Genomic DNA, 70,151 nt, shown 5'->3' with positions numbered 1-70,151 from the left:
CGAGCAACTCCCCACTCGCCACGCTAGTTGTGGTAGCTTCACGTGTGACACGTAAGCCAGATGGGCCCTGGGGGGAATGTAGGCTCGCTCTGGTGGACCCGTCACTGCCAAGGCTACCCCTGGAGTCGGTCTCCCCTGCTGGGCTTCAGGTCTCCAGAACCCAGAGACAGGAAGTCCTCTCCTTGCAACCAGGGTGTGTTCCCAAAGCAGAGTCATAGGCCAGTTGGTGGAAACTTGGGACGCCCTTTCACGAGATGGTCAGGTTCGAAAGGACGGTGTGGGTCATCCTAAGATGGTGCTCCACCTGCTTCCAGGTTGCCGACTGCCATCCCAGCAAGTGAGCATGGAGCTCCAGGCTCAGCAAACTCGAGCCTGTGCCGGTGGGCCTGTTTCTGTAAACAAAGTGTTACTGCGACACAGCCATGCTCGTGCATTTACGTATTATCTACGGCTGCTTGGTAGCTCGGCTCGCACGGTAGTGGCCGCGTAGCCTAGTTGTGACAGAGGCCACATGGCCTGCAAACCTAAACCCGTGTATAATCTGGCCCTTTAAGAAAAAGTTCGCTGACCCCAGCTCTGGCACATCCGGTGACAGAAGACACCCCCTCCTGGCATTCTCATGCTCTTTGGCTAGCTCCTGTCATTATCAAGGTCTTCCTTGATTCACACTGAAACCAGCCCCGTGTCACTTCCGTCTTTAGGCCATAGTCTTAGTCGTAGAATCATCCAGAACAAGTCTAATTTCCCTCCTCTATATAGGCCATAGTCTTAGTCGTAGAATCATCCAGAACAAGTCTAATTTCCCTCCTCTATATAGGCCATAGTCTTAGTCCTAGAATCATCCAGAACAAGTCTAATTTCCCTCCTCTATAGACCATATTCATCAGAACTCTTGAGTGGAAAGTGACTAAAACTGAATTCCAACTGGCTTGAGCAGAAAGAGAATGTATTGACTGGTATAGCCGGAAAGTTTAAGAAGCTGGCGTTCTAGCTTCAGGCATGGTTCGATCCAGCATTTCAAAGGATGTTGGGGCTCCGTATCCATGCCTCAGCTCTGCGTGTTTTCTTGGCTTTAATCTGCACACAGGATCTTGCCTCAGAGTGGAAAGATGCCTGTGGCAGCCAGTCTTCTTTTTTCAGCCTCACAGCTCTAGAGCTAAAAGAACGTCTTTTCCTCTCCTGTCAAGTGATCAGTCCCAGGGAAGCTGCTTATCAGCCCAGGTTACATGCCATCCCTCACTGTGCCTCAGGTCTGGTGGGACGGTGCCCTCTCCAACTACCTTAGGTATTGTATTAAAACTGACAGCCCAGCAGGACCACAGAGTAGGGAGTGGGCACGCCAAAACCCCGGAAGATGGAAGACAGGAGACAGTGTTGGGCAAACAAAACCTAGTTACACGGTCTCCTGTACTACTCCCCGGGGTCATATCATGACCTCCTGTCCTTCCTCCCTGTGCCCCAGTCTTTCCTCTCTGTTCTAAAAATCTCCACCCCTAGTCCCAGAGCCTGTCTGTAAAATGATGGTCTTGGCCTGTCGAATTCTAAGGGCCTTTCTGGCCATGCCTCTTTGCCTTGTCCCTTTCCTGGTTTCACCACTGGACTCACCACTGCCCTGTCCCCTACCTCCCTCACGCGCTCTCCAGCCCTGAGAAAGCTTGTGAAACGAGGGGGGTTGAGCCTGAAAACATGGCCTTCACCCCCAGTTGGAGGCTATTTGACCTTAGGGAGAAGGTCTTTATTGATTTCCTCTGAGCTCCTGACATTTGTGTCCACGAGCCCTGGCACAGTCCTCCCTCGGGGCCTGATGTGCCAAGCAGGTCTTGATAGCAAGGTTCCAGATTAGCTCCACTTAACCCAGCAAACACAGACCCAGCTAGGTCCCGGGCATCCCTGCCAGGCCGCTAAGCTCTACAGAACAGTCCAGTGTGCTCCCAGATGAAACCCTGGGAGACGTTAACAGAAGTGGCAGATGCGTTCTCAGGAGGTGAGGACCGTAGGCTAGCCTATGGTGGCTCTCTGCTCTTTAAGCTGGGAGCCTTGGGTGCCTCTCTCCTCGCTCCCCTCCCTGGCTGCCGCTCCAGCCATCCAGGAATGTCGCTGTGCTGTTCTGGGGACTGTGGAGGGTGAAGAAGTGACACAGCTGTGGCCCTTCCTGCCTAAGGCGTTCTGGCCCTGGCCCCTGGAGTCCCCCGGTCTCCCAATGAGCTCCCAGGCCCAGCTCCAGGAAGACTCCTGCCCGCTCCTCCCCCCTCAAGAAATGGCCCGAGTCAGTGGAATTGGGCCGTGGACCCCCAGCCCTCCAGCCCCAGTTTGAAATCCCATGTCCTTCTGCTTCCTAGCTGGGTAACTGTGGGTACGGTTGGACCACTCTGTGCCCCATTAATAAGCTACCACAGGGGTCATGAGCACTCGCGGCGATGCATGGGCCCTGGTGCCGACGAAGGCTTGCCGTGGCTGAGTTCTGCCTACCCCTCACTGCCCACCAGGAGCGAGCCCCTTCCCCTTCCCAGACTTCAACTTCGCCACAAGATCAGTGAGAAGGTCAGGGGGGCCCCCGATTGGCCACAGTAGGCTGACACTAAGTGTCCCCCCCCTTCTCTCTCCACTCATGGCCCAGCTGGACATCGTTGAGTTCATTCCCTCTCTCCTGTACTTTGGCTACACGGCCCTCATGGTCCTGTCCTTCTGGCTTCTCACGGGCACCATCGGCTTCTATGCAGCCTACATGTTTGTCCGCAAGATCTACGCTGCTGTGAAGATAGACTGATGGGGGTGGACCATGGCCAGGCCCGCTCCGTCCACGGACAGGAAGCCTCTCTGCGTGGGGAACTGCAGGCACGCAAATAAAATAACTCCTGCTCCTTTGGAATGTAACTCCTGGCACAGTGTTCCTGGATCCTGGGGCTGCGTGGGGGGCGGGAGGGCCTGTAGATAATTCTCAGACTTTTCTTCATCATTTTATTCCAGTTCTGTGGGGGATGAGTTTTTTGTGGGTTGTTTCTTCTTCAGTGCTAAGAAAGTTCCCTCCAGCAGGAACTCTCAGACCTGTTTATTCAGGTTTATTTTTTTTGGTTGGGGGTTTTCTTCTTAGTTTTTTTAACATACGGATCCAGGATGGATAAATCACCAAGACGCTGGGTTTTGGTCACTGTCTCCACCTCGGTTCCTCAGGCTGTTAGCCACCCCACGATTAACTGGAAGAGGAGATGTCTGGCCTTCTGGGGCTTCAGTGAGGTTTCCGAGCGTCTCACAGCCCGTGCTCACCATTGATGTCACGACAAAGCACAGCTCTAGCCCGGACACGCATCCTCAGTGCCAACCAGCCTCTGCCAGCCCTGCCCCTCACTCTTCTCTCTCCCCAGCCCCCTCCCAGGGCGGCCCAACGCAGGGCTTCCAGCCAGTCCTTCAGGTCAACCAAGTCTTGGTTGCTCCAAGGAAAATCCCCTGGAAGTAGTCGGGGCCACGTTTCCCAGGACAGCAGGACTCACCCCTGCTCAGAGCAGTGGGGGTTTGCTGGACCAGAGAAGAGACTTGCAGTGAACTATTCGTGCCAAGAAACCCTGGATCCAGGGCCAAGTATTTACAGAGTCAAGCCAAGCATCCACATGTTTGTCTGGAATGAGGGTCCTCACCCCTCAGGATTGCTCCCCAGTACTTTCCTCGGGGGGTTGCTGCTCTTTGCAAAGTTTGCTGGTGGTGGGCCGTCTCCCTTCCCCCCCCTTCCAGGGCAGAACAAGGCTGGGAGACCTCACATGCCCTCCTTTAGATGGCTGGGGAGAGGCGTTCTCTCCCTGACATCCCCCAGCCCCAGTGCTCGTACCCAGCTCTTTTAGCCAGTCCCATCCCCTCTGCTTCCCGTCTGATTCTTGCCTCCTTTGGGAGACACCAGAATATTGCTTGTGGGAAGGGAGATGGAAGGTCAGTTCTGTCGCTCTGTCCCCAATACCCAGGAATAGGCAAGGAGCCAAGTTAGAAAGAGGGAGCTATTGTGGCAGGCCTGGCTCCTCTGTCCCTGCCCACCCCATGCATGTCCCAAACATTTGTTCTTAAGTTGCAAGAGACCAAACCCACCCTGGGATTAGGGTTTAAGTAACAGCCACTTACCCTTGCTTCGGCCCCTTTGGGACTCCCACCACAAGACAAAGCTCAGGATGCTGGCTAAGCTAGGAACACACCCCACTCCCTTAACACCCTGCACCCCAACTCCAGATTCCCCCCAGCAGCCCCTACCAGCTCCACCAGTCAAACCAGTGAACTTTTCGACCTTGATCACAGTGACTCCGTATCGCCAGACGGTGTCCACCAAGAATCAGGTTGGAGAAAAGGGAACCCAAACAGTAGAGAATGATATTGCAGGCTTTCGTTCACTCAAATCTCGGATTTTTTCCCTAAGAAATTGTCTTTTGGGGAGGAGTAGGGGAATGGACTCCTCACAAAGGGTTCAAATATCATCGATTTTTCTGACTTTTTTAATCATCATCATTATTATTTTTAATTAAAAGATGCCTGTATGCCTTTTTTTGGTCCAATTGTAAATAAATATGCCATTGTCCTGTTGTCATGTCTCCGGAATCTCTTGCACAGGTTAGGAGCCTGAGGTGAGACAACTTCCCCAAATGGGTTGAGCCGAGGGGTTTCCCTCAAAATTCAGTCTTCTGTCAGGCTTTCTAGGGCTCGGCCACTGTTATTCCCCTGTGTGGTACAAGCCCAGAACCTCTCCCATCTGCTCAGTCCCTCCATCCTGAATCACAAGCATCTGCGCCCCTCCCACAGGTAGGAAAGGGCAGTCAAGTGTGAGCTTTGGTAGCAGTGAGACCTGGTTTTAGATTCCCAGCTCCAGTATTTTACTGCCAACTCTCTTCACCTCTCTTGTCATCTAAGACTTCTCCAAATAGAAACATAGGTCACACTGGCTTATGTTCCAAGGGAAATTGGTTCATAAGTCGTCAAGGAAAGGAGTGGTTTGGTTTCGGGTCTGGATAGATCTGGGAGCTCAAAGAGTAGTCTTAGGATTCTCCCTTTCTCCACTGTGCTTTTCTCTGGCCCATTCTGTTCCATTGTCAGAAATCTTCCTTATGAGGAGGGGGTGAGGGCACGTTACATTGGCCAGCTTGGAAAGCCTAGAGGAATAAGATCTTTCTTCCCTACTTCAGTATACGTAATATAGGTAAATCCCAGAGGAGGGTTTTTTTTTTTTTTTAAAGATTTTATTTATTTATTTGACAGAGACAGATACAGCCAGCGAGAGAGGGAACACAAGCAGGGGGAGTGGGAGAGGAAGAAGCCAGGCTCATAGCAGAGGAGCCTGATGTGGGGCTCGATCCCATAACACCGGGATCACGCCCTGAGCCAAAGGCAGGCGCTTAACCGCTGTGCCACTCAGGCGCCCCCCAGAGGAGGGTTCTGAAGGACCCAGCTTGGATTGCTGTTCGCACATCTTGGACCAGTCACTATATCCAAGAAGACAGAGTTCTGTTTACAGGCTCCATACTGCAAGGATATTGGATACTGAGTTTTAGCCTCACCCAAATCTCTTGGAATGTGTGGAAGGAACAATTTCCCACAGTAAGGGATGCAAAGCAAACAAAAACAGCAGTTGCCTATTGTAACCCCGCACCCTCCAACTCCATGCCTCAATTTCCTCATCTGCCGTGAGTAGGGTGCTGGGTGCCATTCATGGAATACTTCCAGTGCTCAGACGCTGTTACACTTCCCATGTATTAGCCCGTTTACTCCTGACTATGATCTTCTAAGGCATGTTCTGATAATAGCCCCCTTTTACAGAGGAGGTAACTGAGGTATCCACTCTTGAGGTAGCCTGCTGCGGGTCCCGTGGCAGGTGTGAGCTGGAGTATTATTCAGCGGAAACACTCCCAAATGCGTTCTTCCCACCACTACCATACCCATCTTTTAAAAGAACTACACATCTATGTATGTATATAAAATGAAACCATGGTATATATGTCATGAAACACCGCAATCAAGATAGTGATCATACCCATCAACCCAAGATTCCTCGTGTCCTGTGTAATTCTGCCCTCCAGCCTCTAACCATCCCCAAGAAACCACCGATCTATTTTCTATCACTGTAGATTGGTTTGCGTTTCCTCGGTCTTTGTATAAATACAGTATGCTTTCCCCCCCATCTTTTTCCATACAGAATATGTAATTTGAGATTCATCCATGTGTTATGTACATCAGTAGTTCATTTTTATTTCCAAGTATCATTCTATGGTGTGGATATGCCATAATCTGTTGATCTGCTCATCTGTTGATGAACATTTGAGTTATTTCTAGTTTGGGGCTATTACAGATGAGGTTGCCATGAGTAAGTGAAGCAGTGACATGGCTAGATCATGTGGTAGGGCGTGTAAACTACACTGCCAAGCCCTTCTCCGAGCTGGCGGTAGCGCTTCACTTTCCCATCCAAGTAGCTGAGACTTCCAGTTGCTCCATAGCCTAACACTTGCTGTGGGTAATCTTAATTTTAGCCATTCTAACAGGTGCATAATATCACATTGTGATTTTTTTAAAGGATTCTTTACACCCAATGTGGGGCCCGAACTCATGACCCCAAGATCAAGAGTTGCATGCTTTTCTGACCGAGCCAGCCAGATGCCCTCATCAGGTTGTGATTTTAATTTACGTATCCCTAGTGACAAATTATGTTGTATCTTTTCCTGTGATTATCTGTCCTTCATACATCTTTTTTAATGAAGTGTCCAAATCTTTTGCTTTTCTTTTTAATTGAGTTGCTTGGGTTTTAGGGGTTTTTTAATTAAGTTTTGAGAGTTCTTTATATATTCTGCATACAAGTCCTTTATCAATATATGCTTTGCAAAGGTTTTCTCCCAGTCTGTGGCTTGTGTGTTCATTCTTTTAACAGTGTCTTTTGACGAACAGAAAATTTTAATTTTAGTTAAGCCTAATTTATCAATTTGTTCTTTTATGGATTTGGTTTTTGGTGTCAGATATAAGACATCTTTGTCTAACCCAAGGTCACAATGATTTTCTCCTATTTTTTTTTTTTTTAGAAATTTCATAGTTTTATGAACAGTTTTAGGTTTAGGTCTATGATCCATTATCAGGTTATTTTTGTATATGATGCAAAGTATGGGTCCAAGTTCAGTTTTCTTAACATTTATTGAAAAAGTTACCTTTTCTCTTTTGTTTTTGTGCCTTTGACAAAAATCAGTTGCCAGTATATTTGTGGATTTATTTCTGGAATTTCCATTCTGTTCCATTGATTTGTCTATTTTTATGCCAATACCACACTTTTTGTTATTGTAGCTTTATAATTCTTTGGATCAGGTGTTTTTAGCCCTCCAATTTTGTTCTTTCTCAGGGTTTCTAGGCCCTTTGATTTCCATATGAATTTTCAAATTATCTTGTTGATTTCTACAAAAACACCTGCTGGAATTTCAGTCAGGATTCTGTTAAATCTGTAGATCGATTTGGGAAGAATTGATCCGTGAACAAGATATACCTCTCCATTTATTTACCTTCAGTTTTCTCCCAGCTATATTTTGTGGTCTTCTGTGTTTTGTCTTTCACATCTTTTGGTTGGATTTTTCCTAAGTATTTCATATTTTTGATGCCATTATAAATGGTGTTTTTTATTTCTGATTTTTCATTATACAATTGAATACAATCAAGGTTTTATATATTGATCCTATAGGCTGACAATCTTGCTAATAAATTCACTTACTAGTTCTAGTAGCTTTTTTTGTAGATTCCATCAGATTTCTACATAAATGATCATGTTGTCTGTGAATACAGACAGTTTTACTTCTTCCTTTTCAATCTGGCTGCCCTCTGTTTCTGTTTCTTGCTTTATTGCACTGGCTGCAACTTCTAATACAGAGCTGAATGGTGAGAGTGGACATCTCTCTTTACATTGCTCTATTCTAGTTTCCTAAGGTGGAAGCTGAGGTCATTTATTTAAGGCCTTTTTTTTTCTCTAATTTAGGTGTTCAGTGCTAAAAATTTCTACCTAAATACTGCTTTAGTGACATCCCAGAAATTCTGACAATGTTTTCATTGTCATTCAGTTCAAGATACTTTTAAATTTGTTTGCTTTCTTTTTTTATTCATTATTTAGAAGTGTGTTATTTAGTTTATAAATACTGGGGGATTTTTTTGAAGGATCTTTCTGTTACTAATTTCTAATTTAATTCTCTTGTGGGCAGAAACCATAATGGGCAGAGATTTTGTATGACATGAATCCTTTTGAATTTATTGAGTCTCAAATTATGGCCCCAAATACGGTCTATCCTGGTCAATGTACACATGAAAAGAATGGGTATCCTGCTGTTCTTGGTGGAGTGTCCTATAAATGTCAGTTGGGGCAAGTTGATTGGTAGTGTTGTTCAAGTGTATGATATCCTTGTTGGTTTTCTGCCTGCTTGTTTTATCAATGATTGAGAGAGGGGTGTTGAAATTTTTTTACTATAATTTAGATGTGTATATTGCTCCTTGCAGTCCTGTTCTTGCTGTATGCATTTTGAAACTCTGTTAGGTGCATATTGTCCTCCAGATGAGTTTATTCCTAATAATAGTCTTTGCTCTGAAATCTGTTTTGGTATTAGTATAGCCAATCCCACTTTCTTTTGACTTATGTTATCACAGTATATCTTTTCCCATCCTTTTATTTTATTTTTTTAAGAACTTTTTAAAAAATTCCAGTGTAGTTAACATACAGTGTTATATTCATTTCAGGTGTACAATATAGTGATTGAACAATTCTGTATATTACTGCGTGCTCATCAATATAAGTATATTCTTAATCCCCTTCACCTATTTCACCCATCCCCTCACCCACCTCCCCTCTGGTAACCATCTGTTTGTTTTCTATAAGAGGAAAAAGTATGTTTTCTCGTTCGTCTTTTTTCCCGCCTTTGTTCATTTGTTTTGTTTCTTAAATTCCACATACGAGTGAAATTATATGGTATTTGTCTTTCTCTGACTGGCTTATTTCGCTTAGCTTTATACTCTGTAGATCTATCCATGTTGTTGTAAATGGTAAGATTTCATTCTTTTTTATGGCTGAAAAATAATAATTACATACATACCACATCTTTATCCATTCATCCATCGATGGACTCTGAGGTTGCTTCTATGATTTGGCTATCGTAACTAATGTTGCAATAAACATAGGTGTGCATGTATCCCTTTGAATTGGCATTTTCATATTCTTCAGGTAAATACCCAGTAGTGGGATTACTGGATCGGTAGTTCTATTAATTTTTTGCAGAACCTCCATACTGTCTTCCAGAGGGGCTGCGCCAGTGTGCATCCCCACCAACAGTGCACAGGGGTTCCTACTTCTCCAGCCTCGCCAACACTTGTCTCTTGTGTTTTCGATTTTAGCCATTCTGACAGGTGTAAGGTGATGTCTCACAGTGTTTTTGATTTGCATTTCCCTGGTGATGAGTGATGTTGAGTATCCTTTCATGTGTATGTTGGCCTGTCCTTTTACTTTTAACTTATTTGCATTTTATGTTTAAAGTGTTTTTTATAGGGGCTCCTGGGTGGCTCAATCGTTAGGCATCTGCCTTCGGCTCAGGTCATGATCCCAGGGTCCTGGGATCGAGCCCCACATCAGGCTCCCTGCTCAGCGGAAAGCCTGCTTCTCCCTCTCCCACTCCCCCTGCTTGTGTTCCCTCTCTCGCTGGCTGTCTCTTTGTCCATTAAATAAATAAAATCTTTAAAATAAATAAATAAATAAATAGTTTTTTATAGGCAGCATGTAGTTTGGTCTTGCTTTTCTATCCAACCTTGTAATCTTTGCTTTTTAAATGGAGTACTCAGATTATTTATGTTCCATGTGATTGTTGATTTGACTATATTTAAGTCTATAATCTTGCCTGTTGTTTCCTATTCGTCCCATCTGTTGTTTCCTTTTTCTTCTTTTTCTGCCTTCCTTTGGACAAATCAAGTACAGTAGTCCCCCCTTCTCTGTGGCTTTGCATTCCACGGTTTCAGTTGCCTGCAGTCTGCCACAGTCTGGAAGCAGATGGTCCTCCTTCTGACATCATCAGAAGGTCCATGGTAGGGGCGCCTGGGTGGCACAGCGGTTAAGCGTCTGCCTTCGGCTCAGGGCGTGATCCCGGCGTTATGGGATCGAGCCCCACGTCAGGCTCCTCTGCTGTGAGCCTGCTTCTTCCTCTCCCACTCCCCCTGCTTGTGTTCCCTCTCTCGCTGGCTGTCTCTATCTCTGTCAAATAAATAAATAAAATCTTTAAAAAAAAAAAAAAAAGAAGGTCCATGGTAGCCTAATGCTATGTCACAATGCCTGCATGATTCACCTCACTTCATCTTGACGTGTAGGCATTTATCATTTCACATTATCACAAGAAGAAAACTGAATACAGTACAAGAAGATACTCTGAGGGGCGCCTCGGTGGCTCAGTCGTTGAGTGTCTGCCTTTGGCTCAGGGCGTGATCCTGGGGTCCTGGGAGTGAGCCCCACATCGGGCTCCTCCACTAGGAACCTGCTTCTTCCTCTCCCACTCCCCCTGCTTGTGTTCCCTCTCTTGCTGGCTGTCCCTCTCTGTGTGAAATAACTAAATAAAATCTTTAAAAAAAAAAAAAAAAGAAGATACTCTGAGAGGAAGAGAGGCTGCAATCACAAGACTTTATTACTGTATACAGTTACAGTTCTGTTTTATTATTCGTTTTTATTAATCTCTTACTGTGCCTAATTTTAAACTAAATTCTATCATGGGTATGTATGTGTAGGAAAAAAACATAGTATATATAGGGTTCAGTACTCTCTATGGTTTCAGGTATCCAGTGGGGGGTCTTGATGTATCCCCCACAGATAAGGGGAGATCACTGTATTTTTTTTTAAAGATTTTATTTATTTATTCAACAGAGACAGAGACAGCCAGCGAGAGAGGGAACACAAGCAGGGGGAGTGGGAGAGGAAGAAGCAGGCTCATAGCAGAGGAGCCTGATGTGGGGCTCGATCCCATAACACCGGGATCACGCCCTGAGCCGAAGGCAGACGCTTAACCACTGTGCCACCCAGGCGCCCCCACTGTATTTTTTTTTAAGTAAGCTTTACGCCCAACATGGGACTTGATCTCAGGACCCCAAGATCAAGAGTCACATGTTCTTACCAACTGAGCCACCCAGGCACCCCGGGACTACTGTATTTTAATCTCTTTCATTGGCTTATTGGCTATACCTTCTTGTTTTGATATTTTAATGATTACTTTAGGGCTTGTATGTATAACTTATCACAGTCTACCTTCAAGTGATATCATCCCACTTTACATATAGTATAAGAACCTTAAAATAGTATACTTCCATTTCTCCCTTCCCAGCCTTCATGTTATGGTTGTCATTCATTTTTACTTTATAAATCCCACAATATACTGTTGCTATTTTTATTTAAACAGTTGTCTTTAAAGAATTTGAATAATAATAAAAAATCTTAGGTAAATACCCAGGTAGGTACCATTTCCAGTGGTCTTCATTCTGTTGTATAGATCCAGATTTCTATCTGGTATCATTTTCCATCTGCCTGAAATACATCTTTCAACATTGCTCATAGGGAGGATTTGCTGATGATTAATTCTTTTAGCTTTTGTATGTCTAAAACATCTCAATTACCTTTGTTACTGAAACATTTTTGTGGGGTATAGAATTCTAGGTTGACAAGTTTTTACCCCCTTTCCTAGTTCTTTAAAGATGTTACTCCACTGTCTTTTATTGCTTGCATTGCTTCCAACAACGGATCTGATGTCCTTATCTTTGTCTCTCTGTATGTAACAAGTCTCTCTTCTCTGACTGCTTTTTCTTTTCTTTTTTTTTAAGATTTTATTTATTTGCCAGAGAGAGAAAGAGCACAAGCAGGGGGGAGGGGCAGAGGGAGAAGCAGACTCCCCACTGAGCAGGGAGCCAGAAGCCGGAAGCCACTCTATTCCAGGACCCTGGGATCATGACCTAAGCTGAAGGCAGACACTTAACCGACTGAACCACCCAGGCGTCCCTCTGACTGCATTTTCTATGTCACTGGTTTTGAGCTATTCAATTGCTGATGCCTTGGTGTAGTTTTCATATTTCTTATGCCTCATATTTCTTATGCTTAAGGGTACATTGAGCTTCTTAGAACTGTGTGTCTATTTTCAGCGAGTTCAGAAAGTTTTAGACTATTATATCTTTGAATATTTTTTCTGTCCCCCATCTCTCTGCTTTCCTTCAGCAATTCTGATTGCCCATATGTTAGGCAGTTGAAGTTCTCACCACTGATGCCCACTCATTGAGCCTCTTTTCTCGTGGGTTTTTTTTTTTTTTTTAAGATTTTTAATTTATTTATTTGACAGAGATAGAGACAGCCAGCGAGAGAGGGAACACAAGCAGGGGGAGTGGGAGAAGAAGAAGCAGGCTTCCCGGAGAAGCCTGATGTGGGGCTCGATCCCATAACGCCGGGATCACGCCCTGAGCCGAAGGCAGACGCTTAACAACTGAGCCACCCAGGCACCCCATTAACGAAGCCCATTTTATCTATTTGTTTTGTTGCCTGTGCATTTGGTGTGACATCTGAGAAATCATTTCCAAATCCAACGTAATGAAGCTTTTCCCCCTATGTTTCCTTCTAAGAGCTTTATAGTTTTAGGTCTTACAGTTGAGTCCGTGATCTATTTTGAGTTTAATATCTGTATACGGTATAAGGTAAGGGTGCAACTTTATTCTTTTGCACATAAGCATTCAGTTTTCCAAACACCATTTGTTTAAAAAACTGTCCCTTCCCAATTGAATGGTTGGCACCTTTGTCAAAAATCATTTGACTGTGGGGCCCCTGGGCAGCTCTGTTGGTTAAGCGTCCAACTCTTGATCTCAGCTCAGGTCTTGACCTCAGGATCATTTGACTGTGTAAGAGTATATTTCACTTTTTTAGTGTATGTAATACAGCTATAACTTTTAATGTCCGTAATCTGCTCATTTTGACATCAGTTTCTGTTGTGTGTTGGTTTTGATCACTCGTTTTCCTTGATAACGGATCGTGTTGCCTGCCACTTCGTAGGCCTGCTAATCTTGGACTGGATGTCAGACATTGTGATTTTTACCTTGTTAGGTGCTGGATAGTTCTGTAATCCTGCAAATACTCTTGAGCTTCGTTCCCTGGCAGTTAAGTTACTGGACATTGTGGGCAGATATGCATTTCACCCCTGATGCTCGTTCCAGAGTCATGGCTTTGTGCTCCCCCTTGCCAATAACTCATTCAAGAGAGGACGTGTTACCAAGTTCTGGCCAGTTAGATACAGGATCTGGGAAGTCTAGAGTAGTTTCTGTGAAAGGTTTTCTCCATTTTAAGGGAGCCATGGGAAGACACAATTGGCCTTCTCTGGAGTTGCCACTTCTGAAAGTGACTCTTGGAGCTAATGACACCATTTTGGCACCAAGCTGAGTGAGGACGGAACCAACTGGAAGGACAGCAGATCAGAGAAGAAGGTCTAAATCCTTGAAGACATCGTTGAGCTACGGAATCGAACAGTCTGAAAGCCCATCTCAGCTCTGGATGTTCACGTAAGGAAAAAAAAGAGAGTTTAAGTCAATTACAGTTAGAGCTTCTTTGAGATGCAACCAGAAGTATTGTGCTGAGCCAGCCACCAGGTGGGCTGGAGGCACAAATGGAGGTAGGGCACCTTGCAGGGACTTTCTCCCCCTGCTAAGGAATTCCAAGTTCTCCTTTAGATGAGAAGCAGGCTGAGAACTGCAGAGAGCCGTGCCCAAGGCCACACCGTGGCAAATCCAGAGCACGCAGGCCTACCAGCCTTCCAGTTGGTGCCGGCCCCACCACCGCCCCATGCCCTTGAGATCCTGAGTCAGCATTGATGGGGGAGCCATGGGGTGGGGGCCTCAAAGTTCACCAACCCAAGTCAATGTTCAGTTCTGCTGAGCAAAGGCAAGCAGATACCAGAGACTTCCTTGAATTTCTGTGCTGAAATCATGTCCTTGGAGGAAAAAATCAAAGTCCCCCAAACTGTAATCAGGGCGGTTACAGGTAACAACTAATTGCTATAGTTTCGGGACAGATTTTTCTGATTGTAAAAACTTGTCCAAAGTTCCTCCCCAGGCCAACAGAACAGGGCAGACTCCTGAGAGCAGAGGTGAGTGAAGCCCTGGGGACAGGCTCGTGTTGCTTTTCACCCCAGAGCAGGAAGCCCCTCCTCGCTCTGACCTCCTTCCTCCACCCTTGGAGCAGGTGTAAGCCAGGCGGCCATCTCTCTGTAGGAGGGACCAAGAATGGGAGCAGACACTGCCTGGAAAAGGGCTACACTGGCCGCACAGGGTTCCTATCCCTAGAGATAATCTTCTCCTTGCCCACCTGGGAGACCCTCCTACACCGTGAGCACGTGAAGTAGTCACTGACTGCAGAAAGCACTGCTGAACCGGCAGGTGTCCCAGGTGCTATGTAGGTGAGGGGTATTCAGTGGTGAATGAAGCAAAGTCCCCACAAGGGTAGGAAAAAAAGCAGGTATATAAGTGAATAAATGACTATAATGTCAGGTGGTTGTAAGTGCTCTAACAAAATTCAAACCACAGAAAGGGAGGGAGAGCGACAGAGCAATTTATTTATTTTAGAGAGAGAGAGAGAAAGTGAACATGAGGGGAGGGGCAGAGGAAGGAGAAAGAATCTCCAGCAGACTCCCCGCTCTGAGTGCAGAGCCTGACACAGGGCTCGATCTCATGGTCTTGAAATCATGACCCTGACCTGAAATCACGAGTCAGACACTTAACCGATTGAGTTACCCCAGGCACCCCAACAGGGCAGTTTTGAGAAGGGGTCATCAGGGAAGGCTTCCTGAAGAGGTGACATTGTAACAGATGACCTGAGAAACCTTAAGGAATGGAGGAACCAGCCATGCATACTTGTATCTGGAGGAGAAGGTTCCAGGCACAAGGCAGAGGGAGCAAGGTCCTGAGCCAGGTTTGAAGACTAGCAGGAGGTGTCGCCGAAAATTGATCTGAAGGAGGTGAGCCAGAAGAGATGAAGTTCGGTGACAAGAGGTCAGATCATGAGGCTTTGCTGTGCGTGAGAGCACGTTGGTTTTTCCTCTTGCATGTGATTGGAGCCTTCGGAGGGTGGGGAGCAGAGGTGGGACATGGCCCGACTCAGGTCTAGAGGCCACTCTGGCTGCTGTGTCCATGTAAGCCCCTGGCACTAGTCAGTGCTCACTAATGTCAGTGGTTAGTGTCACTTCTTTCAGTCCCACCATTGGCTCTCGAGGTCACTGAGGCAGAGAGCAGAACTGTCATCTTATACCCCCGTGCCCATCATGGCGCGGTTGCTAAGATATGTGGATAAACAAACGAGTGACTCAGGCCATGAGTGAGTGAGCAAGCAGGAGCGGGTTCTGCAGGAGTCACGAGACTCCTGCCCCAGATGGGTGGCCGGGACACATGGCTGGCGCAGCCCCTTGCCGAGATCAATCACAGGGTGACAGAAACGTGCCACTGGCTGTGCAGCAGAAAGATGGGTAAACGCCCATCTTGGTAAGCACCACCGTCCAGGGCCTAAGGACATGCGGGATGCGACTGGGCCCAAATTTGGGCTGCAGGAGCCGAAGCGCACCTGCCAAGCACCAGGGGCAGGGCAGGCAAATGACTTGGAGCACCAGTTTCTAGGGTCACCAGGATGTTTCGAGGCTCACTCTGATTCCCTTGGGAGCATCACGAACAGGTGTTTGACACAGAAGAAGTAGCCCTGCCAGGCAGTAGTATCCAAAATTTGGGTTCTAGGCTGTACTTGGGAGGTGGCAGAGATTGCTGCAGGCAAGGGCAATCATGGAGGGCTTCCTGGAAGAGCTGCAGCCTGGGAGCAAACTGAAGATACTAGAGAGCTGGAGTTGCAGACACTCCCCTCCCCTTGCCTCCAGCTGCCCTGTGAGCTTTCCTACCTCTGAACCACATCTGATATCCCTCCCCACTATGCATGGGCTAATGCCTTGCACTCAGAGTTCGAATTTCCAGAAAATGGCCTTAGCCTACCTAACCATCCAGTGTTGCCTCTTCCGAGCAGCCACACCCAGGGTCCGTGCTGTGCCCTGAACACATTAGTCATCTTCTACCCAGTGCCTTTGGTCATGCCATTTGCTCCTTCAGGAATTCCCTCTCCAGCCCCACTTTACCTAAACTGCTGCCTTTTCCTCCAGGCCCAGCTCCCATGTCCCAAAGTCAGGGAAGTCTCCACTCTCCCATTACATCACACACATTTCTGGTGAGCTGCATGCCAAGCAGGACTTAGTTGGGTTCTGTCTCTTTGGGGTGATGGTTCCATACCAGTTAGGCTTCTTGTCCTGGCGTCATTGTTAGTAGCGCCCCTTTCACCCCCAGATGTGTTCCAGCTGCACAAGTCACATGGCGACCCGTCCCCGCCCAGCTGAAATTCTTCAGGCAGGAACTACGCCTCGTTCGTTGTTCGGTGGGGGCCCAGGACAATACTCCGACACATCTGGACAAAGTCATTCACTCGCACAAGTAATTCCTGAGGTGCAGCACGGCCAAGCAGCCGATGGATAGGTCGCTGTTCTTCTGACCTGTCAGAAGAGGAAGGAGAAGAGAGGAAAAGAAGACCATTTCAGAGAGTTACAGTGATGTGGAGAAAATCACGAAGGGAGGGGGAGAAGAGACGGAACGGGTAGAGAATGACTTTGGGCAGGAAAGGTGGGGACGGCCTCCGGAGAAGTGGCATTTGACTGAAGCCTGAAAGAACGGAGGGAGCCAGAGAGGAGAATATCTATTTTCTGAAGAAAATTTAGGAGAGAGAATGACAAGTGCAAAACCTCTGAGGCCGGAACGTGCTGCATAAGGAGCAGCAGAGAGGGGAGCGCAGGGTGAGTGAAGAGATCAGTGGGAGATGCCAGCAGGGGCCAGACAGTGCTGGCCTTTGTCAGCCATGTTAAGGAATTAGGACTTTTTTTCCTGCCAGTGGAGGGTTCTGGATGGGGGAATAACATGATCTGAGTTATTTTTTCCCCAGACTGAAAGGTTTTTATTTTTTAACCATGCAGATAGAAGACAAAAGTGCCCTGAATCCTCTTCTGATTGGACAAAGCCATCCCATGAATATTTCCCTGTTTAGAAGCAGAGACACCAGTTACAGCAATGCCCATTACATCATGGCCGCCAGGGCACAGAATCGTCAGGACCTTACCGATTTCTTTCTGGAGGCTATCCTCACAGGACATGCTAACAGTTCTCAGTTTTAAGTCCTACCTACAAAACCACCTTATTCAGACTACTTTTTTTTTTTTAAAGATATTTTTATTTATTTATTCGACAGAGATAGAGACAGCCAGCGAGAGAGGGAACACAAGCAGGGGGAGTGGGAGAGGAAGAAGCAGGCTCATAGCAGAGGAGCCCGATGTGGGGCTCGATCCCACAACGCCGGGATCATGCCCTGAGCCGAAGGCAGACGCCCAACCGCTGTGCCACCCAGGCGCCCCTATTCAGACTACTTCTGAGTACAGGGCTGTATTAACAGGCCACAACAACTTGGTAATCACCACGAATAGCCACCTAAGTCTCCAAATGGTGTGGCATGGAGAGATTACATCGACATTCTTGTAAATGTTCTCAACTAAAAGCAGTAAGCAGGCCTGGACAGCTCAATTTCTCCACTGGGTGGAAACGGGGAAGGAGATGCACAGGGTCTTACTTAAAAGCAGTGAAATGAAAAGCAGCATTCACTTTCCACATTCGCAGGTCACACCCAGACCAAGAGAACCTCTCAAGTTTCAGTGTTCGGTTAGTAATTCTTCTAATTTAAAAAACATTTTGGTGAATCAGAAAATTCAGAAGAACCAGGGGGCTCTGTTCCCTACATCCATGGTCTCTCAGCCACCCGAACCTTCCCAGCTGCCTCTGCTTCCATTGCTTTCCCGGGGGGAGAGCATCCGCCACCACGTTTTGTGTCAAGGCCTCCCCAGGTTCTGGGAAGCAAAAGACAAGGCCTTCCACGGGAAGGAGGACTTTGGGAGGCAGCTAAACTCTTCCACCTACACAATCCCACAGTGGGGGTTGGACCCGATGGGAGGAGAAGAAAATAGACTGGGGCTAGAGTTGGTCTAAAAAACGCCACACAGGACAAAGAACTAGCCCCGCCCCCGGGGGCGGGCCGTGCTAAAGGGGGCGGGGCATGGGAAAGGGGCTGCCCAGACGCCGCGCAGCGGTTTACAGCACAACCCTTCTCTCTAGAGCCGGTCACATAACGGCAAATTCAATAAGAAAGACGGCCTCCCTAGCTGTTTTTAAAAACTTGGCTTCTTCAGTTGTTTGTTTCTGAGCTGTCATTTTAAAGAAAATGAAAAGAAAGCTGTGAGATCTGGGCAGGCGTAGACAGGCCCCATGACTAGAATCACCCCTCCTATACCTGCAGCCTGGCAGCCTGAAAACAGGCAGAGACCGGGGGTGGGGGTGGGGGGCGGGATTCTGTGTGAGCCCAGTGACTGGGGCTCAGGAAGGTAGGCTTCTGGGAGGGACCCCCAGCCTGGGCCCCACCTGGAGCACAGGCCCAGATATGCCAGCACGCCAGAATTCCTAGGGAGTTGGGGGCTTTCTTGTGCCTGGGCAGGTGGTTGTTGAGGTCCTTACAGATCTGGGAGCAGGAACAATGTTGGTGGCGGCCTCGGCAGAACTCAGAAAGGGGGATGGCCAGACACTGGCCCGGTACCAGATCTTGACCAGCAGGTGGGCCGTGAGGTAGCACCAACACGGGTAAGACGAGCAGGGTGATTACAAAGAATGCCTTGCCCACTACTTCATGCCCTTGACCTCTCCCATGCCCAGTAGTTGTCTACTGGCTGTGTGACCATTCTGCCAGATGCCCACGAGCCAGTAGCCTGCGGTAGCCTGGCCTGTGGTCCTGCAGTCCTGAGGCCCTGGGATGGAGTGTCCAAGGCTGGCTGACAGCACCAAATGCATCTACTTCTTCTTGGGTGATGAGACTCAGTTTGCCACAGCCCATATTCTGGATGCATAAATAGGAAGCCCAACATGTGGCCTTGAAGTAGTAGGCCTCAAAGAGGCCCTGGTCCTTCTAGCAATGACTTGTGGGTGTCTATGTCAAAAATGGGTGGGAAGGGGGTGCCTGGCTGGCCCAGTCGGTAGTTTGGAACTCTTGATCTCAGAATCATGAGTTCCACCCCTACAATGGGCATAAAGCTTACTTAAAAAAAAAAAAAAATGGGTGGGAAGGAAGACAATGATCAGAGGTAGGCCCGGACCATGAAGATGATGGCAGTACTCATCCATAGCATGGGGTGCTTGGGTAGACACTGTGGCATGTGACACCTGTGTGATGCATGATGGCCACATGGAAACAGAAGAGCTTGGCCATGGAGGCCAAAACTTGGAGCAGAGTCCACTGAATGTTCAGAGGAGCCAGGGTGCATTGAAAGCACAAGCAGACAGCAGGCTAATGCCATTGGCCTAAGCACAGGTAGAAGGGAGTCTTATGTAGGGGCCAGGTCCTAGCGAGGGACTTAGCCAGACTGGAACCTGTAGCGTCTAGGGGGGGGCCTCTGTGCACCACCTTGCCAGGCCTCTCCTGGCTCTGTGTGGCCTATCTACATACAGAGCAGGCGGTACTGCAGGGAGTTGGGCCACAAGTCCTCTCTAATAATCTGGGCAATCTTGTCAGCCTCTGGGAAGCTGTGCTTCTAGAACCAGGTGAAGAAGCTGCCGACAGTGTCCGGGTGTACCAGAACAGGGGGTTCCTGGCCCCGGTGCCATCGGATACTAGTTGCAACTGACACCACCGGTCCTGAGGATCTGCACTCATACTCCTTCATGAGCACTTTGTTCCGGGACTAGGGGTTGTTCCAAAAGCAGAACTTGAACTTGCATTGGGTGCTGGCTTGCCTGAGCTCCCTCACCGCCAAATTCATCAGGTAGCAGAGCATGTCTTCATCACGAGTCATAATCATGGTTGAGAGCTGCGGGTGGTTCAGAAAGGCAGTGACCCAGAAGCCAGGAATACTCTGGATGACGAAACTCCTACGGGCCAGGCGCAGACGGCCGGTGCGCCCAAACCTGCGCGGCAGCCGCGGGTAGGCCCCGTCTGGGCACTCCCCAGCCTCCAGCTCCACGGCCGGCCGTCCAGGCTTAGGCGCCCCGAGCCCTGCTGCGCCGCCGCTCCCACCTCCAGCTCCTCCCCTCCCCCCCCCGCCCCTCCGTCTCTTCCCCAAGCAGCGGCTTCTCCCCCCCTCCGCCTCTTCTACGAAGATGGCGCCCTGCCCAGTCGTCACTTCCTCGGCCTTCCCGCCGCCCCCCGCCCCTCGGCGCCGCAGGTCTCCGGGGTCTCGGCCCCGGCCAGGCCACTGCCCGGCGCCCCGGAGCAGGCGGGGCGGTCCCGGGGTGGGGGGGCGCTCGCGTGCCGCGGCTTCGGGACCCCAGCGGCGAGGTCGGGCGGCGGGCGCTCGGGGGCTCCAGGCCCCCTGCCCCCTCGGCCGCCATCACCTGCCGGAGCCTCTGGCCTGGAGCGGTTCAGGGTGCAGGGGCGACACTGCGGGGCCCGCCAGAGGGGCGGCGCGGCGCGGGGTGGAGAGGCGCGGTCTCCTCCTCGGGCGCGCTCTGCTCCTCGCGCCCCACTGCGGGGTGTGATTCGCAGGGGTTCCCGGGCTGCGGGGGACGAGGGACCTGCCAGCCTGGCAGAGTGGCAGGGGGCTGCCTGGTGGGGATGCAACCGCGAGCGCCAGACAGAACGGGCCCCTGATTAGGAGGGCGCTGGAGGTGGGAGTGGATTGAAGTGCAGGGGTGTACCAAGCAAGGAGCAGCTCAGAGTGGGCACCAAGGATCAGGCATAACTCCAGTCTCGGTCACGGGCGGATAGAACTTTCCATCACAGCCGCCACACCAAGCGATTACTCTCCCCGCCCCCTCCCCCCCCATCTGCGGTGGCAGTGGGGACCGCCTGACGCCCACACTCTACTGCGGTTTGGGGGCAGTGTAGGTAACTAGAAGCTTTGCACAGGATCAACTACTCAAGCATAGGCCCAACAGGCTAACCAGACTCAAACTGGGAGCCGCAGATGATGGTTATTGATTGGCACGCGGTAGTGCTGGAAATATGTATATGGAAGAAAGGAAGAAACTTGGAGTACAAGGATGTTGGGCAAGGGAATGTCTCAAACGCTGTGAACCAGGAGCAAATTGGCATCTGTACGTAGGAACTGTATCCTCCTGGGCTTATAGGCCAAAAGGTGGACATTTCCACCTTGTCCTAGGCCCAGGCTACCTCTTGCTCTATACCAGACATTTCACCACTGTGAACTCGTCTGAATTGCAGGAATGTGCTTGGATAGGATGAGCCTGGACGAACCAGCCATGCAGCCCTGATCCTGCAAATGCACCTGCACTCCTGTGGTCTTGGCTCCCAAACTTGTGGCCTAAGGTCAGCACACCTGATGCCCCCTCTGCCTGGAAGTCCCTGCCACCTCCTCCAGAAAGCCTTCAGCCTCCTCCTGCCCAGTGAATAAGATAGCTCTGAGCCCCTGGTCCCAGCGTGGGGTGTACATCCCCAAGAGAGCAAGGTGGGTTCCCTTGGGGGTCCAGCCAGGGATCTGAAGGCACTGGAGTTGACACTGAATGTTGATGAAGTAAATGGAAGGCCAAAGAGATGGAAGGGCTAGCCCACTGCCTTTGCACACAAAACACCTGCTACACACATTAACACTTGTTACTGTCCCAGGGACTCTTGGGCTGGACTCAGGAGTGACTTACACCGTGTGGCTGACACTGGCTCCAGACCACAGAAAAGCAAGCTCAATCTTAGCCGTGGACAGCAGGATCTCAGTACGAGTTACAGGGCCCAGGACAGTGAGGACTACCTTTGTTAGAGACTGGCCAAGCGGCAAAGTCAGAAGCACATGTCAGTCTCTCAGCAGTTTGTCTGAACCCAGTGCATAGGGCCAAGGGTGAGCAAGGTCAGGTCATAGCTGTCACTTGCCAGGCAATGGATGGCATGTTTTTTCTTGGACAAGCATTCAATCCTCATCCTAACTGTAGCCCCAATTTCCTTTGAGAAACCACTCCTGTCTCACTCAGGCTTGCCATCGCTGGCTGATTTTGGGAAGGGCACAGAGCCCTATCAAGGCCAGTGAGACAGGAGATGCCTCATGGGGCTTTGTGAATACAAAGACTCCTCTTTCCTTCCTCTTCCTGGTCAGTGCTGCATGAGAATGACAGGGATGGAATCATGGCAGCATTCTACTCCTACACAAAGGGACGTGCCTTTGTAGGGCCTGAGGATGAAGTCACAACTACAGACGATGGGGGCAAAAGAAACAGGAATGCTAAGGCCAACCATGTTTGAGTGGCTGAATCAATTCTAAAAACTGTGCTACATCTGGCATTTTTAGTTATATGAAGTTTCATAAAGCCAATTTGATTTTTCTGACCCTTGCATTCAAGTTTAAGTGATAATACGATGCCACTTACCTCAAAGACATCCCATTAAGATCTTTCATTTCAAAGTACAAAGTTTGTAGGTGCGTGCTAATGTGATGGGTTGTTACTGTCTACCCGACACTCACCATCCCCTCACCATCCCCTTGGAGGCTAGACTTGTCTGGAGTTTCTAGCCCCCCAGGCACTCTCCACCCCTTTCCCAATCAGACAGGTTCACAACTTCCAAACACATCATTCAGAAGTTTTTAATAAACAACTTCATTATAAAAACTTTTTTTGAAAATGTAATTCTGTAAAACATTGAAAAATCTACTTTAACAAAGATACGCCCTGTGCATTTTCTAATGGCACTTATATTTTACAATTAAAAACCTTGTTTTATATAAAGCCAAAAATACTCCAAGAGGTTATTCACTGTGTTTACAAAGTGCTAGAAGGTTTTTGTCTTGTATTTTTCTCTCTTTAAATAATCTGGCGTTACGAAAGAGTGGCCCCAAAGCCTTGATCACTGGGAGGGAGGGAGGCGAATGAGAAGTGGTGTCTCAGGAGTTCTAGCGCCGAGTAGTCAGAGGTGGAGCGGGCAGCTACGGAAGTGAGCTTGCATCTGAAGAAACTGGGCTGGGATACTTCTTCCAAACCCCTCCACACAGGCACTAGATTATCATGGTGAATCCTTATCCTGTTAGAACCAGAACACCCCTTCCCTTCCCTTGCTGCAGACCCTACTCTCCAGTGCTGAAGGTCAGAGCCAATTCCTTCCACAGCAGGTTCAGAGCTCCAGGAGAGGCCAGGGCGGGGTCCCAGAGGAATCTGGACTTTTCTGGCCAACACCTGCCTAAGGCAAAGTTTCTTATTACATAAATATCCTTGTTAAAAAGCAAAATATTGATCCTGTACAATATAAACTGTTAAAAAAAAATCGTGCTTAAAAACAGCTCCTAGATAAGAGGGGAGGTAGAGGGGATGGGGAAAACAGCTACCAAAAAGAAAGAGGGGCAGGGATTCAGGCTACTAGGGGAAGTTTAGGGCAGTGGAAGAATTTCAACTTAGGGCAATATCTACGAGCAAAAAAGTAATCACACCTGCTTCCCGGATTTCCATTAAATGCCATTTGTAAAAGGTTGCGGGGGAAACTCATTGGTGCTCCTTTTCCCACCTCTCCCCTCCTTAAGATGTGCACAAATCCTTTGAGCTGACACAGCTGGGTAGGTCATCCCCTGGCCCCCAGGACTGCACTCAGCCTTGACCAGCTATGTGCAGGACGGGAGGTGCCTGCCCTGTTCAGGGCGGCACATCACTGACAAGTTGGAGGAGGTGATGGGGAAAGGGGACATCACCCCTTTTTCCTGGTCCCTGTTTGGTCTCTGCCACATGCCATGGCTCCTGTCCTGGGCAGACACCCCTCAGGCTTTCATGGCCTCAGTAAAGGTACTGAAGTGGGTTTGGTACTGAGTGCAGGATAAAGCTATTCTTATCCTTTGAACAACCAGGCCAATAAGGCTTTTTTTTTTTTTTTTTTTTTTTACTTTAAATTTGGGGAAGGGAAGATTAAGAAACGGCTGGGTTGCTATGGTCCAAAAACGGTGAAGGCAGATGTTCCTCTGTACCAGCAAAGTTCACAGTGATAGAGAAATTCCTTGTGTATGGTGAGGGCACCAAAGGAAGAGGAAAGGAGGGGCAGGATGGAGCAGGTGGGGGAAGGGGCAAAGCCCCAGTTAGAAGGCTTTAAATAGTTGCTCTGCCTGTTCTAGGAGTTTCCCAGCATCACTAATGGGTAAAGAATTCAAGGAAGGGACAGGAAAGGACAGGCAGGGAAGAGTGGACTCCTCTAAGCCTGAGACTTTCTATTTTGTGGCCAGAGGCCCACCTGCCCCTATAAATGAGGGGTGTAGGGAAGGTGGCAGGGAGCAGGTGAAGGGCTGCTGGGTCTAGTGATGAGGACCAGAGACAATAAGGAGAAATGGCAGCACCAAGTCCTGCTTGGACCCTCACACACCATGTCCTGTAATACGAGTCCCAGTAACATGCACAGCATGCAGGTGGCTGTGTACCAAGGGGGATGCTTTTAAAAATAAACCTTAATTAGTCCCTGGGACTCACTGAAACTAATTTTTAGAAGCAAATCACCTAGTCTGATTTTAACCTTGCCAGACATTTTTATATCTGGTTTGTTTTGTTTTTTTTTTAAAGGTATCCCAAGCTACCCTGCCTAAATCAAAACATGCTTATTCACTCCACATTGCTTCCAATCAAGGGCCAGGGCGCTACGTTTTAAGGCTCTCACCTCAGAGAGTACTGGCCTGGGCTGAAGCAGAAGCCTGGGTCTTGGATCTGCTCAGTGCCTGGTGATAAAGCAAAGTGATTTCTAGAAGGAAGGGGGAGTTGGAGGACTGGGAGGAGGCTGAGGCAGTTCCTTGGTAGTTTGTCCTGAAACCCTAGTGGAGAAGCCAGCATGAGGCACTGCTGAGAGAGGTGCCCCAAAACTACTGGCTGCATTTGTAGGAGTTAACAGTAAAGAGGTAGAAGTGTGTTTCTGAATCAGAGTGGAGGTGTCTCATGAGGGTCCCACACTGGTGGTCCCTGAGCTGCCTCCCTCCCATGAGTGGGAAGTGCGAAGCCCATGCAGAACTGAGAAATGAAGCAAGGATGGGGTTCGGCTGGGCAAGGGCCGTGCCGTCTGTGCCAGGGAGCCCCACAAGCCAGAAGAGAACGAATCATTTGTTGCAAGAAACCCTGCTAAGTATTAGGGGCAAACTGGGGCGGGGGGTGGGGGCACAAGCGTAAGGTGGAATTTCTTTGATTGCGAGCAGAGGCCTATGCATAGTGGCCCTGAGTCCAGGGTAACTGCAAAGTAGTGGAGAGAGAGGGGACACTGTGGAGAAGAGAAAAGGTTAGTATGGGAGCCAATGACGTACCCACAGGTTAGGACTCAACTGTCTGCCCAGCCCTAACTTCCTGAAAACTCTTCTTCCAACAATTCCACAACTTCCTGGAAAAGGGACAAGTAGGGGAGAGACAAATCAGGGGTTCACACCCTCTCCTATGCTATCCACACCAGCTTAGAACCCGAGTCCCTCCTTCCAAGACTAATGATAACAGTTCATGATGTCTGGGGTAGGGGCTGGAGAGTGGGGGCGATGGAAGCGGGCATGCCTTTCATGTCTTCCCCTCTCCAGTTCAAGAGGAGGGGGCGGGGTCATGATGTACTTGGAGAAAAACAGAATTGCAGACCTGTGAGAAAACGGCTCCAGTCTTCTTGCCTGTCTCGCGGACACTGCCGAGGAAGGCAGGAACAGACACGGTCATGGAAGATGGCAGAGACTGAAGCAGTCCAAAGTCAGTTTATTTCCCCACAGGGGAAAAATGTGACCTCAAGTGAAGAGAAGTCAGCGAGACCCGACTCCGCCTTGTAAACAGGGCTCCAGTTAACACCAGGTACCAAATGGTTTCAGCTGGTGCCAACTGGAATGGACTGGTGGGAATGGATTCACGGCGTGTAAACAATGTTCACTGCAATCGTTCTAAGGCTAACAGCTTGGCAAGGGAGGTGAATGGTGTGTCTGAGACGACTGTGTAAACGGTACCGTTGCTGGACAACACTGACTGGAAATGGAGGTGTTGGTACAGGAGGGACAGGGGTGGTGGGAAGAAGAGGCCCTTTCCTGCCCACTGGCTGGAAGCAGGCAATCGAGCCAAGTGACCCTCTCTCTGCAGCAGGGCCTGACCAACTGCTGTGGGGTCTGCAGGTCGGGACCAGGAGGTGGGCTTCTTGGGCTATTTCTCTTGAGGTCATCCAAAGTGAAACCCTCTGTGTCTCCAAGAGACTGACTCCTTCTCTGAAGAAAGGGAGGTTCTGACGCTTTGGAGGGGGAGAGGGCTAAGTGTGGCTCCCGATTCAGATCAAAAAAGTAAAAGTAAAAATACCTGAAGTTCTATGGTATGAGATCTTTTCATGGGCCTGGGGCTCAAGGCTCCTCCTGGAACTGATCCTGGAGCCTGAACCCCCAAACCAAGTGCTCCATACAGACACTGGAATTTTTTCTTTTTGAACCCAGTTCTGAAAGCTCAGCTGCCTTCACGCGGGACGCAGATAGGGTGGGTACAGAGGCTCCCTGACGGAGCCTAAGACTGGACTGAGGGCCTCCTTGGGGGCTACTGGAATGCCTGGTGGAAACGAGGCAGGGTGGTGGTGCTCAGGCCAGAGGTGAAGACAGGAGGCAAGGAGTGCAGAGGTCCAAAGTTCAGTGGTCCCCCGGCTCCTGGGGAATCCTGAGGCTGAGCTTGCAAAGTGGTGAGCAAGGGCTGCGCCTCAGCCTGGGAGTAGCCCATGACCAGGCCTCCTGCAGCCCCAGGCGGGTTACACGGGGGTAGGTTGAGTGGAAGAAAGCCCAGTAAGTGGGAGAAGTCCACATTAGCAGCGCAGAGGGCCTCAGAGAGGTTGGCGGGGCTCTTGGTGAGCAGTGCTTCATCTAGGAGGGCCGCAGCTGCCGCCGGCTGAGGTGAGGCGGGCTGGGGTTCAGCGGACGAGAGGGACAGGCTTCCAGGAAGCTCCGCCAGAAAACTATCCACCTCCACTTTGGGCAATTTGTCAGGCAAGTATGAGGTAGATCCAAGCTGGTATTTTGGAGGAAGCTGAGCTGGGGAAGAGATAGGTGAGGATTCCAGAGGGTAGCTCATACCCATGGGCAGCGTGTTGTGCACCAGGGAGTGTGGCATGCCCGTGCTGGGCATGGTAGGGATGTGGGCGCCATACATGCCCATGGGCAACATGCCAGGGAAGGCCTTGGCCCCCATCACGTCCCGGGAGGCCATGCACAGCACAGGGCTCAGCTCTTCCTTCACACTGACTGCGGAGCTGCAGCTGAGTAAGCCTAACATGTCCACTGGCTCTGTCTTGATTTTGAGCAGCTCCTGCGAGTGGCTCTTCTTGACATGACGCGTCAGGTGGTCCTTGCGGCCAAACCGCTGGGCACAGTACTGGCAAAGGAAGTCCTTCCGGCCCGTGTGCACCACCAGGTGCCGCCGCACATCCTTGCGCGTATAGAACCGCCGGTCACAGTGGTCACAGGGGTGCTTCTTCTCCTTGGCACCGCCTGCTACTCGGCGTGAGTGGGCCTTCAGGTGCTCTAGCAGGGCCTGGGTACTCTCAAAGGTCTGCAGGCACACCTTACAGCTGAGGTCACCGCTGCTGGCGGCATGCATAGCCAGGTGGCGCCGGTAGCCTAGCTTCGTGTTGTAATTCTTACCGCACTCAGAACAGTGAAGGGCCTCTTTGTTGGGGTCATGGGTCTGCAGGTGGTTCCGCAGATGGTCCTTGCGGTGAAACATCTTATCACAGTACATACACTGGTGGGGTTTCTGGGCTGAGTGGGTGGCCATGTGCCTGGGGGTAGGGATGGAGGATAGAGGAGAAAGAAAGAAGGGAGATCACAAGGGCTGGCCAGACAACCGAAGTGTCCACTGACGGAACTAGATACAAAAATTATGGTCGAGCCGTGTGATGGAATGCAATGGGATACCGTGCCAGTCAGTATCTAAATTCTATGGATATCCCCGCCCATCTGCAAAATCACATACGTACTCCTAGTCTTTGCAGCACTGTTTGTAGTAGCAAAAAGTCAGGAACAATCTAAATGTCCATCGATAGGGAACTGGTGAAATAAATTATGGTAAGTTCATAAAATGACTCAACTTTAAAAAAAAAAAAAGCAGTTTTATATGTACCCTCAGGGAACAAGCTCTTAGGATATATGAAGTGGTGAAAAGCAACGGGATAGAACAGTGCATGCAGAATGGTACCATGCACAGGAAAAAGAGGGCAAATAGATGTACGTTTGCTTGTATGCACTCAAAAATATTTCTGGAAGGATATTCAAGAAACTAACAACACTGGTTGCCTATGGGGAGAAGAGATAGGAAGCTTATGGGTGTGATGGAGAATTTCCATTGTACACCTTTCGGTACCTTGTGAATTGTTTTATGTGACTATATCTCCTTTTCAAAAAATTACATTTAAAACATTTAAAATGACACAATAAAAGGAAAATGAAATATATCTAAACTTCCCGATCTAGAACAATCCCAAAATATAAGGGGGGCTAAGTTAAAAAAGGAAGTTCAGCAGAGTGTGTGTAATACAATCCCTTGTGAAAATAAAAAGGGAAGGGAATACATGTTTCAATGTCTTAGCAAGGATACACAAGAAACTGACCCCACTGGACCCCTCTGGGGAGGAAAATGGTAGCTTCCAGCATGAGGACAGTTCATTTTTCACTGAATGTCTGTCTGTACCATTTAAAGTATTTGCCATATAAACCAAAAACACCTAAAAAAAAGTGTCCCCATAGTATAGCACCTCAGTGTCCTTTGGTTTACCTGCTCCCTTCTGGAGGGACAGCAGCTCAGAGTCCAGGAGTTACAATCCAGAGCTCCACAGGGCATTCAGAATCAACTCAGCAGGACTTCAAGGACCCACATTTACCAGGCCTCATGTGAGCTGTCATTAACCTTGTTCTCCACGAGAGGCCAAAGCACAGGACAGCCCCACCCACCAGTAAGTGGCAGAGGCTGAATTTGAACACAGTCCTTCTTGAAACCTGAGTTCACTTAGGTATGCCACTGCTGCCTCCACTATAGCACCCAGTGATCCTTCCTACCTGGAAGGTATCAAACACAGCCCTCACACTCACGCTACGTGTGAGTGCCCACGCCTGAGAGTTACTGTGAACCTCCTGGGGCATAACAGACATAACGTATGATACGGAAGTGATGAGTGATCCAGTCCTTTTCCTTCGTTTTACAAGTGAGGAAACTGAGGCCCTAAGTGGTTTAGTAACTCGCCTAAGCTCACACAGTGACCACAGTTGGAGTCAGGGCTCCTGCCCCCCAGACTGGGATCTTTCCTGCAGCCTCCCATGGACACCCAGATCGTACTAAGAAAGTCTAAGATGATGACCCCAACTGGAGTCCACCTAAGACACAGAATCAAAGCATCCTTGAGGACCACAGAACTGTCATGAGGACAATCCTGGTCACCCACTACCCTGTTACCTGTTTTAGTTCTTTCCTCTCAACTGTTTTCCAAAGAACTAAGGCTTTCTGTGGTCATCTTGTTCATGAATTTACCTGTTTGTTGTCTGTCCCCACTATTGAGATAGTGAACTCAAAGTGGGCCAGACAGATAGGGGTTCTGGCCCTCCTTGAGTAGTGGGCCAGCACCCCCATCTGTCTGGCCCACTACTCTGTCCCTGGCACTGAACACTGTGCCTGGTAGACAGCAGGAGCTCAATAAACCATAGCTGGCTAGATGAATGGATGAAGGGGTGTAGATCGGGTAGTCTATCTCATTCGTACAGGGCATGTTCCTGTTCCTCTGATGGAAAGGCAAGGATAAAATCTGAGCAGACCCCCCCCTTCCAAGCTGCTCTGCCGTATCTACTTTATACCAGGACTTTCACATTCCAATTCACTTTATGTAGGGCTCTTGGGCTTACAAGTTTTAGAACAGCTGCTGACCCAGAGGACACCAGGGATTCTACAGAGACAGAAGTAATTATGTGAGTAGCAGGCTGGTTCAAAAGAAGAGGCACTGCAGGACCCAAGAAGCTATGTGACCTTGGGTAAATTACTTCCCCACTCTGAGCCTCCACTTTAAAATTTACAGATTGGACCAGAGGGTCTCCTTTTCCTTCTAAAGTTCTAAGGCTGATTCTTAATTTCTGGCTAGGATTCTCACCATTACCTGACAAGGTGGCGACAGTAGTATTGACAAAATCGTTCAATCTGGTTTGTTCATGACTGTCTGATATTTCCCCATCAGAATCTAGTGTCTGAAAACAAATACCAGCTTTAGTTTTTAGTGAGTGACTTCAAATGGTTGGCGTTCAGGGTACACTTATGGGCCCATTAACCTCCACTCTTCTGTCACAGATAAAGCCTCATATACTCAGTGGAGTCTTTCTGGCTTTGTCCTCTGGGAACCTCAGGGCAGGAAGAGATACGGGAGTGTCACCTACCTATATAGCTTGTACTTGGAGGCAAAAGCCTTGCCACAGTGCAGCTGAGGGCAGCTATACGGTCTCTGCTCTGGATGGGGGAGGCTGTGAGGCCTCAGCTTCTCCCCATTTGAGAAGGGCGTCCCCGAGATTTCACATTGGCACTTCACTTGACTCTCCGCCTCCCGGCCCCGAGGCCTGGGAACTAGTTTCCAGCCCACTTCCTCCTCCTGCTTTGCATCTTGAATCCAGGGGGGGACGCTGGTGAAAAATGTGGTCATGGCAAGACTAGTGGCGAAGGGCCATGTTATTCAGAAAGCCTCCCCATCAGCTCCACACGGGCTCTCTGCTCTGTCACAGCCTCCAACGCAGCCTTCAGAAAACAATCTCTTCACCTGAAACATCAGAACACCTGGTGTTAGGGAGCCCAATACCATGAAAACATGGGCTCTGGAGGCAGACAGATCCCGTTCCAATCCCAGCCCCTCCACTTCAAAGACATGTGAATTTCAGCCACTTACTTACTTCCCTGAGCTGTCTTCTCATTTACAAAATAGGCTTGATAATCTCCTAAATCATAAGGGTGGTTTGAGGACTGAATGAGATAATGAAGAGAGCATTCAGCAGAAGGCCGGGCACCTAGTAAGTGCTTAATGATAACTGTTATTACTAGCACTACCTCGGCTAATATTAAGTAAGATAATCTGAGGAAGTAAAAGCCCTCAACTCCAGCTATTCTCTTCCAACTTCACTTCTATATCCTTTCCCCTAAATTTAGAGATAGCAGCTCCTCCTCCTTACCCTACCTCCCTCTTACCCACTACTGTCCACAATTCTCCTCCTCATGGAGGTGCTAAAGAGCAATAAAATGCCCAAAAGGCAACAGGGAAGGAAGAAGACTTTGCTTAGGAATTTACACCCTGGAAAGTCAGCCCCAGAGCCAGATGTGTTTCTCAGCAGGGCATCAGTAAGAGGTTCTGCCTAAGGAGGCAACAGCAGACTCGGCATTTCCCCTAAACCAGTACTGGTCCCATCCTACCCACCACCACCTCTCTGGGTATCCCAGGCCATGCTTCTTTAGCAAAGCCTCTCCAACATCCCAGGTGCTGAGTGCCCCCCGCCCTGGCAGACCCTCATAGCACACATGCATTTCTCCATTATAAGCAGGTAGCATCTTTGCATTAGAACTCCTCCACCAAACTCTGATTCTTTGAAGGGTCAGATCACAGTTTCCACACACTTAGCATCCAGAAAAGGACTCTCAACTTTCTTTTAGACGTGTAATTTAGTCATTGAATGCAAGTTGATGCAAGGCTAACTTATGCCTCAGAAAGTTCTGGTTTAAACTGGGGTCACAGCCCTTCCAAAGCAGGAAGCCAATATCTTGAAGTCTGATCCTTTCTCTTGTTGAGGCAGGGGGAGGGGAGGGGTGTGGGAAGGGAGAAAAATGGAGCAAAGATGACAGAGCTTTTTTCCTGACATCAACTCAAAGGAAAAGGGGATGGGAGTTACCGTACAGACTCTCAAAAAGGGGACAACAGACCCATATTCACTCACAAACTCATCATAGAACACCAACTGCAAAGCAACTTGCTACAACAGGGGGATTCCTTTTGAAGAGGTCATGCCAAAATCTGGTCATGAGGCTTTTCCATGTGAAGGGAGCAAAGGGGGTATCTGGGGATTGTCCACGAGAATCTGGGGAGGGCTCCAACCACACAAACAGCTGTGGGCCACAGAACGCTTGCTCAGCTCATTAGCACCTGCTGCTTACAGTGACCATTCATCCAACAGACTGGCCCTGAACGAGATGATGGGATCAGCGGGTTCATGCCCCAGAGAGCTTTGCTCATCACTAACATGAGCTACGTCCTGTTCAGGAACCATTCCTCTTGTTGAAGAAACACTGCAATGTAATATGATAAACATTTCTCCATCACGAGTGGAGATTTGCCTAGAAAGATCGGCACAAAGGTGGCTGCATTTTGCATGAGTCATGTGCTGAGGAGGGGTAGGCAGCACTAAAAACTAGTCCCACTTGAGCCTTCAAGTCATCCTGGCGTATCTGCCTGCTTCACTATAAATCTCAAAGGCCTCTGACGTCTGCCTTTCATGGTTTAAGTCCTTCCTTCTTCTCAAGAGTGGAATTACCTGTTTATAATACCAGTGATTACTACGCACCTTGGAATTGGGAAGAGAGCAAGCACGAGTTTGAACACCTAGTTTGGAGGGAATTTCCCCTACCCTCAGAGTCAAATTCTGCTCCCCCCCTTGCTTCCCCAAATCACGCACCTCAGCCCCTGGAAAGTTGGGAATGGCGGCCAGCGAAAAGCAAGTCGCATCACTTTGGCTGACGTGAGAGGGGAGCCTAGCCCTGGAAATTCCACACAAACTCAGAAAGAGAACAGTACGTCCCCCACCTCCCACACGTCCACCTCTTCTGTTCTCCTGAACAAGCACAAACAAGACACAGCAGTTTAGTACACTGCTTCTGAAAGCGTGAGTAATGGGCTTCTAGGAAAGAGGCCGGTGGTGGCTAAGGAGAGCTCACGGGGTTGCACTGACAGAACCAAAGGAGGGAGGCAGCCATGTGCTTGCCTTGATCTGCGTTTAATGGGCTATGGCTTTAAAAGGAAGCAGCCAACACCCCGATCCTATTCCCCCTACCCTTTTAAAAAGGCACAGTGGAAGTCCTTACCTATAGTCACCAACAGCCTGCTGGATAACCAACGCTGCCAGTGTTACCTCAGGAACACTTCTGGGAATCTAGTCTCTCTCCCTCTGCCCTTTGTCTGCAAACTCCTCTCCGCCAGGAAAATTCCTGGGCCTCTCTCCTTCTTTCTCAGCAAAACTGAAAGAATTCTGCTTCTCTTTCAAAGCTGCTCTTCTGGTCTCCCACTCTAACCTTAACAACAGTAGAGAAGCTGACGGAACCTGTTCCCATAAAACAAACACAATCAATCCCTCCCAGTTACTGGTATAACTCGGTATATTTTCATCCAAAGATTCCTTCTGGCGCCTGATCTGAAGAGGGAGGCAGCGTGGAAAGAACCTTGGACTTGCTATCAGGAGAGCTGCCACTTACTGGCTGTGAAACCACGGCAGGTTACTTTGTTTCTCTGAATGTCCGTTTCCTCAATTTCTAAACTAAAGATTTATTCTCCTTACCTATAATAGTCTCATGGCGGATGAAGCGTCTGATATAAAGTGTATGAGTACATGCAGTGCCATCTCCGAGGTCTACACTGTGTCTGCCTCTTTTCCGCAAGGGGCCTGAGTAGTACTTCTTATTTTCCCCCATTAATGTTACTTCTCAGGCCTCTGAGTGAGTTTCCTTCCCTTCACATCTCCCCAGAATGCAGCCTTCCCCTTTTCCCTCACAGTCAACCCGCAGCACATCCCCTCCAACCAGTCCCCCTGCGCTCCCTTCCTCCAGCACCACATCCTGGGCCACAGTTCTCTCACCTCAGGAATCTCTTCTATTACTAAGGCTCCGAACCCCAAACAAATGCCTTCTAACTCTCTGAAGGCCCTCTCTGGAAGCTGAAAGGAGACAAACTGCTCCTTAGTCTGTCTGTCCTGCTGTGTGCCACGATGCCTGCTGCCCTCTGACGAAACTATAGTTTTTATGGTGTTACATCATCTCTATAGAAACTGCGTTCTTTCTCCATTATTAGCCTGTTTCCTCATCTGTAAAGCTAAAAATACTTACCTCACAGGCTTGTTGTGAGGATTATTTTAGTCAGGTATGCAAAGGGCACAGCACAGGGCTTGGCTTGCTGTAAGTACCCAACAAAAGGCAGCTATTATCTTTGCCTTTGTATTGAGTTGCACGTTCCTATCCCACCTTCTGCTGCCGCAGGAAATTCTCCCAACCCTCCCAAAACTGTGGAGGAGTCCCCCTGCAGCAAGGAAAGGGTTAATCTCTAAGTGTTCTTAACTAGAGAGACCCATAGAGGATTAACAGCTCCACTTCAGTGACTACCCTAAAATAGCTTTTATCCCTCCAGCCCAAGAGCTACTTGGGGATCTGAAGAACTCAATTCAACACCTGCCGAGGAGGAGAGGAGGAAACATGCCCGGGAACACACCCTGGAACGTTCCTTAGGGTGGACAGAATCTTCCCTTAAGCAGAACCCAAAATAGCAACTGGTAAATTATAAATAGACTGAGAGAAAGGAAAAAAAAACAACAAAAACAGGTCTTGACCTGAGCACCAGAAACAAATCCAAATGACACACTGACTGGCTGGAAAACAGTGAGAAGGAAAGGGGGGAATGGGAAGAGCTGCCCCCCTCACTCCCTCCCTCACACACACTCCAGAGTGGTGGGAGAATTAAATTACAGGGAGGCCGGAGAGTCTCAATGACTTGCATCATTCCAAGAGACATCAAACAGGATTAACAGGGGTTGGATTTACTCTCGGGCTGCTAGTTCTTCTGTCACTGTAGATGGGCCCTCTTTGCAGTCCCTTTGATTCACTCTTTCCTCCCATTCCCGCTGCCTCTCACTCCTGAGGAGGCCTTGAGCAAACGGCTGCAACTCACTAGAGCCCCATTTTCATTATGAGGAAACCTGGTTGGACACCCCCAAGGACTCCCCCCACAATCGAGGAGCCTCCCTGTGGGGGGCAGGGTTAGGAATCCAAGGCCAGACTCTATCACAGTCCCATACTAACAGGTGGAAAAACATCAAGCCAGGAGACAGGCTACTCTTGCAGGTGAAAGCACCAACAACTCCCCCACACCAGTGGTCCCCTTATCTTCCACCTTACAGATCCCTTTCCCCCATCAAGCTGGGCCCAGAGCCTGGGACTGGATTTACAGGCAATAACCAGGTTCCTCAGGCAGCTTCTAGACCACTCCACTGTGTGGTGAGAAAGGTTCAATTCCCCTGGAGCTGGGAGAGACGGGACTGGACGCCTGCCAGAGAAGGGACAAAAATTTGGGGAGAAGTCTGGAGGAGGTCTCAGGGATGGGAAGGAAGGGAAAGTATGATAAAGAAACATTAGCAAGTTAACTGAGTCTCTAAGGGACCTCCCCCTCCCTCCCCCAAAAAGAAAGAGATGGGGGATTATAAGGGCTGGAGGATTCCAGCGGTTGAAGATAGTCAGAAGTGAATTCTCCGAATTTCAATAGTCTCAAAAGGGTAACCAGATGGATGATATATAAGGCTTGGGAGTATGGTCACTGAGGAGGGACTTATAAGTAGAGCTTACTGGGATTCTCCAAAACCAGGTATTTGACGGAAGCCTTAAAATGGGTTATGTGGCTCTGGAAAACGAAACAGAGAGTAAAAAGCGGAGTATTTGGAGCAGAAAAGGGGGTTATGTGAGTCCGGGTAGGCGTGTCTGAGGGGAGGGAGCAGGTGCAGCTTATCTGCGTCCCCCAGACCCGGATCCCTAGTAAGGTCAGTAGCGCGTTATCTGGGTCTCCAGGGAAACTGGGGGTCAAGAGTAGGGGACCCTCAGGGCTGAGTCTCCAGGTCTCGGTAAGGAGGGAACGAGTGGGGTTTCTTCCGGTCCCCCGACCCAGGTATCGGGTCCGCGGAGAGATTTCGTCACCCTGGGGCCTATCGGGGCCCGAATTGGCGTGGAGGGGGCCCCCGGTTGGGGGTGTGGGCGACCGCGCCGTGGGGCCCGAAATGAGAGGCGCCGCCGCTCCGGGTGCCGGGCGCGCGGGCGCAGCGAGACGGCCTCCCACCCCGCTCCCCGCCGTTCCCCGGGGCTCGCNCGCGGGCGGCGCGCGGGGACCGCCGGGAGCGGGGCGGACGCTCGCGCACCTCCTCTCCCCGCCTCCGCACCGCGGCGCGCTCGGGCTCCGGAGCCGTCATGGGCGCCGCCGCGTGGGCATTGTTGCCCGTGCTGCTGCGTGCGTCTCTCCTGCTGCTGATTCTGCCGCTCCCGGGGCTGCCCGCGGGCTCCTGGGACCCGGCCGGTTACCTGCTCTACTGCCCATGCATGGGTAAGGCCTCCCGAGCCGTCAGCTCAAATGGGGAAACTGAGGCCCAGAGAGGAGAAGGCCCTCTTCTGAGGCACCCAGAGATACCTTGGCATGTCCAGGAGAGAACCCCAGCGCGGGGCACGGCCTGCTCCTCGCCTCTCTGCCCCAGTTGCAACGGCCCTCAGGGGCCTCTCTATCCACCCTTCCATTTGGCAGATGAGGAAACTGAGGCTGGAAGAGGTTATGTGTCTTGTGCAAGGTCTAAGCCAGCCCACAGTTCAGTAAATGGAGTTAGTGGGGCAGGACTTGATGTCACTGACTCAACGTTGGCTCTGGACGATTCTTTCATCGTTCAACAAATATTTATCGGACCCCCCCCCCACCCTGTGCCCAGCCCTGTTTTCTGTTCAGGGGATACAGCAGTGGTAAGACAGAAAATGCCATTCCCTTGTAGAACCTTCCTTTTAGCTGGGAAAGATAGACGATAAAAGATACACACAATAGACAAAAGATATAGACAATAAAAGATAAAAAATAAGTAATTATACATAGTATCTTAGAAGAAGATGAACACTATGGGAAAATAAAATAGAGAAGAGTAAGGGAGAATCTAAAAGCTGCAATTTAAATGGGATGGTGGATCGTTACTGTAAAAGTCATTCCTTCTTAAAACCCTCCACACTCCAGAGCCTGATGATTTGGCCCTCTGCCCATCGTTACCACCACTCCCTTCTCTCCAGATCCTCCAGCCACAGCCACTCTTATTCCCTCTCTCTTCCTCACCCATTCCCAGGTCCTGAAACCTGTGCTATTCCCTCTGACTGGAACACCTTCCTCTTCACTTCTGCCAGGTCAACTTCTTCCCCTTCTTAGGTCTCAGCTTAAATGTCACCAGAAAGGGCTTTGCTGACTTCAACACAAATAATCTCCACCTTACTGCTATCACCAAACTTCTTCTATTTCTTCCTTGAAATTATCAGAATTTACCACTATATACTCGTTTACCACTATATACTTGTCTCTCTAGCTGGACTGTGAGTGCCTCGAAGGCAGAGACCTTATCCTTCTTGCTGAATCCTGTATTCCAGCACCAAGCAGAGAGGCTGGCACATTGCGGCCTCTCAGTATCTGTGAAATGAATGAATGGATGTCATGCTGGGGATAACGAAAAGAATCAGACAGGGTCCTTGCTCCTGAGGTATTCACAGGCTGAAGAAACAGCCAGTACAAAGGCCAGGAAGTGGGAAAGGACATTTGAGGAAAAGTGAAGAACCATAGATAGCTCCAATCCAAGGTGGGAGGCAGAGGAGGGGATCGAGTATAGCAGGGGGTTGATGAAAGGATTCCACTGAATGAGGCATTGGAGTTGCCCCTTCATGCACAGATGAGTGGAGACAGAGGTGGAAGGGCGCCCCTGGATGAGAGAACAACAGGAGCAAAGACATGCGGTCAGTATGGGAGGTGGAGAGCACATTTGAGAAATGGCAGGGAACCTGGAGCAGCTGAGGCAGAAGGGTAGGACCTGAGGGCCTTGAGTGTCAGACCTATGAGTCCAGACTTGATCCTATGCTGCCAGCTCCCCTGGCTCTCCTTGGTATCCTGGCCCTCCCCACCCCGGCCCCGCATCCTTTCCAAATCCTCCCTGCCCCATGCCCTCGATGCCCCAGGCCTCACCTCAACCACCGTATACCATCCAGGGCGCTTTGGGAACCAGGCTGATCACTTCTTGGGCTCCCTGGCTTTTGCAAAGCTGTTGAACCGCACCTTGGCTGTACCCCCTTGGATTGAGTACCAGCATCACAGGCCTCCCTTCACCAATGTGAGTACCTCCCACTGGCCTTAGCCCTTATCCATCCTACCCCAATCCTGCTTACCTCCTCTTGGCCCCAAGTCCTTCTCTGGGCTTTACCTCCTGCTCCTCTGAGCCTTCCCCAGTCCCTACCCCAAACTGTCTTCCCTGGGTTACTGGCTAACACTTATCCAGTGCCTTCTGTCTGCCAGGCACTGTTCTGAGCACTGCATGAGGACTAGCTCTTTTCTCCCTCATCACATTCCTGTGAGGAAATGGGTTTCAAGAGGTTAGGTAACTTGCTCAAGGTCACACAGCTTATGAGTAGTAGAGCTGGAACTCAAGCCCATGTCTGTCTGAGTCCAGAGCCTATGATCTGAACCTATAGCTCCATTTCCACCCCTGGTTGGTCCCATCCTCTGCTCATCCCATTAGTCAAAGGGCGATGGATGGTATTGTCAGTTTGAAGGAGAAACTGAGGCATGGGTTGGTTAATATTGTGTTCAAGGCCAAAAACCCAGGCAGTATGGCTGCAGAGCAGTCTTGCCCCATCATGGTGATACTCAAACTCCTCTAATTCCTTGTTTTTTCTTTGTGTCTTCCACTGATCCTATGTCTGTCTTTGTTCACACTGTATCCCCAGGGGCCTGTCAGTAGGAACTGAATTAATCTAATGAATTGACTTTAAAAGTTTTTAATAAACTTTAAAAAAGTCTATTTGTATGTACAAAAAATGTATTTCATTATTACAGCTTTTTCTCTGCATAAGTGGTATTATTATTATTATTATTATCATTATTATTATTATTATTATTATTTTACATGCCTATATTTAGAGAGGTTTTTATCATTTAAAGGTTAAAAGCCAGAGGACTTGAGATCATAGTTTGTCTTTGCCACTTAACTAGCCGTGTAGCCTGGACAGAGTCCTTGATCCCTTAGTGCTTCAGTTTTCCCATCTTTAAAAGAGGCCGGTAGTAACCATGGCTACCTCCCATAACACATTAGTGATTGAAGCATGCCTCGAACATTGTATGCCTCTCTCTTAGAATCAATAGTTCATCAATGCGAAGTTCTTAGATCATAGGAAGTCCTCAGTAACTGGGAGCCACTGATGTGCTGATTTTTTTTTTAAGATTTTATTTATTTATTTGACAGAGAGAGACAGCAAGAGAAAGAGCACAAGCAGTTGGAGCAGCAGAGGGAGAGGGAGAAGCAGGCTCTCCACTGAGCAGGGAGCCAGACCCGGGCGGGAGACAGACGCGTAATGACTGAGCCACCCAGGCGCCCCGATGTGCTGATTTTTTGCACTCACTGTTATAGTTTAGACATTGTTCGTCTCCCTCTGCCTTGTTTTCTTTCTCTTGCCTTGGCTTCTCAGCCAAGAATCTTTCTGAGTCTCTACTTCTTGCTTTCTATGGGTTACTCAACCCATCCCATTAGTCTCCCCTTCCCCTCTGGGACTGTTCTCACAGAGACCATGAGGGACCTCAGAATTGCCAAATATAGGGGTCATTTTTTAGTCTTCCAGCTATCCTCCTGGTGGCACCTGGACCTGTGAGCCTCTCATCCCTGCTCCCCTGTCTTCTAAGACACAGCCTGCTCCTACTTTAGCCCTGACCTCTCAGCATTTTCTCCTTTGTGCTATATTGGGGGCTTCTCTCTCTCCACCCACTGTTTAAATTTTGGTGTGCCTTGGGGCGCCTGGGTGGATCAGTCACTTAAGCGTCCAATTGTTGATTTTGGCTCAGATCATGATCTCATGGTTGTGAGATTGAGCCCCAACTTGGGGTCTGTGCTAGGCGTAGAGCCTGCTTAAGATTCTCTCTCTCAGGGTGCCTGGGTGGCTCAGTCGGTTAAGCGTCTGCCTTCGGCTCAGGTCATGATCCCAGAGTCTTGGGATTGAGCCTCGTGTCAGGCTCCCTGCTCAGCAGGGAGCCTGCTTCTCCCTCTCCCTCTGCCTGTTGCTCCCCCTCCTTACATGCTCTCTCTCTCTCTCTCAAATGAATAAAATTAGAAAAGAAAAGAAAAAAAGATTCTCTCTCTCTCCCTCTGCCCCTCCCACCACCCCCCAACCCTCTCCCGCACTTGTGTGCTCTCTCTCTCTCAAAAAATAAATAAAAATAAAAAATAAATGTTGGTGTGTCTCCTCTTTCTGTTTGCTTATTAGCTACAGACCTCAGATGAGTTATTTAGAGTCTGTCTGCCTGGGTTTCTCCGTAAGTAAGTTGGAGATGGTTGTATTCCTACCGCTTAGAATTAGCTGAGCAAGGCCATGAAATGTGATGCGTACAGCACCTGGCAGTAAGTCAGGACTCAATAAATATCAGTTGCTATTATTACCATTGTTTGCTTTGCTGTAAATTTCTGTTGAGTTTTGTGGCTTTCACTATTCTCCACATACCTCCCAATCTTTATCTGTGGCCCAGACTCTCCTCTGATCGTAAGCCTGTGTTTCTAATTCCTAAGCCCTTGAGTCTACTTGGATTTCCCAGAGATACCTCAAATTCACAAAAACAGAGCTGAACTTGGCATCTTTCCTTCTCAAACCTGTGTCACATCCTATATTCCCAGCCTTAGTTTATGTTACCTCCATTCACCTGTATACCAAGCCAGGAACCTAGAAGTCATCCTGAATGCCTCCCTTTACCTTCTGCTTCACCCTCCTTTACCTCTCCTATGCCGTCCATGCCTTGCATCTTCACTTGGACTTAGTGCTCAAAAGTACATGTTGAGTGAGTATTTGAACAAATAACAAGACCATTGCAATAGCCTCCTTATTCCTCTTCCTCCCCTAATCTTATTATCCATATGTTCTCTCCTCTGCCATCAGAGTGATCTTTCTAAAAGGCAAATCTCTTATCATTTCTGTTTAAAATCCTTCAGCGAGGGGAGCCTGGGTGGCGCAGTCTGTTAAGCATCCGACTCGTGGTCTCAGCTCAGTTTGTGACCTCAGGGTCATGAGATTGAGCCCCGTGTAAGGCTCTGTTCTCAACGTGGAGTCTGCTTGAGATTCTCCCTCTCCCGCTGCCCCTCCTGCTTGTGTCCTCTCTCTCTCTCTCTAAAAAATAAATAAATGAATCTTTAAAAAAATAAATAAAATCCTTCAACAAGACCTTGTTGCTAATAGTTAGATATCCCAAATTCTGTTTGTTGAAATGCCAGTGGGTCATGAGGGAAGAGGCAGTGGTTAAATCAGTTTGGGAAATTATATTCTCAATTCCCCATCCTCCTTGATGGGAGATTCAAAATACACGTTAGCATACTGAGAAGTCCTGTAGTAAAGAAATCAGCTTAATGCAGCATTTCCCGGGTCTGTTTAACTCTGGAGCCTTTTGGTTGCAGAACTCTTTATCCCCATGAACTAGTGGAACTTGCTTGGGAACCCTGACCTATTGGATAAAGTCAATTTTTATTCCATGGTGTTCTAAGAATTTTTTTTTTTTAATTAACTGCAGAGATCAATACAATCACTGTCCATGTACCCACAACTAGAGGTGATCATCATTAACATTTTCTCTTCTTTGCTTCATCTTTCTATTTTTAAGTAAAAGAAAAAAATATCACAGATGAGTTGTCAAAAGATAGACTCTCGTGGCTCCCGAGGCTAGTCTCACTCCCTCCTCCCAGCCCCAGAGGCAGCCACTGTAGTGAACGTAATGTCTTCAGTGTGACTCCCTTTGAGGTCTTTCTTGTACTTCTGCTGTGGCTCTGGGCATACCTATACCCATCTCCTGGTGCAAAGGGGAAGAGCTAGGGAAAATACACAGAGGTGGAAGGAACATTTTAAATTCTAGTAGATGCTGCAAGATTACATTCTAAAGTGGTTGTTGCAGAACTTACATTTCGACTACCAGCCATAGACAGCAGCCCCTGTTTCCCCACTTCCTTTCCAACAATTAAAGTTAAGCTTTTAGGGGCGCCTGGGTGGCTCAGTCGTTAAACATCTGCCTTCGGCTCAGGTCATGATCCCAGGGTCCTGGGATCGAGCCCTGCATTGGGCTCCCCGCTTGGAGGGAAGCCTGCCTCTCCCTCTCCCACGCCACCTGCTTGTGTTCCCTCTCTTGCTGTGTCTCTGTCAAATAAAATCTTAAAAAAAAAAAAGTTAAGCTTTTAAATCTTTGCTGGTGTAATAAGTGAGAAGTGGTCTTGTTATAATTGTGACTTGCTTTTTTCTAATTACTAGTGAGTTTGTACATCTTTTGAGTGTGTTGGCTCTGTGGGTTTTCTTTGCTCTGAGTTGTTCACTTCTATCCTTTGCTCACATTTCCCTTTACATCGTTTGTCTTTTTTCATCTAGATCAGCAAGCATTTTTGAACACAAAAGATGTTAGCTATTTCTTCGTTAGTTTGCAAATCAATTCTTCCAACCTTTTTCTCTTCTAGCTTTGGTGACCTTTTCCAAAAGTTTTTCATTGGCTTATAGTCTGAGCTGTCTGGGTCTTGGAGTGTATGGTTTTAACTGATGTTTTTAAAAGAGCCACTAGGATACTGAGGAGGGATCTCTGCCTCTCCTTTTGCATCTTTTCCTGTAGCTGCATGTGTCCTACCAGAAGTACTTCAAGCTGGAGCCCCTCCAGGCCTACCATCGAGTTATCAGCCTGGAAGACTTCATGGAGAAGCTGGCACCCACTCACTGGCCCCCTGAGAGGCGAGTGGCTTACTGCTTTGAGGTGGCAGCCCAGCGAAGCCCTGATAAGAAGACATGCCCCATGAAGGTGGGTCTGGGGGACCCTGTCGGCCTGTTGCAGGTCGTCTACGCCCTCGAGACACTGTGATAGCAAATGTGGGGAAAGGCACTAGAAGGGCTTAGCATAAGAAGGACAGAGATTTAAGTCCCATGTCTGACATTTGTCAGCAGTGTCACTTTGGGCAGAGGACCTTGGTTCCTCTGAGCCTTTATTTCTACCTGCAAAATAAAGACACCAATCCCTGCTCTGTCTCACTCATAGATGTCATGAGGGTCAGGTGCAAGAGTGCTTATAAACTGTAAAGTGCCACATGAGTAATAATAACTAATACTTTCTTTTTTTTCCAGACTGGGAGAGAGAGTGGGGGGAGGGACAGACGGAGAGGGAGGAGAGAGGGAATCTTAAGCAAGCTCTGCTAGCCTGATGACAGGGGGCTCGATCTCACAACCCTGAGATCATGACCTGAGCCAAAATCAAGTCGGACACTTAACTGGACTGAGCCACCCAGGTGCCCCAAGTAATAACTAATACTTCTGTGGCACTTACTATATGCCGGTACTACCTAAGAGCTTTACACATACTAACCCACTTAGTCTTCAAACTGCTTCATGAGGGAAGTAATATTAATATCCCCATTTTATAGAGAGGACGCTGAGTGCAACACAGAGTTTCAATATTTTGCCCAAGGTCATGTAGCAAATAAGCTAGGGTTCAACCCTATGTAATTTGGCTCCATTATCCACCCTCTTAACTTGTATACTTTCCTGCCTTTAAGCAGGTAAATAAGAAACGGTCATATTTTATCAGGAGAAATTTGTAATTTTCTGGCACTTTGGGAATAAGACAATCCCCAATATGTCTGTCTTTTTTTTTTTTTTTTTAAGGATTTTATTTATTTATTTGACAGAGATAGACAGCGAGAGAGGGAACACAAGCAGGGGGAGTGGGAGAGGAAGAAGCAGGCTCACAGCGGAGGAGCCCGATGTGGGGCTCGATCCCACAACGCCAGGATCACGCCCTGAGCCAAAGGCAGACGCCCAACTGCTGCGCCACCCAGGCGCCCCGACCCCCCAATATGTCTTTCAATGCTTACGCTAAAGTATAGGGTGGGTAGTTGAAAGAGCCATGAAATTTGAGGAAGGAGGCTTGGCTTACAGCCAGGACACTGCCCTCACTTGCTGTGTGACCTTGGACAAGGGTCTTACCCTGTCTGGGCCCCGGTTTCCATCTTGAAAATAAGGGTATAGTGTTAGCCGGTCTTGAAAGTCTCTGAAAGCTCTAGTCCAAGATCTAAAGCCCAAATCCAAGATCCACTTCCTTCTTCTACCCCCACCAGTGCTGCAGGGTCAGTGGGATGTGGGATGGCAGTCGGAAAGACTCCTTTAGACACTGTGGTGAACGTCTGCTGGAAACCAGACTGGAGGGCAGGCTGCTGTCCTCAGCCCCCAGCTCAGGACTTACAAAGTGACATTCCTATTGGCCATCCTATGAGATGTTCCAACCCAAGTCTAGTCCACCAGGGATCCCCCACCCAGAGTTCCTCGGCACATCCCCAGAGGGCTTTCCCTCCTTCTCAGTAAGTCTTTGATCTCTCTCTTTCTGTAGGAAGGAAATCCCTTTGGCCCATTTTGGGATCAGTTTCATGTGAGTTTCAACAAGTCTGAACTTTTTTCCGGCATTTCCTTCAGCGCCTCCTACAAAGACCAGTGGATCCAGAGGTACTTGAAGGGGGTAGTGTTGCTGGGTTTAGGGAAGGGGCATGGGGCCCCTGAGAATGCAGCACCTTCCTGGCCCTCTCCCCCCTCTACCACACCCTGATGTTTGCGACCAAAGGTGCAGCCATTCTGTCTGTTGAACTTGGGATCCTGTGTGATCTGTTCCCATCTTAACGCCTGACACGGTGGGACGTTGACCTGCCACAAGGTTGAGCAAGAGTTTATCGGCCGATAAAGGATGTCATAAAAAGAATATTGTGCAGTCACATGGGTCTCAATTTCCTCCTCTAGGCGTGAGAATCACTCCCCTGTTACCTTCCTCTTCACAAGGTGAAAATTGGAAGCAGCTTCTAGAGAAAAGCAACTTCAGGTGCAGACTGAGAAATGATGTCATCCTAATAATAATTGGATGTGCTTTATTAATTGCACTCCAGTAGGCCCTATTAAAAAAAATAGGTTAGCAGGGCACAGGCACAGGCTGTGAAATATTTATAGGGCGTCTGTCACATATGAGACATAGTGCTCAAAGGCCAGAGGTGATATATAAAAATGAGGAAGATCCAGCCTCAGCGTTCAGGGAGCCACAAGCTAGTCATAACGATGCTAAGGAACAGAGTGCACTTGCCTTGATGTGATAGCACGGCCAGAAGGAACGTGGGCTTGAAAGTCAGACGTGGGTTCAGGGCTGCAAGGAACATGTGAATTCATGCATGGTCATAGCCCTCGGCATTCCATAGACCAAGGATAGACTGATGTAGAGAAAGGAGTCCATGCTCAGGACTCAGCCCTGCCTCTTTCTCAGGAGACCCTGAGCAGCCTCTCCAGCTGTCCGGCTCGAATCTCCTCATGGTTGAATGGAAGGAGCCCAGTGGCGTCTGCCTCCTAGGGCTTAGAGCACATGGTTCATAGTAGGGGGCCAACCGATATTAGTTGTTAATATTATTATTCACGTGCTTTGTTTCATATGAGCCTTTGAGAAACTTCATGAAGTGGGTTTTATGATCGATTTCCATTTGGCAGTTAAGGAAACAGCTCAGTGAGGTAAGATAACTTGCCCAGGGTAACCCAGCTGTTGAGAGGGCAGCAGCAGGCTGAATGTAACTCTTTAACACGCTATGAAGCTGCTATTTATTTAGTGCCTACTGTGTACCAAACACTGTTCTAGGTTTTCATTTCACTGCCTAAGTCTTCTGAGGTGATAACTCATTGGATCCTTCCACAAGTCTGTGCAACAGGAGTTATTGTCTTCTCTGCTTTTCATATAGGGAAATTGAAGCTAAGAGGAGTGAAGTCACTTGCCCAAGGTCACACAGCTTGAAGTGGCAAAGCTAGGACTTGAACCCAGGCAATCTGATTCCAGAGCACCCATTCTTAGTCACTGTGGAGAATAGCTGTGCCTGTTACAGCTGCCCATTCCCGTTTGGGATTTCTGAGCTAATTCCAGCGCTCCTGACGATACTCGGTCGTGGCAGGTTTTGCTCCTTCCTCGTGGTTGATCGCAGATAGGGCATTCCCATTTGATCACCACCTTGCTTCCAGAAGACATAGTGCCATGAAGGACATAAACAGGTGATTGTGGTTGGAGGGCTGAGACCTTGTCTCAGTCAGCTCGGGCTACTATAACAAAATAGCACAGACTGGAGGCTAAAACAATGACACTTATTTCTCCTGCTTCTGGAGGCTGGGAAGTCCAAGATCAGGGTCCCAGCATGGTTCAGTTCTGGTGATCTTCTTTGCTTGCTGCCTTTTTTGCTGTGTCCTCACATGTTTGACAGAGCAGGCTTACTTACAAGGCACTAATCTTATCATGGGGGCTCTACCCTTATGACCTCAACTAAATTTTATTGCGTCCCAAATGCCCTACCTCCTAATATCATCACATTGAGGGTTGGGACCTCAGCTATGAATCAGAGGGGGCAGGAGGTGGAACACTAACATTCAGTCCACGAGAGACCTGAAGAGAAGGAGCCATGCATGGAAAAAGCTGGAGGGAAAGTTAGTCTTCTTGGCGGGGACATGGAGCACAGAGGCTCTGAGGCAGGAACAGGCTCGGTGTGCTGGAGGGACAGACAGAAGGCCAGTGTGGCTGGCATAGTGAGTGAGGAGGAGAATGGGGACTGTTCCATCATCTGTTGCTGCATAATAAACCAGTTTTGGAACGGCTCCCCAGTAGCGGGTAATTATTTCTCAGAGTTCCATGAGTTGACAGAGCTCAGTGAGGCAGTTCTTCTTCGTTTTCCATTTTCTTTCTAGAATCCCAGCGCACAAAGTTTCAGTCCATGCTAAACATCTAATTTCTTAGCATAAATACCTTTTAGAATACCCGCCACAGATTTAGTGGGAGATTTTTGAATTTTTAATAAAGAAGAGAATTACATTTACTCATAATCCACCTCCCCCCCTTCAAAAACACTCTTAGCAGCTTGATGTATATACTTCCGTCCTCCGGGTACTTTTGTACACATCTGTATACCTGTACAGATGAGCTTCCAGTGAAACTACTGTGTGTAGTTTGTAATCGAGGATTACTTAACTGTTCTTTTCTGAGGAGGAGTTAATATCAACATTTACCAGGTTAGTCAATATTGCTAGCAGGATCAGTTCTAAACATAAACACGAGATTTCAAAAAATGGTTACTGGGGTATATATGCGTATTTGGGCCGACGGAGCGTGTGTGTGTGTGCGTGTGCGTGTGCGTGCGAGATTTAGTTATTTTGTAACCACTGTTTTAAGTGTACATTCAGTAGCATTAAGTGCTGTGCCGTGCTATGTGCAGCTGCCACCACCGTCTGTCTCCAGAACATTTTTATCACCCCAGAACCTCTGTACCCATTAAACAACTACTCGCCATTCTTCCATGCCCCCCACCCCATCCCTCTGTTCAACTTTTCTGTCTCTGAATTTGCCTATTCTAGGGCTCATATAAGTGGAATTATGTGATATTAGTCTTTTTGTGTCTGGCTTATTTCACTTAGCATAATGTCTTCGGGTCTCATCTGGGTTGGGGTATGTATCAAAATTTTAGTCCTTTTCAGGCTGAATAGTTCGTTATGTGCACAGACCACATTTTGTGTGTCTGTTCATCTGTTTATGGATACTTGGGGTCACTGGGTACTCCTTGCTTTTGGTCTCCTGTGGTTGCAGTCAGCTGTCAGCGGGGCTGGAGTCTGGAAGCCCGGCTGGGCTGCGTGTCCAAGAGGGCTCGCTCATGGCTAGCCGGTAATGCTGGCTGTCATCGGGGAGCTCAGCTGGGTCAGTTGGTTGGTGTGAGCATGCACGGTCTCTCCATGTGGCTTGAACTTCTGACAGCCTATCAGCCAAGTTCTGACAGGGCACCACCAGGGAGTGAATGTTTCAAGAGACGGGAAGTAGAATCCGCTGGCTCCTAAAGCCTGGGCCTGGTGACTGAGACAGTGTCACATCTGCTGCGTGCCATTGGGAGGGGACATAGAGTCCACCTAACGAGAGGAGATTGGAAGAATTAATCTGCCATACAGGCGAGGAACTTGGAGAAGAAGTGGGCAGGGGTCAGAGTGCACAGGGCTTTGTAGGCCCTGGCGAAGCAGGCTGATAAGAAGCCTGAGTGCTTTGTAGGAGTGAGGCGGAGAGTGTATATATTCTAAACATTTTCTTAAATAGCAGACGCTTGCTATAGAAAGTTGTCCTTTGGGGGCGGGGGTATGGGTGTAGGGAGAATGGCATTCGAAAGGGTCAGGCTCTTCCCCGGCTCACTGTATGACGGGGTAGATTGCTTCCCTTCTCTGGCCAGCATTCCATCTGTAAAGTGAAGGGGGTGAGCAAGGTCCATGGTTTCCATACTGTTCCTCAGAGTTCTTGATAAGGGCCTCTGGTGCCACAAGGCTGGCAACACAGGGCCAGCGTGGAGGGGCTCAGGTCCCTTCCCCCACTGCCTTTAACCAGTAATCCTCTTATATATCAAGTAAAAGTTTGGATGGCCACAGGTCTAGGTATACCAGGCTTAATTTAAGCTACACGTTACAGAAAACCCCAAATAACAGCAGATTAAGAAGCTAGAAATGTGTTGTTTTCTGAAGTAAGGGAAGTACTGAGGTACACAACCCACCACTCGACGGCAGCTCCGTCGTGTTGTCAGGATTCAGTCTCCCAGCTCCGCCTAGCCGGCCCAGTACCGGCTTTTATCCTCAGTGTCCCCTCACAGGGCTGATGAAGCTTTAGCGGTTACAGCCTTGCCCCAGGCAGCCGGAAGGAAAAAAGGGCAGAAGGGGGGCACAGCCTCACCTTCTTAAGGAACCTTTCTAGAAGTCCCATGTAACCCTCTTGCATCCCGTTGGCTGGTTCTTACACACGTGGCCATACCTTAGCTGCAAGAAGTACAGAGAAATCTCTTTATTTGGGGCTGCCATGTGTCCAGCTAATTCTAGGAGAAGGGGATAAGAGGTGTTTCTTCCCCACTAGGTGATTTCTGAGAATCCTTCTAGCTCTGCTGCTTCTGAGTCTGTGAATACCCTGGCAGACGTTTGATTCAGCAGATACTGATTGCACATCAAATGTTGAAAGACCACGGACCATCATGCTGAACCATTCTTGTGGCATGAAGGTAACAGGTATTTGGAGCTCTTAGGAAATTCTATCACCATCATCATTGTTCTATTGCATGAAACCCACTGCAACTTTTTAGAAATTCAACTTTATGTCTTAGAGACTTGGCCACATTGACCGTGTTAACTTCCCTTGAAGTTTTCCATTTTGCACAGTAAACACAGCAGCGCTGCAGTGGGCACGCCCCTTTCTTCACACCCAACCCAAACACCTCGTTCTGCAAACACCTCCCAACCCTCTAAGCCCAGCTGCCACTCCCAAGCCTTGGCTCCTGCGGGAGGGCTTCCTGTCCCACTTCTCCTTTGCTGCCTTCTGCACATTGATGTGCTCGACAACCGTCTTCCCTGCTGGGCCATCAGCCCTTGCTATTATTGTGCTCTCAGGCTGCAGCCTTCCTCAGAGGCCATAAACAGGCAACATGTAATTGGCAGGGCTGGGACCAGACTGAGACCCGAAGGATGAGGAGCCATCCCTGCAAAGAGCAGTAGACAAAGGTAGTCCTTCCTGACAGGGACATTGAGAGCAAGGTCCTGCCGCCTTCCTGTCCCTTTGCACTCAGTATGTTGTTCATCCACTGTCCGACATACGGACTCTGGGCACATCGGGGGATGCTGTTCATAGAGAAACCCCAGCTGGGTGGAGGAATCTCAGTAGCGGAGGGGTGGTGGGGAAGAACCCCAGGGGTCCCCTGTACCCAGCAGCAAGAGCATATGCCGTTTTCAGCTGGACAGTGACCAGGCTATGGGCCTGACCTATGGCACTCAGGGGCAGGTAGAGCTGGTTAAGCTTTCTTTCCAAACAACACTCTCCTCTGTCATTGGGAGTAAAAGAGCACATCAGTCTGAGTCTCTTGATGCTCCTCAGGTCTGAGCTGATGTCCCAGTGGGGCAGCCATGTGCCAATCCAGATCTAGGGGGAGGGGCTGGACATTCCAGATCTAGAATTCACCAAGGGTCAGCTGCAGATTCTCTCCAAGAGCTCAGAGAGCACTCAGTTCCTGATTTCTCCTAGTCTTCCACTGCCCGGGAGATCACAAACTCTGGCTTTCTCCTCTTGAAACCTTATGAGGTGACATCGGAAAGGAGTTTGGCTGAGGGCCTGGTGGTAGTGGGTGTTTAGCTCTTATGTGCTTCTTCCTCTGACCCCTGACAACCTGGCCTGGTCTTTCTGGTAAGACCCCTGAATCCTTCGCATTCCCTCAATCATTCGTTCTAAAAATATTGATTGTCCCCATTGTGTGTTGAGGCCTGTGCTAGGGACTACAGATCAGAACACACAGACTTCGCTTTTGAGGGCCCCACTGATGGCAGTGGGGGAGCTGGGAGTGAGGTGCATAGTTAAGAACACAGCTTCTGGAGCAGACTGCCTGGATTCACATCCCAGCTCCACCAGTTCCTGGTTGCATGACCATGGGCGTGTTACTTAACCTTTCTGTGCCTCGATTTCTTCATCTGTAAAAGGAGAATAACAGTAGTGCTTACCTCACAGGGCTCTTGTGAGAACCAAATGAGTTCATACACGTAAAGCAAGTAGAACGTTGCCTGTCACATGATAAGGCTCGATACATGATTCACATACATGTACATACAAGATTATTATAATGAAATGAGTGTTATGTAGAGCCAGGATGTCAGCGAACACTTTCTTGTTGCTTCCTTGACACAAGCCCTGGACCAGTGTGTGTGGGAATTGTGGCGAGCTTCCGGAACGGCCCAGGCCCCTACCCTCGTGGGCTGATGGTTGAGCAAGGAAGACACTTGTCGAGCACATCAGTGTGCGGAAGGCAGCAGAGAAGTGGGACAGGGAGCCCTCCCGCGGGAGCCGAGGCTTGGGAGTGGCAGTTGGGCTTGGAGGGTTGGGAGGTGTTTGGCTTGGGTGTGAAGAAAGGGGCGTGCCCACTGCAGAATGGAAAACTTAAAGAGAAGCTAACATGGTCATCGTGGCCAAGTCTCTAAAACATAAAGTTGAATTTCTAAATAGTTGCAGCGGGTTTCATGCAGTAGGACAATGATGGTGATAGTCAGAATTTCTTAAGAGCTTTCAGAGCGCCAAGTACTGTTCTAAATGCTTTGTTCATATTAATCCATTTAATCTTCTCAAGGGGCGCAGAGTTAGGAACTGTTATTAGCTCTATTATACAGATAAGGGAACTGCTGCACAGAATGGGTAAGTCATCTGCCCAAGTTAATAGGCGGCATAGTCAACATTAGCACAAGGCCATCTGTCTCGACAGCCTGGGCCTTTACCATTACAGTGTGTGAAAAGCACACAGAATAATACCTTTTTGTACAAATAGTAAAAATGTAGTCATGCATAAAGCCACAGAATCTTCTGGGAAGAGGAAGTAAAGGAGGGAAAGATGACAGGATAGACCTTTTATTTGTATCTCTTTTTTAAAAAATCTGAAACACTGCGAAGTATTAATATCTGCTAATTTGGGTCATGTGTATGTGGGTTGTAAAGTTATTTTCTGTATTTTCTTGTATGCTTTGAAAATAACTTTTCATTGAAATTTTTATTGGGGTAATTGTAGATTCAGATGTTGTAAGAAATAATACAAAGGCAAGAAAGAAAGAAAGGAAGGAAGGAAAGAAAGAAAAGAAAAGAAAAGAAAGAATACAAAGAGGTCCCAGATACCCTTTACCCAGTTCCGCCCAATGCTGGCATTTTGCAAAACTCTGGTACAGTATCACAACCAGGATGTTGACATTGATACAATCCACCCATCGTATTCAGATTGTCCCAGTATTACTTGTACTCACTTGCACGTGTGTGTATGTATTTAGGTCTGTTTGATTTTACACACATGTAGGTTTGTGTATCCACCACCACAGTCAAAATACCCAAACACTTCTAACCGCACACGGATCCTCTGTGACCAGTATATAACTACACCCATGTCCTTAATCATGCATGTGCACACACAAACACACACACGTGCCCACACACCTTAGCTCCCCAACAACCACTAACCTCTTCTCCACTTCTGTTCTCTTCTCCATTATGTCATTTCAAAAATGTTATATAAATGCAATCATACAGTACATAAGATTGAGGGCTTGGCTTCTCTCGCTCTGCATAGCTCCCTTGAGATCATCCCACGTTGTCGCCTGTCTCAGTAGTTTGTTCCTTGCTATTGCTGTGTCAGATTCCGTGGTGGGATACACCACGATTTGGTTAGCTGTTCACTTCTTGGACATTAGAGCTATTTCCAGTTTGGGGTTATTATGAACCAAGCTGCTCTGAACATTCGTTTACTCGTTCACGTGTAAAAATAGGTTTTTTTTTCCTTTGGGATAAATGTCCAAGAGTACAATTGCTGGGGCATATGGTAGCTGCATTTTAGTTTTACAAGAAACTGCCAAACCATTTGCCAGAGTGGCTATGCCGATTTCATAATTTTAAGAAAAAGTTTTTGGCTGACAGAGGGAAGGAAGTCCAGGTCAAGGCAAGAAGCATACAGAGATCTGGAGCTTGAAAGTGCATTCGAGTTGATGGAACCACCAGGATGTTTCGTGTTGCTAGGACAGACCCTGGATTTAGCTGAAGAGGGAGCACGGGCTCGCTCCTCACTCATTCAGTCAACAAATATTCACTGAGCTTTTACTGCCAGACACTGTCCTAGGCACATGGAGGCACTGCCTTCGGAAGTCTGTGTGTAGCAGGAAAGACAGGGTGAAATAATTACAAGGTGCGTCGTGTACAAGGGGGAAGGAGAGCCTTCGGCACGGACCATGCCTGTCTTGTTCTCCCCTGGGCCCCAGCACATAGTAGGCAGTCAACAAATATATGTTAAATGTTGAGTGAATGGCCTCACCCAGTGTACACATTGCCTGTGAGCCTGACCTGTCCACCGCCCTCTGGAAGCTGCTGCCTGTCCCAGTCCTGCCATGTGGGTAAAAGGGCAGAGGTGCGGTCCAGACACCCCACCCCAGAGTGAATTACCACACCACAGACTGGAAGCCAGCATGACGTACAAAAGGTTGGAATGCTCTACTGTAAATTTTTAATTGTTAAGCAAGCAAAGAGGGTTGTAAATTCCGTGCGGCGGGACAGTATTGTATATTGTGCCTGTTGTCGCCGCCACGGTTCCTTATCAGCCTATTGGAGTTTCTCAGCCTCTCGTGCTTCTTGCATGTTAGAGGGGCCCCTCTGCAGGGTCTCTGGGGCATGGCGCAACACCATGCTTTGTCCTGTGGGGCACCGGCCAGGCTGTCTCTGTGTCCTCTGTCTGACTTCCCCTTGTTCCATCTCATGCCTAGATTTTCTCCAAAGGAGCATCCAGTGCTCGCCCTGCCAGGAGCCCCGGCCCAGTTCCCCGTCCTGGAGGAGCACAGGCCGCTCCAGAAGTACATGGTATGGTCAGACGAGATGGTGAGGACGGGAGAGGCCCACATCCGCACCCACCTCATCCGGCCCTACGTGGGCATTCACCTGCGCATTGGCTCCGACTGGGTAATTTCTCCTTTCCTGTCAGGGCTGGCTTGGACATGTCCCTGCTTAGGGCCCATGCCTGTGGGTGTTGAACCCTGAACCCACTGCACCAAGTCCCAGCCAGGACAGAGAGGTCTCACTCAGCCAAGTCCATGGGGACTTGATCCTGCCTTAGACACATGAGAATTGTGGCTCCAAAGTGTTTCCTTGCCAGCCCTCATTTTAACAATTGCCATTTTCGTCCTTATTTTGCAGATGGATAAATAAACATCAAGCTGGACTCTAAGTCAGGCAGCAAGCCAGAGAGAGACCCACAGCCCAGGAGTCCTGTGGTCCAGCTTAGTGTTTAGCCAGTAGACTCTTTGTTGAAAAACAGGCTCTGGAGATTGGGTGGGGCTCCCAAGAAAAGAAGATGTCATTCTCCAAATTCAGAGGCTGCTTAAATGTGCAGAAACCTCATTAGATTATCTTCTGTGTAAAAATAACAAGAAAAATGTAGGCAGTCTCCTTAATTTACATAAGAAGATATATGTATGTATGTACGTAAGTTAGAAATGCTCATTGTTGAAGACTTTTAAAATACTGCAAAGGATAGAAATTAGATCAAAATTCACTCAGAGTCAATCAAGGAGGTTGACCCTTGAACAACATGGGTTTGAACCGTGTGGGTCCCCTAACATGCTGACGAGGTTTTACAGTGAGGTGCTGTATGTGGGTTTTCTTTTCCTTATGATTTTCTTAGTAACTTTTTCTTGTTTCTAGCTTCCTTTATTGTAAGAATATAGTATGTGATACATATAACATACAGAATATGTGTTTATCAACTGTTCGTGTTCTCAGTAAGGCTTTTGGTCTACAGTAGGCTATTAGTAGCTAAGTTTTGGGGAAGTAAAAAATTATATGCAGGTTTTTGACTACATGGGGTAGGGGATGGCAGCCCCTATGCCCTGTGTTTTTCAAGGTCAACTGTAGTCACACATTTACACAATTGTCTCCCTTCCTGCCTTGACTCCCTTCCTGCCTTCCTTCTATAAAGAAAAGAGCCAGGCTCAGAATATCTTGGCCCAGAATATCTTGTGAGTGGTTTCAGCCAAACCTTTAAGAAACAGTTTCCACCTATACATGCTTAGAACATAAAAAGATGTAAGATGCTATTTTTTATAAAGCGAGCATGACACTAAACCAAACTAAGATAAGGTCAGTTCAGAAGAGTGGAGCTCATTCTCACAAACACAGATGCACAGACCCTAAGTAGAATATCAGCAGGTAAACTCCAATAGCATATTAAAGAGCATATGACGTAAGTAAACTGTATCCCAGGCATGAAATGAAATTCACTCTATTAGCACCCAAAGAGGAAAAATCATATAATCATCTCAATAGAGGCCAAGAAAGCATTCGATAAAAGTCAACACTCATTCATGATTTGGAAAAAAAAAACCAACCTCTTAACCAACTGGGAATTGAAGGGACCCACCTTAACTTGATAAAGCCTATCTCTCCGAAACCCACAGCAAACATGTACTTCACAGGAACTATCAGCAGTATTCCCACTGAAGTCAGAAATCAGATAAGGCTGCCCATTATCACCACCACAGTTCAGAATTCTACTGGAGGTCACAGATAATACAGTAAGACTAAGAAAAAAATATTTCATAAAAAGCCAATATGCCACTACACAGAAACAGCCGCTGTTACTGTCTTGATACATTTCCCTCTTCCCTCAATACTTTTGTAAAAAACATAGTTGAGCTTTTGGATGGGTTTTTCCACTTAGTGGCTCTTGCTTCTGGGGTCCCGGGCCAGCTGCTGTCTTGAACCCTGTCCCCCCACGACCCCACAGAAGAATGCCTGTGCCATGCTGAAGGATGGGACGGCGGGCTCGCACTTCATGGCCTCCCCGCAGTGTGTGGGCTCTAGCCGCAGCGCGGCCGCCCCTCTCACCACGACGATGTGCCTGCCTGACCTGAAGGAGATCAGACGGGCTGTGCAGCTCTGGGTGGGCGCGCTGAGCGCCCAGTCGGTCTACATCGCCACGGACTCTGAGAGTTACGCGCCTGAGATCCAAGAGCTCTTCAAAGGGAAGGTGTGTGTGGTCCCGGCGGGGGCGGAGGGGGAAGGGAATCGAAGAAAGCTCCAGGGTGGTCCCACCACTCCCTCTACATGCTTCATGTCCTCCCGACACTTAGCCGTGCACTTCTGCTCCGGTTCCCATCCTTCCTTCCAACCCCGGCCCTAACACCTTGGCACATTCTCTCCAGTTTGCCCTGTACTCTTGTAGCTAATGTGTCCCTACTGCAGCTGTCACAGCATTTTATCGCATCTGCTCTGGGGGCACTGTCTAGTCTTCATGAGGCCAGGAACACAGCCCGCTTCCCAAGAGTTGGGGCTCCTTAAAGGCAGAGTCCAAGGCTGACTCACTGCTGTATTCCTCGGCATCTGGGGGCCTTGTCCTCGCCAATGTCTAGGACAGAGCCTAACAACAGTAGACGCTCAGTAACTGTCGAGTAAGGACGTAAAGAGTGGGCCCTTGGGAGAAATTCAGTGTAGCAGAGATTAAGGGCCTAGACTCTGGAGCCAGAGAACATGGGCGCTACTCACTGTGCCGTCTTGTGCAAGTGACTTGAGCTCTCTCTGCTTCTGTTTCCTCTTCTGTAAAGTCGGATGGGAGCAGTCCTGTCTTACTAGGTGGTTGTGAAGATCAGATATGAAGGAACTAAAACAGTTCCAGGACAAAACAAGTCCTCATTAATGTTAGCAGTCACTGATAGTAGGAGTAGGTGATTGACAAACAAAGGGAAGGCTCTTTTGTCCTTAGTAAATGCTTAAGGAAGTGGTGAACAGTAAATATTCAGTGTGTGAATAAAGAGTGGATGTGTTTGGTACTGTATCAGTGGAGAGTAGGTAATAAGTAAGTATGTATCGATAAAATGACTGAATTCATGGTAGGCATTCAGTAAGATTTCGTAGAATGAATGAAAGCCCTAAATGCTTGCACAGACCTTTAAGGGTTTGCGTTCTAGCAGTGTGAACCCTTGGCTTTATGTGAGGGGCCCCTTCCCCCTTTTACCCCAGACACGGGCTGGAAGCCCTGACTTGTAGAGAAGGAGTTGAAGCCGTGTATGCTGGCCTCCCTCCCACCCACCCACTCTATAGAAGACCATCACAGCTGGGAGCCCTCGGGACCCCTCTGATCGAGCCCCTGCTGTAGCTGAGGAAACCAAAGCCCCAAGAAGGGATAGAATTTACCCAAGAAGTCTCAGAGCTAATTATAGTGGGCATGACACAGAGCGGGTAAGTTTCAGAGCGTGGGCGGAATTGCTCGGGGATTTTGGCCATGATTAAACTGGTATTATTTCTTTGCTACCATCCACATAGCAGGATGATGATTTTTGTTACGTCAGAAATCTCTGTGTGACAGCAAAGCACTTTCAGCCCCAGCTCTACCCACACCCCCACCTCTGTACTAAGTTGAAGCATTTGGAGAGTCCCAGGGAGTTTTTTTGTGAGTTTTTAGAGTTGATATATTTGTTACACCTTGAGCCTCTTGTCATTTTCTATTTCCTGTTCCTGTGCCACTGTTCTTACCCTTCCCTGTTCCTCAGCCCCTTTGTCCATGGGTTCAGAGCCCACCCTTGCTCCTCATTTAAAGCTGGGACCCTGCTGGGCTGGGGATACTGATAAGTAAGATACTGATAAGTAAGCCCTGTAAAGCTCCCAGTCTAGACTCAGGAAAAGAGACTTTGCACAGAACTCTAATATATGCTGCAGGAGAGGTCCAGGAGCTCGAGTAGGGGCAGGGCCTCACTCATTCACTTGTCCGGTCAGTAGATGTTTATTGAGGCAGCCCCAGCCAGCAGTGACCAGAAGAATGCCACAGCCCTAACCCCATCAGGTGCAGGGGATAGATATTAATCAGTGGAAACGACAAACTGAGATGTGTGCTCCAAAGTAAAGGAACGTTGTTCTGGGAGAATGCGGAGCAGAGGACTCTGACCTAGATCGGGGTCCACAGAGGTGAGACTGGAGCTGCAGAGTCAGGATTAAGTAAGAACCAGACAAAAAGATGAGCACCCTGAACAGAGGGGGAGTGCATGCAAAGGTCCTGAGGCAGGAGGCAGCCTAGTGGGTAGTGGCTGGAGCTCAAGAGGAGATGGGGAGAATATGAGAAGTGGAGAGGTGACTTGAACAGGGCTTTGTAGGCCCCATTCAAGACTTGCCATCCTCATCTGAAGAGCAGTAGGGCACCATTTAAGAGCATTCAGCTTAGGGTGCCTGGGTGGCTCAGTCAGTTAAGTGTCTGCCTTTGGCTCAGGTCATGATCCCAGGGTCTTGGGATCAAGCCCCACATAGGGCTCCCTGTTCATCAGGGAGCCTGCTTCTCCCTCCCTCTGCCTTTCCCCAGCCCCCAGGCAATACTGCTGCCAGAATGCCAGACCCCGACTTTTGTGTCTGTCACTTCTGCACGAGGGTGGGCGGGAAGCTGAGACTTGGCTGCAGGCCTTGGCCGAACTGGTCACCACCCTGGTGAAAACGTTCTGCCCTTCCTCCTGCAGGTTAAGGTGGTGAGCCTGAAGCCTGAAGTGGCCCAGATCGACCTGTACATCCTTGGCCAAGCTGACCACTTTATTGGCAACTGTGTCTCCTCCTTCACTGCCTTCGTGAAGAGGGAACGGGACCTCCAGGGGAGGCCGTCCTCTTTCTTCGGCATGGACAAGCCCCCTCAGCTGCGGGATGAGTTCTGATCCTGGCTGGAGCAATCGCCAGTCTGAGCTGGTTCTGCTTGCCAGGCCTGGCAGCCAGCAGTGTTTGCAGCATTGATTCCCAAGAGTATAAGCTCTTCTGTTCCCCTGCCAGAGACAGAAGAGCACAGGGACTTCTGGAGGAGAAGGACTCCATCTCCCAGGGCACAGGGCTTTCAGGCTCCTGGAGCCGGAGCATCTCCCCTCCCTGTGTGCCTCCTGCTGCTTCTCTTGTGTGTGGGAATTTCGCACACTGCCAAAGCAGTCCAGCCTCTGTCTTTTGGTCTGCCCTGCTCTGAGCAGCCTGGGGGGCTAATCTCTTCAGCAATTTTTTATATAGAGAGAAACAGAGATTCTCATAGTTTTGATACAAGATCATGATTACCCAAGAACTCTCCCTCATTTTTTAAAAATTAGTGACTGTCATTAGCATAGATACCTAAAGTGACCTTGAATGAGGATGAGGCCGTGGTAGAGTGGTTGTAATGACCCTTTTTCCAGATGACCCAAAGTAGCTCCTAGACCAGGCCAGAGCCATCTCCCCGGCCTGGCCAGAGCCATTGTCAGCCTGTCTTTGAGGCCATGTCCTGGGTTCGGGGCATGAGCACTTGTCTCCACTGTAAACACTATGCAAATAGAAGTTAGTGATCAGGATACTGTGCGGCGATCCGCTCCGCAGACACTGAGTCCTGCCCCCACAGCACATTCCAAGCAAGGAGTAAGTGCTGTCGAGCACGACCGACCATCGTGGTATTGCTGTCAGAGTCTCCTAGTGGCTGGTGACCTGCCACAAACCTGGCTCCGTTGAGATCTTGGAGCACCGGGGGCCAGGGCTGGATGGCCTGGTGGCATCCTTCTGAAGGCTGCCCTACCCCCTTTCATCTGTCTCCCAAGGGGCCTGGTTATAGAATTTTACCATTAAGTTGCTGTCCAAGGCCTGTCCCCCCAGCCTCCCTCCTGGGCCTGGAACCCTCAGGCTGTATTCTCATTAGGGCATGTATGCTAAGCCTCTGACCAGATGGGAGTTGCCCCTGACCCAGAAGCCATCAGATTGCCAGTCTGCCTCTTCCCATCCAGTGGAATCTCTGCCAACCCCATGAGGCTTAAGTCATGATTTTCTCTGTCTCTCAGATGCTAGAGTTGTGATAATCCATGACTCCTAAGAGTCTGTGGTGTTTTCGCCTTGTGGTTCTGAAATTCATGTCCAACACCTGCTGGTCTCTTCCCTACCATGTGGCTTCCCTTGGCCTTCGATCCTAAGAAGGTGGAAGAAACTGATGAGAGCCAGTTCCAGAGCTCCACGCAGGGCTTCCCCCTCAGATTACCTTTGGGAAGAAACACTGTCTCTGTCGAGGCCGACCGGGCCAGTGGTTGCAGAGCAATAAGGATCTCAAACACTAAAGGTGGCATTTGCTGCTTAGACCTGTTGCCCAACTTGAGGCGGAGAAACGAGAAAGGGCTTTTGTGTTTTCCCTCTTGGGAAAACAGTAGAATGTTCTAAATCCTGGGTGGACTCTGAGAGATAGCTTGTCTGTCCAGACTTGTTCATGAGCTTCGTTCAGAGGTGCAGGAGCCTATGCACCCCTGGCTCCATGGGGTCGTTGGGCAGGAGGGGCTCACTGGCTGCTTTTGTTGGCTGAATTCATTTGCCGATCACAGGCTCACACTAGGCACATGCTTTAGAGTCTGGGGCTCTAACGGGCCGTCCAGACCACTTTGATTAGCATCGGCCGTGGTAACAGCTGTGTTTCTGGACAAGAGGGTGCCGGGGTTGTAGTCAGATTCAGTTGTATTCCATAGGTAAGCACTTTGCTCCTCTTTGACCCAGTTGCCTCACCTATGAAAATGGTGATAAAACCGACAGGGTTGTTGAAAGGCTCCCATCAGATAAAGCAGGTGTGAGAGCGCTTCGTAAACTGGAAAGAGCCAAAGGCACGTACACAGCTGCTGATTAATTTGACGGCCTCTTGTCGCATACCTACTCTGTGCCCGGCACTGTGCTTGTTAGGTGCTTTATGGGAACTGAGTCCCGCCTCCAGCCCTGGGGAGTAGGAGCTGTTAATATCTTTCTCCTTCTGCACAGGGAAAAACGAACGCTCAGAAAATTCTCATAATTTTCTTAAGGCCACATAGCTGGCGGTGGTAAGCCAGCATCTGACCTCCCAAAGCCATTACCGTTAGCCGCACACCTTACTGCCACCAGTTCACAGGATGCACTGTGTGTAGACCTCGGGTGGGAGAACGATCAGCCACTTTAGTTCCTACTGGGCTCCTGCTACGTATGGGTCTGTCACTGCCAGGAGGTTTGGGGGAAGGAGAATCACCCAGGAAAGAAAGCCCGCATGAAGCTTACAGTTCTTTTGGGTAGTTATTTAGTCCACCATTCTTTCATTCAAATCTGCTGTGTGCCCGGCACCATGCTAGGTACAAGGATTGCAGAGAATCAGACAGAAAGCCTTTGTTCTCAAGGGATTTGTATTGTAGTAAGTATAGGACACAAGGAACAAATGTATCAGGGAAGGTATTGACTAACCGCTAAGAAGAAAAATAAAGGGTATGGGGGAGTTGAGAGAGGGAGCAATGCTGTTTTGGATGAGGAGTTCAGGTAAGGCCTCTCTGAGGAGTCACCAGGAGGAAGGAAGGGGCCACTCATTCAGATACCTGGAGGCAGCACATTCCAGGCAGAGGAAACAGCAGGTGCAAAGGTCCTGAAGCTGGAGTGAGTGAGTGAAACATGTCAGGGAAGCCAGCATGGTTGGAGTAGCCAGAGCAGGCAAGGTCCCATATCCTGGAGGGCAGTAGTAAAGGCAAGACTTTTACTGGGACAAATGGGAAGCCTTTGCAGGATTCTGAATGGAGGAGGGTCATGATCTGTTTACACTTTGAAGGACCCCCCAGCTGCCACATGGAAAAAAGATGGGAGGTGTAGAAGCGGGGAGACCAGTGCAGGGCTGATGCAGGGATGCAGGCTGGACAGTGGGCCTCGGGCAAAGATCATTGCATTGAGTGGGAAGTGGGCAGATTCTGGATATATAAAATTATTTTTAAAGTTCACACTTTTTATTCTTTTAAGATGTTATTTTTAAGTAATCTCTACACCCTACGTGGGGCTCAAACTTAGAACCCCGAGATCAAGAGTCAAATGTGACTGAGCCAGCCAGGCGCCCCATTAAATTTCAATCTTTTTTTTAAGATAGGAGTCTTTGTATAGTTTTAATCATGCAGTGTATACAATTTAATGTCTTCTTTTTCACTTAATAGTGTATCACCTTTTCCGTGTTGGTACATGGCCTGAGTAAATATTTTTAATGACAAGATTCCTTTGAGGAGTGTCCCACAGTTTATTGTCCTATTAGGAGAACTTAGTATGTTCCAAATTTTTCACTGTTATTATTTTAATAATATTTTTTTTGCACATTTTTTCCTGTATCTAAAATGTTCATTAAGATAAATTCCCAGAAATGGATTTTAGGTCAAAGACGTAAAGATAAAAAATTTTTATTATGAAAAAATTCAAATCTACATAAAAATTGTGAATAATAAAATGAACTCCCAGCTTCAACAATCCTCAGCATTTTACCAGTCTTGTTTCATTTACCTCTCCACCCCTAAGTCCACATGCTAGAGTCTTTTATAGAAAATCTGAATGTTTTAAAAGAAGCGCCAATAGAATTTGCTGACCCACTGAATGGAAGCTAGGAGGGAAACAGGGAAATCCAGGATGCTCTAAGGTTTAGGGCCCAAGCAATGGGAGGGAGTTGTCCCCGACTTGCAGACTTTGAAGGTGGGCCACCTTCCTCCAAGTTCCAGGTGCTAATGGTGGCCCAAGCAGTGTTTCTCAGAGGTGGTCTCCAGAGGTTCCTTGGAAAGCTGGTTGACAAGGCAGATTCCAGGGACCCCCGCCACCCGGAGACTCAGAATGTTTTGTAGGTAGTGCCCAGGTATCTGCACCTTTTTTTTTTTTTTAAGATTTGATTTATTTATTTGAGAGGGAGAGAGAGAGCAAGCAGTGGGAGGGGCAGAGGGAGAGGGACAAGCAGACTACGCTGAGCTGGGAGCCTGACAGGCAGCTCGATCTCAAGACTCTGAGATCACAACCTGAGCCAAAATCAAGAGTCAGACGCTTAACCAACTGAGCCTCCCAGGCACCCGCCAGGTATCTGCGTCTTAAGAAGTACCTACAAGTGATTTTGATCCTCGGTGGCCCAAGACCTCCTTATCTTGTGGCCCTCAGACCAGCAGCTTCAACATTACCTGGGGCAGCTTGTTAGAAATGGAGACTCCCAGGCCCCACCCCAGACAGGCTGAGTCAGAAACCCCGGGAATGTGGCCCAGGAATATTTTAACAATCTCTCCAGGAGCTAAAGTTTGAGCAATGCTGCAGAAGGATGTGGGGATTATGCACTGCGATCAGCCAGCAAGCATTCATGGAGGGCCTTCTCTGCAGGCCCCTCCCTGGCAAGCCTTGAAGTTTCCACCAACACTCGTGGGGTAGCTCTCGGTACCTGGTAGTGTTCAGTTTGGTTTGTAACATTTTTTTCTCTTACTGTGCTTCGGGGGAAATGTAGAACTAGACAGAATTTGATTTAATGGATTTCACTGTTTCAGGATGGGACCGATTTTATATATGTAAAACAACGGGAATCACATTTTTTAAAAATGAAGTAACTACCGGTAGAGGCAGCTTGCAGATTAGGCAGAAATGGAGAAGCTGGTATTCAAAGGAACCAAAGCTCGGAAACACTGTCCGGATACGTCATAGATCCTTCAGAAACACACAACAGAGGGGAGAGAAAGGGAGGAAAGAAAAAAGAAGAAAGGAGAGAAGGGATAGAGGGAGGAAGGAAGAGGTGAGCTCTCATTTCCGTGTTCCAACCACTTCAGAAAAGCTTAGTGAATAATAAGATTTCCCTGGCCCGAAATAAAGATCCCTTTTCCTCCTCAGTTTTTCTCTTTCGGTAGTAGAGTTGACAGAAAAAAAAAAAAAGAAAGAAAAAAACATAGCCTGAAGGCAAATCCTGCACTCTGGATTATGTTGTCAGAATTAATTCATATTATTACTTGAAACCTGGTTCATTTCAGGGTTGAGGCGTTTACCCTGAAATAACATTATTTAAGGACAAGCAGGTTTGGTTTGTTTTTACGTCTAATCCTTTATTGATCATCAGCTCAGGACACCAGGCCCAACCAGGTAAACAGCAGTATGGAGAGGGACAAAGGCATTCCCCAGGAACCGCCTCCTTCCCCAAGTACAGTGACTCAGCAGAAGTGGGGAACAATGGCCCACCCAGGGGTGGCGGGGGAGGAGCCTGGGAGGATGTCCCATCCCTCTCTGAAACCGCCCCCCCCAATGGCAACACACCGAGCCATTTCACATGGATTGTCTTGGAAGGGGGGTATTTCCTTTTCTAACAATGTGCACGATGTTTTAGGAGGACAGGGCACTAGCAAAAAGAGAGAATTATCTTTTTGTTTTCTCAGTCCTGCTAACAATGCCAAAGAGAAAGTCTCAGTTCGATGCCAGCATGTCATTAATTTCTCTACCATTTGCTAATAATCTGTCCTGGTAACAGAGAGCAGACCTCAGAGTCAGACATTAGTTAGCCTGAATTTAGTGACACTGTTTTGCTTTCATTCTATTTGTGTTGGAGATGCTTTGTATTTGCGTTTTCTTTTTTTCATTTACAGATGTGGTTTACAGTTTCCTTCTAAGAAATGTATTTAGTTTACAAAAAGCAAGTTGATTTAGAGAAATATATTAAGCAAAGGATGTGGTGTGGATTATGAAGATGAAATCTGGGAAACCTCACTCAGCCTCATCTCTCTGCTAGACCCTGAAGACCCTCAGAACGAGACCCAGGAGGCTGTCAGAGGTGGGGGGCAAGTACTGAAATTACTGCAAGAGAGAAACTCTACTGTGCATTCATACTCCACTTGCCCTTCACATCTCCACACTGTTGTCTAGGCTTTCTCTTTGCTTATATCATACTCATTAGTGTTTCAAGATCTTACACTAAGAAATTTCCTCTCCTGAGCGGCCATAGCACCTTGAAATTGTAGTAATAACCAAGATGTATTGTTTACCACTTGCCAGGCTGTGTTGAAACACTTTATATAAGCTAAACTATCTAGTTCACTGAATAACCCTGTGAAGTTGGTCCTCCTGTCATCTCCATTTTACAGATAAAGGCACCGAGGCACAGAGAGGTGAAGCAACTAGCTCAAGGACACACAGCTTATGAGTGGCACAACTAGGACTTGAACGCTGTAAGTAGGAGATAAGAGCCAGTGTCCTTAACCCCTGTGCTAGGCTGCCTCTCAGGTCACTTATCTGAGGACATTTGTTTGTTGGTTTCCCCAGCTAGCCTGGAGCTTCCCCAAGAGCAGGGACCATGCCTGATGTATCTCCCTATACCAGCACCTGACCTGGTACGTGGCTTTGAAGAGTGCCCACCATATATGGGTTGAATGAATGAAATGCAGAGAAAGTGGTCTGGGAAGCTGCGATGACTTCTGACCTCGTGCAAGATTCATGGAGAAGGTGGGAGTTGCGTTGAATGATGGATGTGTTGTCAACAGGTGCCCATACGAAAGAGGAAAAGGAATTCTTGATGGGGGAAACCATGTGAGCAAAGGTACAAATAGGGGACCACAGTTTGTCAAGGGCAAGCAAATAGGCGATGGTGGAAAGGGGCTTTTCAGGGTTCACTGAGGGGCCAACTGAGCCCTTTATGAGTAAAGGGGTCCCCCTGGTGCCCTTGAGGGCAGTGCCAAAAGTCAGAGCCCTGGCTGTGTCAGTTATTCAAAAATTTTATTGAAAATAAATTCCTGCTCAAGGTAAAACATTGAAAAAGTACGGAAGAATATACCTGTAGAGTGAAAAATAAATGTCTGCTCTAGCCCAGAACGCTCCCCAGAGGCAAACGCTGTACGCCTTCCAGAAACTTTTCATGCTGTCTCTAGAAATACATCCATGTGTATATCCTGTAAAAAAAAAAAAAGAAGAAAAGAAAAGACCCACAAAATCATACTGTCTGGCTTTTGCCTTTTTCACATAACACACTTAGAATTTGTTCAATATCAGATATGCAGCTCTTTTGCATTCTTTTTACGCTCCTCCTAATATTCCACAACATGAATGGACTATCATGCATGTCATGTAGCCTGTTCTGAGATGTTTAAGTTTGATGTTTTGGCCTTCGTGAGCAAAGCTGCAGTGAACAGGCACCGTTTCCCATGTGGGCAAATACATCAGTAGGGTATGTTTCTGGCACTGGAATTTGTGGGTGAGATGCCTCAGCTTGTCTTCACAGGATTGTTTGGGTGTCCTTACAACACTGGCTGGCTTCCCCCAGAGTGAGTGCTTCAAGAGACCAAGACAGAAGCTGCAATGGTTTTTATGATCTGACCTCTTAAATCATACCTGTCACTTCTGCCACTTTTATTGGTCACACAGGCCAACCCTCTTCATTGTGATAGGTCCACACAAGGGCAGACGTATGAGGAGGTGAGGATCGTTGTGGGCCATCTTGAAGCCTGACGACCACAAGTTCGTTTGTTATTTTAAGATTTTATTTATTATTTGAGAGAGAGGGAGAGAGAGAGCAGTGGGAGGGGCAGAGGGAGAAGGAGAAGCAGACTCCCTGCTGAGCACGGAGCCCCATGCAGGATTTGATCCCAGGACCCTAAGATCATGACCTGGGCTGAAGGTAGACACTTAACAGACTGAGCCACCCAGACACCCCTACCACAAGTTTTTTGTTTATTTCAATTAACGTAGAGTAAAATTCCCTCTTTTTTTTTTTTTTTTTTTGGTATATGGGTCTACGAATGTTAACACGTGTACATTTGCGTAACCACCACCACAAACAGGAAATAGAGTCGTTCCAGCACCCCTCAAAAAACCCTTGTGTTTCCCATCGTAGTGACACACTCTCCCCACCCTTAACCTGTGTTAACCGCTGATCTATCACTGTAGTTTTGTCTTTTGGAGAATGTCACATACATGGAATCATACAGTATGTCACCTTTTGAAATGGCGTCTTCCACTCAGAATGATGCCATTGAGACCCACCTAAGTTGTAGAAGGTGTCAGTAGTTCGTCCTTTTTATTGCTGAGCTGTGTTAATTGAATGGAGGTACCACACTCGTTTAATGATATACCCACGGAAGGGGGCATTTCCAGACTGGGAGAGGTGGTGACTAGAGCTGTTCAAAGCCTTCGTGCCCTGGACTCATTCTCCCGTCCTGCTACTCTGACGATAGCTATGTTAGACCTTTGCGTATTGTGCCACAGGCCCCATAGACCCTGTTTATTTCTTTTTTTCCCCAACCTTTGTTCCCTTCATTGTTCAGATTGGGTAATTTCTACTGAACTAGCTTGGAGTTTGTAGATTCTTTCCTCTGACATCTCGTTCTGCTGTTTAGCCCATCCGTTGAGCTTCTAATTTTGGTTATTGTATTTTTCAATTTCAAATACATATTTGGTATACATACAGATACCAAATGGAAATTTTAGTATATATCTTCTATGTACTAAAAAGCTGAAGAAAGCTCAGAGTCTTCATCCTTATTTCTTGGAGGTTTTTTGTTTGTTTGTTTTTTAAGTAGCCTCCAGGCCCAACACAGGGCTTGAACTCATGACCCTGAGATCAAGAGTTGCATGCTCTACTGACTGAGCCAGGCCCCTCCTAACGTTTACCATTTTCATCAATTTTAAGTATACAGTTCTGTGGGAATAAGTGCACTCACACTGTTGTGTAACTGTCACCACCATCTGCCTCCAGCCCTTTTCCTTCTTCCCAAACTGAAACTGCATCCCCACCGAGCACTGACTCCCCATGCTCTCCCCATGGAGGATTTGTGCAGCAGTTGCGTTAAGGGCTTTTTCAGATCATTCCAACATCTCAGAGTTGGCATCTTTTCGATGTCTTTTCTCGAGCAAGCTGAAATTTTCCTGCTTCTTTATACTGGAAGTAATCTGCCCTGGACATTTTTAATATTATGTTATGAGCTCTGAGCTCTGGGTCGCATCTAAATCCTGTAGAGAATATTGATATTTTTTTCTTCGCTGGTACTTGGCAAAGTGGTTTCAAGCTGCAAACTCTGCCTGCCTTCTCTGGGTTGTGGTTCCAATGTCAGTCCTCTTTTCAAACCCTGTGTGATGCCACGTGCATCTGCCCCTTCTGAGTGTCACTCATTGGCCTAGCTCGTGATTCAGTTCCTCAAAGTCTGTGGTGAGCCGTCTAGGCTAGATCTCCTCATGCGCACCTAGGGGGTGAGCCCAGAAATCCATAAATAATTTTGTGGGGTCGCTTTCCCAAACTCCTCTCTCCTTGCCAACTCCCTGTGACTCTGTGGTTCCCTGAGGCTTTATTTACCAGACTTTGCCCACAGCTGCACCCACATCTGGGGCCCAAGCAATATGGGCTCATCCCACCATCTTGGGACCATAGCTTCTTCAGTTAGAGCAGAAGGTTCTCCTGTAGGCACCCGCCACTACCTCCACCACCTGGGAGGTCTGGGGGCTAGGATAAAAGAGAATGGGGAAAAGAAATGGGGATCTCCCTCACTCTCTCTGTGGGTTAGGAGACCTCATTCTCCATTTCCTTTTCTGGAGCCAGAACTAGAGGGTATGTCCTGATGCCCCCTCCACTCATGCCATTGCCCACTTCTAGGTTCAAGGCTGCACTGGCACAGCCTAGGGAATACCAGAGGAAAAAACAAGTGTAAACTCACTGCCAGATTGGTGGTACTTGTTGTCCAGTCTGCCTGCTACTGTTGACTTTTTGAGTCCCGACCTAACTGCTCCGTGCCTTCTGTCCAGAATTTGGAGCTACCTTCAGCAGCAGAGGTGGGGTGACTCTTCACCCATCTTACTGAACCTGGAAGCATGACCCCAGGTTTCATCACATCAATCCTTCTGGCTGTCACACACACTGTGGACCAACAGGGCTAGGTTGGAAGCAAGGAGAACTGTGGGACTGATAGGGGAAGAGTCATAGAGATGACCCCTGGTTTGAGTCTTAAAGATTGGCGGTGGTTTTCAGAAGGGTGGGTGGGGGGTAGAGCATGCAGGGTGGAAGGATCAGCATGAACAATGTCTTAGAGGGGTTTCAGAGCAGATCGGAACTCTGGGGTGAAGGCTGGAGGACTGAGGCAGGGTGAAGGGGGAGCACCATGGGAGAGAAGTCTGAAGAATGGGCTGGGACTACATGTTGGGAGGTGAGTGGTTGGTTTCTGATGTCTATGGGTTGAAGAAAAAGGCCAGGTAATGTTTTCCACCAGTGTGCACAGAAAGGAAGCCCCCACCCCCAGACCTGAGACAGGATGTGGGGATGCACGTGGGTGTCTGAGGCCTTGGCGCAAAAAAATGGCATCTAGGCTGAAAAGGCCAATGGCCCAGTTCCTGTGGAGAGAGAAGGGCACGATTTTACAGCTGCCAAAAGGGAAGGCCATACTGCTGCAGCCTCTCTTAGGTCAGGTGATCTGTGAGAGGGGCCAAGGGCTTGCCTGCTTCCGTACCCAAGATAACAAATCTAACATTTCCCAAGGGCTTACTCTAAGTTAAGTAGGGGTATGGGGAGAGGATGGTGGATCAGGTGAGAGTTTAGAGGTCAGAGTGACAAAGAGCTTTGGCTACATCCTTTTTTATATTTTTTAAAAACTTGAACCACATATAGTTATATATTGTTGCAAATAAATTACTCAGTAATTGACTAAATTCAGTAGCTTAAAACGGTGAACATTTATTACTTCATGCAGTTTCTGAGAGTCAGGAATCTGGGATCTGATTTGCTGGGTGGTTCCGGTTCAGGGTCCTTCGTGAGGTTGAGCCAAGATGTCATCCAGGGTTGCACTCATGCGAAGGCTTGTCTGGGGCTGGAGGGCCTACGTCCAAGACGGCTCGTCCACATGGCTGTTGGCAAGAGGCTTCAGTTATTCCCCATGTGGGCCTCTCTACAGGGCTGCTCGTGATACGGCAGTTCTGTTTTCTCCAGAACAGTGCCGTCCATGTTGCAGCAAATGTTGAGAATTCGTTCTTTCTGATAGCTGAGTACTTTTATTTTTATTATTATTATTTTTTATAGATGTTGTTTATTTATTTGAGAGACAGAGAGAGCACGAGCAGGTGGAGCGGCAGGCAAAGGGAGAAGGAGACACCCTGCTGAGCAGGGATTCCCCATGCNTCTCTGCTTGACTTATTTCACTTAGCATTATCTCCTCCAGTGCCGTCCATGTTGCAGCAAATGTTGAGAATTCGTTCTTTCTGATAGCTGAGTACTTTTATTTTTATTATTATTATTTTTTATAGATGTTGTTTATTTATTTGAGAGACAGAGAGAGCACGAGCAGGTGGAGCGGCAGGCAAAGGGAGAAGGAGACACCCTGCTGAGCAGGGATTTCCCATGCGGGGCTGGATCCCAGGACCCCGGGATCATGACCTGAGCTGAAGGCAGACACTTAACCGACTGAGCCACCCAGGTGCCCCTGCAGTGCCTTTTTAGAACCTGATCTTAGATGTGGCACACAGACATTTCTGCCATATTCTTTTGGTCATACAAGCCATTGCAGTTCAGTATGGGAAGGGACTATACAAGGATTTGCATATAGTGGGGTGGGGGAAGTCATTGAGGGTGACCTTGGAAACTGGCTACCACAGCATGTGAATGGATCACTACCAATTCAAGTTCTTTTGTAAATTTAAAGAGATCACTGAGACTTTGTTATTGAGAAAAAAGCAAGTTGCCTTTTTATATAATCTTAGAAAAAAGAAACACAAAACCTATGTATTTCTTTTAGACATACATATGTAAATGTATAGAAAAAGTTCTGGGAGA

General features: G+C 48.3%; 3 protein-coding genes and 1 pseudogene across 5 annotated transcripts in view; 2 read left to right on the top strand and 2 right to left on the bottom strand.

Moving 5' to 3' along the window:
* TM9SF4 (transmembrane 9 superfamily member 4) overlaps positions 1–4,557 on the top strand; it is a 52,158-nt gene extending 47,601 nt beyond the window's left edge. For all 3 annotated transcript variants that reach the window (XM_002918276.4, XM_019798650.2, XM_011223724.3), the window contains one exon: positions 2,618–4,557. In XM_002918276.4, coding sequence (XP_002918322.1) covers positions 2,618–2,767 — 150 coding nt within the window. In that variant the 3' untranslated portion in view covers positions 2,768–4,557. The remainder of the gene's footprint in view (positions 1–2,617) is intronic.
* A 14,069-nt stretch (positions 4,558–18,626) lies between these two features.
* On the bottom strand, positions 18,627–22,068 carry LOC117795745 (annotated as a pseudogene).
* Positions 22,069–22,651: 583 nt separating this feature from the next.
* On the bottom strand, positions 22,652–31,155 carry PLAGL2 (PLAG1 like zinc finger 2). Its single transcript, XM_002918275.4, has 2 exons — positions 30,438–31,155; positions 22,652–27,805 (listed from the first exon to the last, which is right to left on the bottom strand). The coding sequence occupies exons 1-2, from the start codon at positions 30,695–30,697 to the stop codon at positions 26,575–26,577; spliced, it is 1,491 nt and encodes a 496-aa protein (XP_002918321.1). The 5' UTR covers positions 30,698–31,155; the 3' UTR covers positions 22,652–26,574.
* Positions 31,156–36,246: 5,091 nt separating this feature from the next.
* POFUT1 (protein O-fucosyltransferase 1) lies at positions 36,247–61,885 on the top strand. Its single transcript, XM_002918302.4, has 7 exons — positions 36,247–36,379; positions 38,056–38,177; positions 42,683–42,865; positions 44,444–44,556; positions 53,398–53,590; positions 55,413–55,655; positions 58,126–61,885. Exons 1-7 carry the CDS (start codon positions 36,247–36,249, stop codon positions 58,312–58,314), a joined length of 1,176 nt encoding a protein of 391 aa, XP_002918348.3. The 3' UTR covers positions 58,315–61,885.
* The last annotated feature ends 8,266 nt before the right edge of the window (positions 61,886–70,151 follow it).

This window comes from Ailuropoda melanoleuca, chromosome 13 (genome assembly GCF_002007445.2).
Source record: "Ailuropoda melanoleuca isolate Jingjing chromosome 13, ASM200744v2, whole genome shotgun sequence".
In the NCBI taxonomy this organism is placed as follows: domain Eukaryota; kingdom Metazoa; phylum Chordata; class Mammalia; order Carnivora; family Ursidae; genus Ailuropoda; species Ailuropoda melanoleuca.
This window is presented reverse-complemented; position numbering and strand designations above follow the sequence as displayed.

Coding starts and splice junctions, on each gene's coding strand:
- PLAGL2 (XM_002918275.4), bottom strand. CDS start 30,697: ATGACCACATTTTTCACCAGCGTCCCCCCCTGGATTCAAGATGCAAAG. Junction 27,806..30,437: donor TCCAAGTACAAGCTATATAG/GTAGGTGACACT, acceptor CCCTACCCCCAG/GCACATGGCCACCCACTCAG.
- POFUT1 (XM_002918302.4), top strand. CDS start 36,247: ATGGGCGCCGCCGCGTGGGCATTGTTGCCCGTGCTGCTGCGTGCGTCT. Junction 38,178..42,682: donor ACAGGCCTCCCTTCACCAAT/GTGAGTACCTCC, acceptor CTTTTCCTGTAG/CTGCATGTGTCCTACCAGAA. Junction 42,866..44,443: donor AGAAGACATGCCCCATGAAG/GTGGGTCTGGGG, acceptor CTCTTTCTGTAG/GAAGGAAATCCCTTTGGCCC.